This window comes from Lactuca sativa, chromosome 1 (genome assembly GCF_002870075.4).
Source record: "Lactuca sativa cultivar Salinas chromosome 1, Lsat_Salinas_v11, whole genome shotgun sequence".
NCBI classification, from domain to species: Eukaryota; Viridiplantae; Streptophyta; class Magnoliopsida; order Asterales; family Asteraceae; genus Lactuca; species Lactuca sativa.
The window spans coordinates 99,017,973-99,089,405 of NC_056623.2; the positions used below are offsets into that span (position 1 = coordinate 99,017,973).

Here is a 71,433-nt window from a genome sequence, read left to right on the forward strand (position 1 = left end):
AGTCGAAAACGGAATCCGTATGCAGAAGTTATGAATTTTACACGGTCATTAACAGTGTAATCTTCTCAGACTATTAAATTTAGGATGGGTGGAGAATTAGCCAATGGCGTTAAAGGGAAAGTTGTAGTACTCGGAAATACCTACGTGTGGATATAAATAACGTCAAAAACGGAGCTCGTATGCGAAAGTTATGAATTTTTGAAGATCTGCAGTTTTACCTGCGTCCGGTGCCACGTGTCAGCACCAGAGGCGAAGCCTTGGTGGCTACACATGCTCACGAAGTAAGAGGCATGTATCACGACGTGATAGGCTCATAGGCAACCTATAAATAGAGTCGAATTTCACTCATTTCATCACACCTTTCCATTCTATTCTCTCCCAAACCCCTCAAGGCCTTAATGCCTTTCTATAGCACTTCCTAGGTGTTAGTAGCGAAGCTCCGGAACGCTAGAAAGCCCCAAGAAATAGAGCTTTCGGTTTAGAAGTTATGCCCGCGCAGAGTCCAGTTTCTCGCTAAACCACATGTAAGTTAAGTTATGCTTACCGTACTTTAAGTATAACTTATGTTTAAGTTCATTATCGTTATTATGAACCTATAAAGAAGATTTATTAGTGATTCCAAGTCGTTATACTGATTGATTTACTTACGGGAGAGGTGTCAAGAATGGTCATGTTGGCTTGGTTGTTGGATTTCAGAAAGGCTATACGGCCGAAATGATCCTGCATCCCAACTGTCATGCCTGGTTGATCCTTACTTGATAGATCTTGAAGTAGATTTTAAATTAATGATAAATCTAGAGTAATAATTAGTCGCAAGAAATATTAGACTATGACTCAGTAATAATAACACTAGGTTAAGTCGAAGGAAAGTACAATTTCTAGAAGCGAAGCGCTATCCAAATTTTGAGTCGTCACTTTAACAAATGAGTGCATAGTTACTTTCATCTTACACACAGATATGAAGTATTTAATATTAATACATGATATATGTGCTTATTATCTGTGTTCTTGATATCTATGCTAGATGAACGATTTATACATGTTTTACTTGATTTAAAATGTATACGTATTTTTATACCTATAAATATATTAGGTAGGATGGGTAGAAAGAGATAAGAGAAATGAGATGATAGCAGAGACTATATGAAAAGAGATAATGATGAGAAATCATACTAAGAGATGGAATAATGGTTAGAAACCATACCAAAGATAAAATAATGGTGAGAAACAATCCTAGAGACATAATAGTTGTGAGAGACCATACCGAAGATATGGCAAGAGACAATGCCCAACATATATCAGTCATCTAGCAGAGTATAGATGACAACCATATACTATTCTTGTAACATCCCAAATTTCGAGTCCAAAAATTTCTTTTTTAATTAATCATTTTAGAAATCATTTATAAGAAAACATCATCAAGTCATATCATTTCGTAAAAACCATAATCTCATGTCTGAAATCGTATCATAAAATTAGTAACAATGTCAGAGTATAATCCCAAGAATCTCATAGTGCGGAAATCCAATGCGTGTGTATGATGTGCAGCTACCGCGCCGGCTCCTTCCCCTTCGCTGAAGAGGTACCTGAAACAAAACTGAAAACTATAAGCACGAAGCTTAGTAAGTTCCCCCATCGTACCACATACCATACAATCACATAGCCTACATTTTGTCGGGTAATTCTGGGGTGCCCGACCTACCCGGTACGGCCATTCTAGGGTGCCGACCTACCCATATCAAGCCATTTTGGGGTGTTGGCCTACCCATCGGTCCTAACAACCGAACCTCGAGGACTATTCCACCCCCTACTGCTACTATCGCATATAACATAAACATACTATCAGACATATCTGGGGTGTCCGAACTACCCTTCGGTCCTAACAACCGAACTTGGGGACTATTCCCCTCCTACTACCACTATCACATATAACATATCATGCCAACATATAACATATCAGGTAGTAGCAAACCTAGATGAATATCACAAAGACAATCATCTGACATAAAACTCCTACTGGTGGGCCGACATTGTGGCTATAGACCCACCGTTACTGGAAGGTAACTCACCTCGTATGAATGAATGCTGATAAACTTGGTGAAAAACCTCTGTCTACTGCTGCTTCGGCGACTCTACGGCTCAAATAAGTCAGAAATGGTGCTACTCTTCTGGATCTACAAGCTCTTGGTGGATCCTTGCTCCTTCTTCAAGTTCCTTTCTCTCATAAATCTCATGCACTATAATTCTAGACAGTCCGGTGGAACGCTAGCAGGCTCGCAACCTGTGACAACCCGAAATTTATTCCGTCATTTTTAACCCCTCGTTCCGTTAATAAGCCTCGCTTTATTAAACTGTCTGTTAACCTTTGGATTGGTTAATTAATTTGGGACTTTTATAATGACTTAGTAAGGGTTGAAACAAATTAGAAACACCCTCATTAATCCCTTGAAAAGTTTTAGTTTCAACCAAGTCAAAATACGACCATTTAATCGGGTGCGACCAAAAGCCCCGTTTAACGTCAGTATTGGGTAGATTTCCACTGAGCCCCAACTCAAACCCCTATATAAGGGTGAGTGGACTCCATAGAAACCTTTCCACCCTCTCTCTACACTCTCTCTCTACAACTTGTTTTCGAGCCAAAAACGCCCGTTTCGAGCCCCAAACTAGTAAGTAATCTATCCTAACTTGTTGTGTAGCTTAGTTAACATGCAAATTCATGTTTAAGACATCAAACAGGGGCAAATTTATGTGTTTACGGCCCAAGAACACTCTTGGACCGTGAACACCCTTAAGTGGGGTTTTTAAGCCCCAAAACCCCTCTAAATTACCCCTAGGGCTTAGATATGACTTGTGGACCTACACCTTCGAGCTTAGAACACCAAAACCTTACCATATGAAGATTAAACTTGAGTTTACAGCCCAAGCACACTCTTGGACCGTAAACCCCTCTTCATAGGCCGTGAACACCCTTTAAGGTGTTAGAAATGCCCTCAAACACCCCCTATGGCCTGGAAAAATGTCTAGAATTAACCACAATTGAAGTAGGGGCTTTAAACATTAAGGAATCATTGGAATTAGGATTTTACAGCCGTAAACCCCCTAGGATTGGTCCATGGGCCGTAAACTCCCAAAGAGTGCCCAAATGATGCCCTAACTTCTTCATTTGACTTGGAAAAATGCATAGAACTTTATTTCCTACCATTTAAGACCTCAAAACACAAAAGGAATGAGCATATAGGAGCTTAGGGACGTAAACTCCTTGTTTAGGGTCGTAAACTCCTTAAATGGTCCATTTGTTGCCTTAAATCCATCCATATGCCTTATATTTGGACCTAGCCTAATTCTATGAGTGAGATAAGACCATTTAGCATCCTAGAACACCCCCACCATGAGTTTACGGCCGTAAACTCATGGGGAGTTGGTCTCAGGGCCGTAAACTCTATAAAGAGTTTACTCTTGAAAGGTAAACTCTCTATTTAGGCCATACACTCCCTTAGATGTTACCCAGGACACTCCCAGCACTTGACCAAAGTGTTTTCCGCACATTAGGATGCGTATACGTGTTTAATTAGTATTATATTTACTAATTGTATGTAAACATATTTCATCATATGTTAATAGGTCACTAATTGTGCTCAAGTCTTTATTTGACACCGAGCACCCAACTGACACCTTCACCCGATCCACTTACAACAGGTGAGTTCATACCCCTGAATTAACCTTTTAAATGTTTTTACATGCTTTTATGGGGGGGGGGGGAATACAAGTTAAAACATGCTAGTTATCATATCAATCATATGTGATTGATAACCCGCATGCACAAGGATTTATTACACTATCAGTTGTTTTACCAAGTATGACACTATAAAGGGTTTTCCAAAACGTTTTTACTTATGTACACCATTTCTCAAATTGTCTCTTGCGCTGTATGTTTTACTTCAAAACCAGATACAACAGTATTTTAAACAAAGGTTTTCTTTACTTATATTGTTTTATCAAAATTTCATTCAAACTTGTTTATGAAAGGTTCTCAAAGGATTTCCAAAGATCTTCAAGCTTATTTTACAAAAGGATAACAAGTCAAATTTTCTTAAGTGTAAAGGTTTCCAAACTTTTCGTCAAAGTTTTCTTCTATGCTTCTATACTTCTACTTCGTTAAATGCTTCTACTTCGTTAATGCTACTACTTCGTTAATGCTACTACTTCGTTAAATGCTTCTACTTCGTTAAGCGCTTCTGCTTCGTTAGATACAACTATTTCGTTAAATGCTACTACTTCGTTAAATGCTTCTACATAGTTAAATGCATGCCTGTACTCGTATAGTTATATAAATAATGTTTAAAGGACTTAGGAAGGCTAGTTCTCCCTATTTCCTTTTCCTCGTTTAGATGTGGTCTGGTGGGATCGGATATCCATCCGAAGGTCGTTTAATCATTAATTATATATCATGTATACATGTATAGATATAAAGGTTACATCGATCAGTTCATTTCCCTTGGGTAGCAAGGGCATCCTCCCACTCGTCGCTCATAGATTAGAGACACTAGTAACTATTATAGGAATAGTTAGGAAGCTCTATTCATTCTTTCTAGTACAAGAATTCCACAGGAGTCAGTTCATACGCGAGTCCTTATCATTTCTCCAGCGCCTCTATTAGTACTCAGAATACGAGATGCATCTCCAAGACACAGATCTCCCCACGTCGAGTTGGTAACCAGAGTCTCCTGTAGGGAGAGCGGGCATTGTGTGTATAGATCTATACGGGACTGACACTCCCGCACCCTGACTGCTAGCTACAATCCACGGCCTACCAAGCCAAGGGGTGACAAATGTCATATTTATTCCGACGCTTGCAGGGCGTCAAGTACTCTAGTGTCAATCAATATGGTTACGAGTATCTCCATGTTTACCTTATAATTCATGGCCTTAAGGTAACTAGAATTTAACACTATATTCTTGAAACAACCCACTTAGGATTTCCCCTTTTGTTTTTAGACCTTGCTAGCTGTATCTTTCATTTGATACTATCTGGGGTCTGTGCTTCTTTGTTTTAGACCTTGCTAGATGTATCGTTCATTTGATATTGTCTGGGGTCTGTGTTTCACTGTTTTAGACCTTGCTAGTTGTATCTTTCATTTGATATTGTCTAGGGTCTGTGCTTCTTTGTTTTAGACCTTGCTAGCCGTATCGTACATTTGATACCGTCTGGGGTCTATGTTCCCTTTTGTTAGACTGAGCCAGGCGTATTATTCATTTGATACTCTCCTGGAGTCTATGATCTCTTTTGCCTTAGTCAGCAGTATTTCTCTGCTGAGGCATATGCTATTTTCCCTAATGTTTTTACTCGTGATATACTCCTACTTTCTTTAAAATCAAATACCGTATTTTGGTAATGATAGTATTTCAAGGAAATTTACTCTTTAAAAACATAACTCCGTCGAGTCTTGGTAGAAGACTGCTTTTATTTAGAAAATATAGGATTTTCTGGAAAGGACACTAATACATTGTAGATTCTAAACTACTACTTATCTTAAAGTTATTTTGAATTAAATGTTTATTTACATAAATGACACTAAATACTTATGAACTCACCAGCATTTATAAAAATGCTGATACTCGCTTTCAAAATAACTTGTATTCTTAGGTCAGCAATAGACAGGTACATCCCAGGAGCTTTTGTGAAGCCAACCTAGAACCAAGTTGCATTTATATTAGTTTCTGTATTACTTTGATGTTTCTATGCAATGTAAACTCATGTAAAATTATTACTATTAATGCAATGGTTGTTGTACTTTGATTACTATACTGCATATGTTGTGATACTTGACATGACGTCATCCACCCCAAAACGTTTCCGCCGTTCCGGTTTTGGGGTGTGACACAACCTGTAGGTGTTTTTGAACTAGGTTTTCACCAGATTTACTCTAAAAATCCATTGCCATGTATTGTGGGTGGACTCCCTAAAATAATACGGTCAATAAAGGAGATAAACTTTGACAGCTATGGACTTAGTGCCTAATAGATAAACATTAGCAGTTATGGACTTGGTGCCTATTAGATGATCTTTAGGTCAATAAAGGAGATAAACCTTGACTTCATGCCTATTCCTTAGGAAAAATCCTTAGGAATAATTATAGAATAATACCTACTGACATGTATCATGGAGGAATCCTTGAACTAGTACTGTCAGAATAGATGATCTTTAGGGCAAATCCTTAAGAATAAAGAAGATAATGGGGATGGGAAATTGGGTTAATTGTTTGATGATTAAACATAATAATTATATTATTATGGGTTGAGAACTCTATGTACTCACCAGGTTTCCCAACCCGACCACTCAGTTTATTGTATCACAGGTAGCGATATTAAAGATACATTCTACTGAGAGATTCAAGAAGTATTAGGCCACTAGTTTAATTACTGTAAGGCTTGTAATATTTCGTTATGCTTATGTTTCTATATTGACAATGACACCCTAATGTTTTAATATAAATAAAATACATTTCTTCGAAAATGCTTTGATAATATCATTATCATGTTTTTTGGGAACAAATTCTGCAATGTTATTTCTCAAAAAGGATACTCTGATTTTTAAATAAGCATAAACGAATCGGTCTTTTCTGACCGTGAAGTTGGAGATGTCACATTAAGGAAACTAAAACCCTATTAGAAACCCTAAGAAGGCAAAGATTGATTGAAGAAAAAGGATTGAGAGATCTAGACGCGAAGAACGCATTAAATCATTCGGTCTTCACACACGATCTACACCCAAGCATGCTATTTGGAAAACTAACAGTAAAAAAATTTACTACACAATGAGAACCCTTTGAAAGAGTAGACAAGTATATCTATAATGTCCCAAATTTTCAAACCAAAATTTCCTTTCAATAACATAAGTAAAACATCCAAATCCATTTCTTATAAAATCAAATATCAATTTGTTTCCAAACCATATATTAAAATCATCAGTTGTATCATAATAGTAAAAACAGCGGAAGTCTAAATCATATAATCCTCAGCGATGCTCGTGCAATCAAGATGCGATTTTCCCCTATCAACAGAACCACCTGAAAACATTGAATCAAAAACTAATAGCATACATCTTAGCGATTTCCCCAAAAAACCACACACCACAATACATATAAAATGTATACAAACCAATATCTCGGCTCTCATACCGCTTCGCATACAAACAAGTCTCTTGGCTCTTACACCGACACATCTAGTGACAAATAGATCTAGTTCCTATCTAGTCATCAATAGTGGGTATCTAGGCTTACAACTCTCATGTTGTCTATCATCAACCATGAATAATCTAGGCTCATAGCTCTTGTGTCATTCCATCATCAACCCCTCCACATAACATATCCACATACCATACAATCAAGCAACCAAACAATCATCAAGAAAAGGATTATACTAGCCTACCTACATAATCATATGCTACATTACATCTACATCATATCATATAAAGGTATATATTGTAATACATAGTATAGTTAGATAACTTGCTTGAACTACAAGCTAACGAAACACAACTACACGCACGAACTCATAAGAATCGATCTCACGAACCACCTAGATAACAAGATAACTTTAAACCTCATTCTATATTAATCCCTCAAAGTCTAATCCAAAGTCAAACTTCTCAAAAATTTAATGGTCCACAGTCGACACGCCAAACCCACATATTAGTTGCATCGCGATCACATCACGACAAGACAGTTGTGAACTCCATCCAATCTTCATGTCGTGTCCCCTCAATGGTCACATTGCAATTTTCGGTCCGATGCACTTATCCCATCAAATTCTTAATCCTTTCTAATAGAGGTTCCAACTCTTAGATCTAAATCATACAAGGTACATATTGGATAAAGTTTCCAACTTTATCCAGATCTATCATGCAAAAAAACCCAAAATTAAAACCTAACTCATATTTGGCATAAAATGGTCAAGATCTTGTGTATGGCTCAAAAGGAACCCATTCATACCCTTTTTCTTCTTCAAAATATCAGAAGATCACTCAAAACCATTCTAAGGTTATGGAGTTGCTCATTCTCCAAGAACTTTAAGTCCAAAGGAACAAAAAGGACCAAAATCCCACCTAACACCTAGATTTAAGCATGAAATCAAATAAAGCAGAGATTTTTATGACTTACCAAGCTTTTGAAGGGTCTAGAAGGTGGAATCTTTAGTTACAAATGATTTCTCTAAATATCACTAGCTTTCTTCTTCACCAAGAATCATTCAAAACACTAAAATCTCTCAAGAATGCACAAGGGTGGCTAAGGTTATGAACTGAAGGTGGATTCTAATGCAAAGGAGGAACCTTAAAAGTTAGCACCACTAAATAGGGCCCAATGCCTGAAACCTAGAGTTTTGGGTTGTGACGATTACACGTCCGACAATCTCTTAAGTCGTGTTGCTACTTATTGACGTGGTTCACGTCACGATCCCTTAGAATATGTGGTGCCCTAACTCCAAAAACCCCAAATTAACACTTAACCAATTCAACACGTAAACAACTCGTATCTGGAAACATGGGTGTTAAAATATTAAAAACAAATAACTGCACTGAAAGAGATGACCTCCTGAGTTGGTCAACGAACTATGGAGTCCAAAGTAGTGAAAACTTTACCCTTAATAAGGACGTGGAGGCTACTGGGGAGAACCAATGAACAAAGGATAAGGAGGTCTATGTTATCATACAGCACAAAATGATGCAATGTTGGGTTGTGATGATTCATTGAGCACAAAGCAACAATAGCAAATTGACAAACAAAATTGAATCATCATATCTCAGCAAGCATCTTGTTCTAGCGACCTTAGTAATAAAACTTTAACAAGAAAGACATAGAATACATGCACTTTTAGACTTTGATTAAAACTTCTTTTTAGTATCGTTTGGATAAACTAGAACCCAAACTAGAGTTCCTATTATGAATTCGCACACAAGAGTATGAGCAAGGAACTTGAACACAAAGCACCTCCTTTATTTGTTCCTTGCAAAAACCGAGAGCCCTTGAGACAGGGGCTCCTAAAGTTGTTCAAGACAGAGAGAGAGAGAGAGAGAGAGAGAGAGAGAGAGCTTTGGAGAACATAAGATTTAAGCCAAAGAGATAGGGGTTGGTTGTTGTATATCCCTTCCTTTTCGCTAAGTTACCATTATCCCTAAAATAAGAGATAATTACTAACAATGGATATTAACATTTAACCCCTTGAGCTTAATTAGTTTTAGATTAACTCAACATAATTTTGATGTGTTAATAAACTAATCCCTTCATCTTTCTCTTTGTCAAATTATCTTAAATCATATATTTTGTGTAACCCAAAAGGACCATGCTAATGATTGAAGTCACCAACCTGTTGTGACCATGGACATATTTATAGCAGTTTTTTACTTGCACATCTCATAACAACTGTACAGTCCTACCTTTCTTAGCCTAGCAAGGTGTACATCATCCAAGACTATAAATATGCTCATAACTTATAGGTATGAAGAGTCCTAAGTAAGTGATCAAATATTCATTTGATTTATGATATCCATATAAACATAAGACAAGGAAGTATGTCATTTAAACATTCAAGATTATGTTTCTCGGTAGAGATTTATGATGACCAACAACATACTATATTATTGATCCATTATCAACTTAGTTTGAGTACGGTAGTATATTTGATGTCAACACCAAATCATCGAGGATCCCTTGGATATCGCTTCTCCTATTAGGTTAGGAAGAACAAACCGACTTTAGGATCTCGCCCACTCATCATCTCATACCCTACATTCCTTGTATGGCTGTGAGTTACAAACAACGTTTGATAACACCACAACACAATAGAACACATAACTAATAATCTCATGCATCTTCGATTGTAGAATGTAGGATATTATTATCTTAGAATTACTCGTAACAATATCCATAAAGTAATCTTTAAGTTTAGGTTACCTTAATACTTAATCACCATTAAGTAAACATGAGTATTAGTCGCATTTCCATGCTTTGTCCATCTCTATGCACAATCTACTAATATTTCATGACTGTAACGTTCGTAGATCAGGGCTAGTCAATTTAGAGACGATAAGCGTCAAGAATGAATTTTTGATAGAAGATTATTTAGAATGAATAATCTTAACTAATTTGTAGTTGTCGCGACAAGGATTCCAAAGATATAAAGAATGCCGAAATCCGAGTTATAACGAAGAAGTTATGACCTGTCGAAGTTTCGCGACAGAACCGGCACAACCCAGCGTGACATAAATAGTGAATTTACGCTAGAGCGGTATTTGGCCTTAGCGATCTAAAAGAAAGTTGTAGAATATGTTAAACCGAGAGCGTGCATAAAAAGAACGTCCAAATCTGACTCTGTATGAGGAAGTTATGATTTTTTTAAGTTTCAGCTTAGTAGTATGCAGCCCGAAGTTCAAATATGAGATCGAGTGATTTCCAGCCAAAACAATCTAAAGGAGAATCGAATATCTCGTTAATAGTAGTGCAACGGTAAAAATACAGACGAAAACGGACGTCGTATGAGGAAGTTGCGAATTTATAACGCAGTTTTCCTGTTCCGGCCTACTAAAAATAATATAATAAAAATAAAGTCAAAATTAGACGACAGAGTCTAAACAAAAGTTGTAGAACATAGTCTCACCTACGCGTTGATATAAAGAACGTCGAAAACGGAGCTCGAATGAGGGAGATATGAATTTCTAAAGTTTTTAAATAATTAAAATACATAAATTTGATTATATATTCGGATAATATCTGAAGTGGTGACTCGTCCTATCTTATCCGAACTACGCCCAACGTAGGGCTTGGTACACCCAACGTACGCATGAAATAGGCATTAAGCCTCGTGTACTTGCGAGTTACGCCCAGCGTAATCAAGGGTTCAGCACCCTATAAATAGAACTCGAACCCAACCATTATTGGTTGCTAATTTTCATTTCTCCCCCCTTCCACTTTCTTCTATTTGGCAAGTTTTACCCCCCGAAGCCCCGGTATCAATCCCGACACCCGAAGCAAGTCCCGAAGCCTCGAAGATCCCGAGAAATATAGTTTTCGAGCCGAAACTCTACCCGTGTGAAGCGCGGTTTTGGAGAAAACATCTCAGTTTCAGCGAAGAATATTATTTTAAGAGACGAGGTGTTGTCTAATCATCGTCTTATCATGTGAGTGTATAGTCCCTTTCATAAACACAATTTTAATACAAGTATTGGTTGAATGTATTACATCTATGTTATGAATGAGTGTATAGTCTCTTTCATAAACACGATTTTAATACAAGTATTGTTTGAATGTATTAAGTATATGTTTTGGATGAGTGTGTAGTCACTCTCTTCTAACACATAAATATAAAGTATTTGCTATGAAATACGTGCTATGTGTTTATATATTGTTGTTTATTCGAGATGAGTGTAGAATGGATGTTTTATATAGTTTTAAAATGAGTTAAACTGTATATGTATTTTATATCTACAAATATGTTGGGTAGAACATGGGTAGATGAGATAGTTGGTGGGTGATAAAAGATGAGTTGGATAATGAGATCAAGAGGTTAGTTTTATATCCGGAAGTATGGATCAGGTGAAAAGATTAGTTTTAGATCCGGGAGTATGGATCAGGTGAAGAGATTAGTTGTAGATCCAGGAGTATGGATCAGGTGAAGAGATTACTTTTAGATCCGTGAGTATGGATCAAGTAAAGAGGAAGGTTTTAGAACGAGAGTTTAGATCGTGTCATTGTGAGGATCGATGGGTTGGGATAAGAGTTGCTTTTATATTGTGAAATTATATAAGTTTGTGAGTTCTAATATATATATATATATATATATATATATATATATATATATATATATATATATATATATATATATATATATATATGATATAACATTGTGGGATGAAAACCCTATATGCTCACCAGGCTCCCAAGTCTGGCCCACTCAGTTTTCTTTGTATTACAGGTTATGGCACGAGAGCATAAGTTGGCTGACATAACGAGAGATTTTGGATTATAGGCCGGTAGTTATAAATAACTGTTGTAAGGTCTATTTTGTTCTGTTTATGCTTTTGGTCTGTATTGAACATGACATCCCGAGATTTTGTTATATTATGAAAATACATTTCTTTAAAGAAATGCTTTGATAAATTCTTATCATAATTTGTTTTGGGAACAAATTCCGCAACTGTTTTCTGTAAAAGATTACTCTCATTTTAAAAACAAATCATAAACAAATCGGTCTTTTCTGACCGTGAAATTAAGGATGTCACAATGACCGTCTTAAATCACTATTTACTTCCACTACGACTGAATCTAAAGGAATTGAATAAATTAATATTCAGGAGGTTGAGTAAACATGAAAATTAAACATAATAATAAACTAAAGAAAGTGATTGCAATCCAACATATTATTAAGTCTCCACATAATAATCAATCAAATCAGATAAAATTTACCATGTATAAGTTCCGAAATAAAATCAAACTAAACTTAATACACTCAAACCAATTCATATGAAGGCCCTTTCCTAACAATTTATCGTGTTGGAAAGGTATTATACCAACTTCAACTTCTGCTTTTCCATGTGTGTATCCTTAAGCCATATCATCAATACTTGGAAGACTCGTAACATGGAATCCCCAAACAAGCACCAAACATAGTGTTGAGTTCATTTGATTGAAAATTTGAAGAAATATTATCATACAAAACTTTTAATGGGGAGTACCAAGCTTCAAGGAATACTTAACTCAACGGTGGAATTTCCCCGATAGTGAAGCGAGTTGGGAAACAAAGGAGGAACTGTAGCAATTTGTGGAAGAGATCAAGATGTACCATGAAGAAGGCGTGATGAGTAGGTTACTTTCTTAGACGGGGAGAGTATAACATTCAAACTTTCTTTAGGACCAATATTTCTTTGACCATATGGAACATTGCTTCTATACTTCAAAAAGGATATCAAATGGTCACTTTTTAAATGATTTCTCTTTATTTTCATGGCTATTGAGTTACTTATTCCATTGTTTTTTCTGGTGTCCGCATGTATTAACCATCACATTCGTTTGCAAGCCAACTTAAATACTTTTATGTTCTCATGTAAAGGATTCGACTACTTGTCTATTATATCATCATTTCCTTGGTTGAGTGTTTGTGATTAAGGTTGGCCACTTAAGCGCTGCACAACAAGCTTGAATGATAAGTCCATCACAATATCATAACATGCAACAATCCAATCATCAAATCTACATTAATTCAAAACCTTTATATTCGCATAATGTACCGATTTTCGCACTAAATGATATTAATCAGTTGGTTCAACGGAAACATTATGGTTTAAGCTGTCTATTGCACAAAATTTAACAATAAAATACATATGAACATTTTGTTAAATACAATCAAGGATCTTGGAATCTGGCACTCGTACGTATTTACATCAAGAAGCCAAGTAACATTCGATTCTTGCTCGTCTATTTTGCGTTGTTCTGTACTAGCTAGCTAGCTTAATTCAAGAATCATTCATGTCTACTACTCCGATGATGATCATCACCATGTTTAGCAAAAGACCGGTGATGAGAAGATGGATGCTTTTTAGAACCATAACCTTTTGGTTGTGGTTCCATGTGCCCACTACCACTGCTACCACTACTACTAGCCTTAGGAGAGTAGCGATAGCGTACATGACACTGGTGACTTTTTGTTTCAGTTGATCGGCTGCCTCTAATTACTACCGATAACATCGCTACCCTGTCACGTGTGTCTTCCGACCTCCAACTTTGACCTGCACCCTCCACGTCATCCGAGGTATGTGTGTCATCATGGTGGACCAATATTTCTGCCGTGCTTCCAGGTTTTATTATCCCAACCGCTGGTGCCACCTAAACCACAGTTCCGATTAATATTTTTTTTAGAAAATGACAATAGTTATCTGAGTGCGCTCGGATGACTGGAATATTTTAGGTCATCCGATATCAGATCCAACCAGTTATCTGATATCGGATGACACAGTAGTTGTTTCAATTTCAACTTATGGAAGTTGTTACCTCGAGCCAACGAGGAAATCCGAAGGAACCTCTTTGTCTATACTCAGGCTCTTCATTATCTTTAACGGCGGAGTGACCATCACATAAGATTTGAAATATGGCATCATCTTTGGTGCTTTTGTTGGTGATTGATAAAGGTCGGGTGTCTGAATTTTGGAGGACGATCTTGTTTGTACTAAGTGAAGTGTCGGGAACGCAACGTAGTTCTTCACGTATTGATTTTATTTTTTCGTTGGACTTGAATATTTTTCCAAATTCTTGTCTTCGCACCGATCTATCAACATGAGCAACTTGGACTTTAAATTTGCAACGAACTGGTTTGTGATCACTCTCTATCACGTCCATACAAGCTTCATACCTATCAACATCACCAAAAAGTAAAATGATTTTGAATATTAACACAATGTTAGAAAGAGGAAAGTTCCCCAATGAGACCTACAGAAAAATAGAAGCCACAACAGGACATGCTAAACTGCATTCTGATGTTGGAGAAGATCGATTGTCTCGATATAATATCCTGTCACACCAAGCTGGAATTCGCTTTTTCTCCCCGGAATCATATCCTGAAAAAGAAATATCAGTAATTAGTCAGTGTTATAGACAATCCCAATAAGGCAATAACCACTCGACTATATCAGAGTTATGATAATTAAACTTACCTCCTAAACCTGGTTTTCCTCTTTCAAACTTATAAGTTGGAGGAAATCTGATGAGTGCTTCTCTCATTCCATGAAAAACTTTCCCGGCTTTCATTTCGGCTCTAAGCTGATCCTTCTCTCTTAGCCAATCAAAACTCCTTTGAGAAACAAAGTCGCGTGCTTCATCATAAGTTATTCCAAAAAGACGATAATTGAAGTCGCCACAAAAGATAACCATATCAGCTTCTGCTAGATCAGGCTTCCCCTCATCCGGATTTATAACCACAGACTGTTACAATAATAAAATAAATAAATAAATAACTCCACATGAGAATCACACTTTCCTTTATGTACACCATATTAAATTTCTCTTTTTATAATGATTTTAGTGATGATAAACAGTGGAGGAAACTTACGTTAGTAGGGCGAAGCGATTGAGCAGTAGAAGACACACAAGCTGAAAGAATGAGGATCAGCCATGGGAAGGCAAAGGAAGAAGAAACCCAAAATAAATATGTGGACAAGGCAAGAGAGCAACACAAAAACAGGTATTTCGCCATACCAGAAGTGTTATTGCTTGTTCGTCCAAACGCGATATTTTTGTAAATGTGATCAAAATCTTGGTTGCGCCTAGTCACTGCTTCCAAATGAGCTGCCAGGTGGCAGTTTACAAAGCACATTATTCGATCGTATACTCTTAATCTCAACCCTACTCCACCCTGCTCAATAAAACCATAACATTATCACAAAAATATATGTATATATACACTTTTAGGGTTAATGTCATAAAATAACAACAACCTATAGTAAGAAATTTGCACTTTAGATTACTTATCTTTTAATTTGTATTTAATATGTCACTAAGGCTATGTTTGACGGACTAGCTGAAAAGTTAGGTGTTAGCTGAAAAGATAGTTGTTAAATAAAAAGCTAGTTGATAGCCGAAAAGCTAATTGATAAAAAATAACGTTCGGTAAAACTAGCTGAAAAGCTAGCTGAAATATATATAATTACCTAAAAGAACATGTAAGAGTATGTATTTCTATAATTAATTAATGGGTGTGTTTGGAAAATTTTAAAAAAGCTCCTAAAAAGCTAGTCTAAGTAGTTTTTCAAAAAGTTAGCTTATAAGCTACTTTTTGGCTTACCAAACACGACAACATAAAAAAAACTCGAAAAATAAGCTAGCTGTGGCGCGTCAAACACAGCCTAAAGTTTTTTTAGTTTATCATTAAACCAATAGGGTAGATTTTAAACTAATATTCGTACACTGTGACATTCAATATTACAAAATTTGTTCATTTAGGTATGTTCCGATATGGCAGAATTATCCGGGTGAAATACAATCTAATGATGTAATGAGAACCCCAAAGAAATTAGTGACATGTTCAATACAATTAAAAGATAAGTAACCTAAATAGCAAATTTTGTATTACTTCTTGTCTTTTTTTTTTTTTGACATTAACTCTCGTACCTTTATCATCTTGTAAGATTAAAGTACATCTATTCATGAATACCTTATTACCAAGTGCACGACCTAGGCCACAAGCGACTGCTCCAACATCAAGATCGCCTACATGTGTTCTAAGACTCTTTCTTACCCTAAAAAAGATGGATTTTAAGAATGTAAGTAGGAATTTTAAGGAAACCCTTTAGGGAAAAGTACAAAATGAAAATTGGGTCTCAAAGATTTACCATATAGCAATGAGCAAACCAGCCAGTTGCCTAGATCCTACACGTTCAAAAGTAGATCCTTCCCCCATAGCCTTCCCCATGGCATCTTGCCACCATTGTCCATTAGAACTTCCTTCAACACCTAACTGCATAGTGTAAAATGCAAATAATTTATCTCAAGATGATGTTACACTAGTCCCACATTCTTGTTTTTTATATAAAAGTAGTTTCTTTTGGTGATTTTGAAGATTAGGTGCCGTTTGTTTTTTCTAAAAAATCACTTCTGACCACTTATTGCTGCGCCACAGCATTTAGCCATTCACAGCTGTTTGTTTTTCAGAAGAGACTTAAAAACTGTTGCGCATATGTTGTGTGGCGCAGCATTTGACCCTCTACTTCAAACTTCTTCACACCTTACTTTAACTTATTGCAGCAGTCAGATGTTAAAAAACAAAAATATTTTTTATTACATGCTACAGCCGTTTTGTCCCCCTCTTCTGCTACAGAGGGTTGCAGATGTGATCCACAGACTTCAGACATTTTCGCTTTGAAAAAACAACCGTTCTATATGAATGTGACTGATTCAAGACTCTGAAAAGAATCATGAGACATGTTCCTTTTTTTTATTAAGTGTTGTAATTAAAGATAAAATGCTAAATGAGTAATGAGTAATGAGTAATGATGTTGATACATAGTAAAGTTGAGACTTTCTTGATATTGGATATATATTATTTGAAGAAAGCAACCATTTTTAACATGGTAAAAACCTTAAAAAACACAAAAGATCGATCTTACAGTTTCTTTTGCAGCAGACATTGCAAGAAACCCTGCACCCATATCCACTTCTTGCAAACCAACAACAAGAATGTCAACATCAGAAGCCTGAGATCCAACCCACGACACAAGTGCATCATGACATGGTTTCCCTTGACCAACATTCCATGTCCCCACCATAAGCCTAACAGTTTCAAGTGTCGTATACATATGTTCTCTTTTCGATAACTCCGGTCTCAAAATATTATCAAGAGGTCCAGGAGACGAAATATACCACCCTCGTATACCACCATGTGTAGCCAAACTAAAAACGGATCCATTCCCAACTACCATTTTTATAACAGGTCCATTATGCGCAATCCACCCAGCAATCAAGTTTCCTTCAAGATCGATTACTTGAACCATTCCACTCACGTACCCGACCCATATTCTTGGCCCATAAGTGCAGAAACAGAGAACAGCGCAATGATGGTGATGGAAATCGTGTAAACGGTTGCCATTTGCGTCCCATTGAACTATTAAACCATTTGAACACCCTGTCCAGATGGATCCATCGTAAGCAAGAAGAAGGGCTTCGGTTTTTTTAGCGTCTTCAGCTGTGAATGCACCTGTTCCCTTTGTTGCAACTCGCCGGACTGCATCTGCAGCTCCGATGATGGCGTTGCGTGATCTTTGTAGAAAACTACCTCCTTGTTGTTTTTCTTTTTTGGACTTTGAGTTACTGGGTCTTACACTAGGTTCTTCTTCCGGTGGTTGTTCTCTTTCCGATGAGTCAATTCGGTTGTCGATTTGACCATCTACGTTGTATACTTTCAAAAGCTCCCTCGTACGAGCGTCCCTGTAACAATGGTTTGAAAGTTTAAAGATTGAACTTTGAATGATGATGCTGTTTATAATCGAGTGAAAAAAGATATATACCAGAGTGAGAAACTGAGGGACCCAGCTGCCCATACTTTTGCTTTTACTTTATCTGATAATAGAAACTTGACATCGGAAGAAGATATGTGACAGACGCCATTAATGGTGGCTTGGCTTTTAAGGTCGATGCTTGAACGTTCCACAAGCAAAGCAGCCATGTGACGTTCTTCAGGTGATAAAGCTAGCGACTTTTCAACTGCTTCCCATGGCCAGACCTTTATCACTCCGTTTTCAGACCCCATCCATATATCACCTGCAAAAGAATGGCGGATTGAAAGAGGAAACCATAGGTTATGTTAGGTTACATTAATGGTGGTTGAGATTTGAGAAGTTGGATTACCATAAGAAGAAGTGACCATGGAAAGAACAGCGCCACGCTGGTTAGCCTGCCATGAGAGGCCTTCTTTGAACGGAGTATCATCGGCGGGCTGTTGATCCATTTTCCATGATCGAATCTTACCATCTTTGTGTCCACTCCAAACCAATTTACTAGCACAATCAATCATCAAACATGTGGTGGGAGGTGTATTTGCAGATTCGTAAAAAGGGGCTGCATCTTCATCACCACGTCGAGCTCTACCGCCGATTCCGAGCCCTGGTTCGAATGCGTCGGAGAAATTCCAAAACCTAACACCGGATTCCTGACCCGCCCACAACTGTGTCTCCGTACAAGCAATCGTCCGGATGAATCTTCCAACTTGAGTCTCCTTTAGCGGGTGAGGTCGGAGTTCAAGGGCGGTGGGACGACCTGGGTGAACAGCGGATCGAGAAGGAGCTTTGAAGATTCCGGCTCCACCTCCGCTTGCTGAAAATTCCGGCAAAGGGTGTTGGTCTTCGAAGGAGGATGACGAATTCGAATTGCTGTTGTGGCTGTTACTGTTGTTATTTCCATGGAAGAAGTGATTTTGGCTGTTGGGGTCGGAATGAGAAGATTCTGAGAAAGAAGATGAGGTGGCGTAAGGGTAAAAGTCATTGTCGTCATCTTCGTCGGAGTGGTTGCCAAATTCATCAATGGCTGCGCTAATACGGGCATCATCAAGGCTGTGCTGGCGGTGGTTCTGTTTTGGGTGGCGTTTGAAGTTGGTACCGGTGTTTGTGCGGAGCTGTTGGGAATGTGTTTTCCTGTTGCCGGCGGTGGAAGGAGGAGGAGCGTTGGCCAGAGCAGACAAGGCGTCGGCATCGCCGTCATCCAACCCCTGGCTCATTTTCCCTTGTGGTTGAAATCAATCAATCGATCAATCAAGAATTAGTTCATCAATTGCAACGGATGATAACAGTTTCGAGAGCAATCAATCAAGAATTGAAACAACATTTGTGAAGATAGAGGATGAGGGTGAAAGGGTCACAAGAAGGAAGACGAAGAATGAGGCTATGCGTACGGACATGAGGATCTCTCGATGCCATGCAAATATAAAATTAAAATTGATGGCCATAACCATCTCTCTAGTATCTAACCATCAGAAAACAATTTTAACATCAATACACATTTTAATTTATATCTCAAAAGTCAAAAGTTCACAATTTTCTTTCAAAAAACGGCATGACTTATTTGCTAGTAACTCTTCTTAGCCTCAAAGGTGGTCTTTGTTTTACAAATTAAATTCTAACATTGAGTAGAAGAAGTTGCTAAGCCTGACCGGAGATAGAAGAGGTACTATCGAAGAAGTTATAGGTTGAAGTCTAGAAGATCGGATTTATTTGAGGACCAAGACACGTAATAAACACGATAAAAAAAAAAAGGATTGGTAGGTGGACGTTGTCTACGCATCGTTCCCTAGTCACAAGCATTTTCAGAATCCAAGGAAGAAAGAAGACGATGTGAGGTTTATTGTTCGGATCTTAGAGTCTTATGTATGTTGTATCAACGTAGAGTGTTGTAGTTATGTATTGTACCTCTAGATAGTAGACGTGACCAATTTGGACATTCTCATGTGTGGAAGTCGACCGTCTTCCCAATTGTGGAACTATGTTAAATACTCGTGTCTCTTGTAATAACATGTTTGCCATTTTTGACCTAGTTCTTGGCCTCCTTTCTCTCTAAATTTCTTTCATCTTACCATCTTTATAACTTCTGTATATTATAAAGCTCGCCTTTATGGTTTTTGGTTGGTAGATCTAGCCTTATAAGCATATTTGGTCCCTTTTATCATGTTTTTTATTGACTTCGGAAAACTCCAAGTCCAAAGTTTGCTTGGGATTGTTTTCTAGACCTAATGAGGTGAAAGGAGTGTATGCTCAATCATCAAAGTCTTGTTATATTGGCCTTCTTTAGATCTAGGGTTTGGTGTAATGTTTGATTTGAGCTTGGTTATACATAAAGTTTGGATTTTTGTCCATTAGGCACCTCCCTAGATGGTGTCTGGAAAGTTATAGTCTTTGTCTAAGTGGATTAGGGACTTAATAAGAAGATATGGATATGCCCAGAAAGCAAGACGAGACTAAAGGAGGGTTGAGACGCAAAGTTTGAATGACATCGTGATTATTTTGTCGCCTAGTGGTTGCGATGTGACGAGGGGTCGTGACACGACTACTCGTTTACCTTTGACTTTTTGTGTGGTTTAACTTTTGGTCAAACTTTGATGGACATGGAGTTTTTTATTGAGATCTAACCTCTGATTATTATTGGTTACTAAGATGTGCCTAATGATGGATTTAGGTGGTTCGCATTAGTTGATATCCTTGAGGAGACTTGCGTGTGAGGATTCAGTTGGTAGTATCATTTGAGCTTTCTCACTATAATATGTGTGATATTATATGTCCTTTGTGTGGTTGGATGTATGTGTATTGTTAGTGTGTGGATATGTGATTAGACTGGATTGGTCTTCTGTTATCATGTTATGATAACTGGTTGGTCTTATAGGTGGTTAGTAGGAAGATGGTTGGGAGTACATGTCATTTGGGATGTTGACCCACTGAGGTGTTGATTGTGAGCCGACTGGGAGTCTACCAGTCACTTGGGATGTTTTGAGTGTCTACTGCCCACTGAGGTGTTGACTGTGAGCAAACTATTGTATGTATTGTATGTGTAATGGTATATATGATATATTAAGGAACTTACTAAGCTTTGTGCTTACTCTTTAAAGTTAAATGTTTTTTGTGGTTGTCCCGGTGAAATAGGAAAGGGTGTGGCGTGAATGTACTCGCATCCATGATTTGTTTTTAGGCTTCCGGTAAACTTTTAGTTATGCAGTCTTGAAGCAATTGGACACCTATGATCTTTTTGTGAAAACCGTTTTTGCATTGTTTTAGTTATATTTTAAGAAAATTTTGGTTTGGGGTGACCATTTTGGTTTGGCTACCATTATGGAGAGACCTCTATTTGGCTTTGTTTTGGGTCCTCTTATATTTGGAGGATGCATGATACACGACTAGTTATCAAATTCTATCTGTTTTTTCTTTGGTTCTTCATGGATTTTGTGCAATATGTTGGTGGATCATTCGAAGCAGTTTTGGTATGCAGGTTAATCTTTGGGCTCGAAAATTTTAAGCCATCGTGCGATTTGGCAATGATCACGACAATGTATTAGAGGTTTGAATGCTATCATGGATTTATTTGTTGTACGAAATATTCATGACTTATTTGTTAAAGTGTTTATTAAAAATAATTGAATATCATTTCTTTTTCATTACTAGAGTATTTGATGAAGTTTTGGACATGATACAGAAATGTCGATTGTCATAGACATAGATATAGATTTTCCACAAAATCCTCCTTATCATCTTCCACTACTCCTAACAAAACAAAAGTTAGTTTCAAAGTTCTAAATTTAGTCTAAAATAATAACAAATAAATAACAATGACACAATCATAATACAAATAACATAAACAAGCTTGTGAAATTGCAAAGGGGAGTGACTTCTCTATATTGTTCCAAAGAAGAATGAGCACAAAAAAGTAGAGTGCTAAATTTGATTTGTACACAAAAAACATAAACAAAAACAAAAACAAAAACACCCCATCAAATCAAATATCAATAATCAATCTAAGTAAAATAAGGTTACAATCTTCCTCATATTCTTAGCTTCTTGACATGTCTCCATCAGCAATCTGCTGTCATGGAAGGCAAAACAAATCACTTGCTGCACTTGAGATATTATATCCATGTTACACAGCCTACAACAAATCAAAATCAAAATCAAAATCAAAAATTACAATAATATAAAAAACCTAAATATGTGAACAAATGATAATAATAAAAAAAAAAAAGGGTTCTTTTTTAAGATTCTACAAACCTGCTGGCTTCGATCAATGGAAGATGATCATTGTGTGGTTTTTCAATCACATTCTTCACCTGCATATCCAAGAAAAAACATATCTACTTTAGAAAGGATAAAAAGGTAAATTTGGATGTGTAAAAGGTAAAAGGTAAAATCTTACTTTTGAAAGTAATTCTTGGCTTTCAGGAGGTTGTTTTTTCAAACTTTGAGGTAAGATTACAGTAAGCAACTCTGGTCTTTCAGCTCTTAATGCACCTCTAATTACAGCTGCATTTGTTCCAGAAGCTCCTGATGTAAAGATGTGATTTTTCTGCATAAAATAAGTTTTAATGTAATGATACATCACAAATATATATAAAAATATATAAATTGATTTCACATTTATGTAAATATGTATATATATACCGTTATGACCATAGCATAACTAAGAATCTCAATGAGTTCTTGATGCATGAATCCCATGTTTCTTGTCCCAAAAAATCCAATGTTTCTTGGACCTTGTTGTTGGATTGCTAGTAATTCCTGAAAAAAAAAAAAAAGTAAAAAAAGTAATAAAATTTTAATCAGAAACTCAAATAAAAGATGGGTTCTAGTTATTTTTACAAATGTTCATTCCATTCCATGAAAAGGGAAACTCCGGAATCCGGCCTAAGGAATGGAAATTAACAAAATGGAATGGAAGGAATCAGATTCCTTTGTGAATGGTCTATTGACTATTCCATTCCATTCGGGAATCAGATTCTTTCATGAATGGTTTAATTTCATTCCATCATGCAAAACAAACAACTTTTTTTTTTCATTCCAATGGAATTAACCATTCCATTCTTTCCAATTATATCCACATCAAGAAAGTGAAACTAGTTTTCATTTATGTATGTATAACTTGAGATGTGCAATAAGTGATTCTTGATTATAGGTGGCAAAATCAAGATTTGAGCTAATTTTAGTGATGATAAATGAGGCACAAACCTGTAGGTAATCAACATCAGGGGCAGGTTTATATTCTGAGACAAGAACAGCACCTGAGCCTTCTACAATGGTTTGAGCTTGTGTAGGAAGTTGAGATCCAAATTCATCATCAGAACCAAACATTTGCACTTCATTTCCATCTTCAATCTTTAAACAACCAATTGCTTGATGTCTTTTACCACAAAGCCACTATATCAGCACATAAAAAACAGAGGGCCCTGGTAGTAAATTATCAGTGAAATCAACTGAGCATTCAAAGAAACGTTTAACAAGCATGTAGAGGTCAGTTTTGGTTAAAGATGAATGGAATCAGTCATTACATTCTATGATATAATCATTGATGTTTATAGACAAAATAAACAGTTTTGTTATTTCATTTGAATGGAATGAACCATTCCATTCCTTCCCCGATTCCATCATACCAAACACTAATATAGGTCTCAATAAAGAATCCCTTGGATGCAAAAGAAGTCAGTAACCATATGGTGAACTTGTAGAGACCATATACTGATTTAGAATTTTGAAAAGAATCTTGTGATTAAGAGAAAATCAAATAAAATTAGTCAATAGTCAATACAAGGTTAACAGCAGGACAACAAACAGATAGACAAAGTAACAACAGAATCCAATCATAAAAGGTCAAGAAATTGTTGAAAGAGACTCCTAAATCACATAATTAATCCTAGGAAACTCCACAACTGATCAACCAATTGGGATTTGTTTTTATGGATGGAGCATAATGGATACTGGATAGAAAAACATGGCAAACTCTGTAGCAGAAATCAAGGAATTAGGTTGAGATCTAATGAGGAGCGCTATTCAATAGGAAATGAAGAATCCCATGTTTTTATTCAACCAAAACGCAGAAAAATGAGAAAAAAACAATTCTGTGAAGAACTATATGAAATCAAACAAACTAAAACGTACTACGCATACTAAACATCCAGAATTCAATTCAACAGCATATCAAACACCTTGTATGGTTGAGATAGCGAAAAAAGGGAGCAGGGTTTTACCGGCTTCCTGGTGAAGAGAGTTTGTGGACCAGACACCTTGAGAGAGAAAGAAGATGATGATGAAGAAGAAGAAGAAGAAGGTGAAGGTGAAGAAGAGAGACGTGAAGCAGCAGTAATAGTAGCAGCACCAGTAGGTGTGAGAAGAGGCAACAACAATAGCCTCGTCGATGTCATTTTCTTATTGATTTCTCCTCCGCCGGCTATAAACTTGTTCCGGCGACCAGTCTGAGTATGAATCTGTACCCGTTTTCACCCAATTTTCCGGCGACCGTCGGTTTGTGCTTCAGTTATTATCTCTTCTTCCCTTCTGCTGTGGGAGAGTCTCGAGAGAGATAGGAGGGGTCGGGAATTTGAGGAGAAAAAGGACTTCCCTTTTTGTACCCTTTCTAATTTGCTCTTTCTCTTCATTTATATATATTTTTACCTAAAGTTGATGTATTTTAAGATTATTATAAATCAAGATGTGTAATATTTTAATAATATGATGACATGATTTACATCTGCTATTAGAAATTAGATAAAACAAATAACATTATTTTTTTTTGTTTTTATTTCTTTGATAACCTCTAAATTCATAATAACATATTAAACAGTTATAGCAATAACAATAGACTCCGTATATTTCATTGAAAATAGGGCAGGGGAGGTATGTAGATGTCAGGATAGCCTGGGTTATCTCTCAAATTTTCAGATGTAGTGGAAATTTTTTTGAGATTCTTTTGGTATAATTCATTTTTTTGTGTGCTACCAATGACAACCACCTCCCTAGAGGGTAAAACTGCATGTCTCAAGATGATTTCCGGCATGACGAACCAATACCTTTCAAGAGAGGCAAAAACATAAAACTCTCAAGATCTTATATGAATAAATCAAATTAAAAGTCTCAAGATGTGATACTTGCAAAAGAAGCTAACAATAACAAATCATATGTGAGAAGTAGAAAAAAATGTTACAAAAATACATATTAAATATATCTAATACATATATTAAGATTTACATTGTTACAAAAATACATATAATCATCACCATGTTATTCTTACATTGTTATAATTTGCATTTTAGAAAAGCTATGATATGTTGCCATTTGGATATATGTTAAAATAATTACAAAAAAAAAAGTTCTTTATGGAAGTACTTTTTTAGTATGATGGTTTTTGAAAGATCTTAAATATTTTGTTTTATTTTTTATTTTTTTAACAACCTATGTTAAAGTTGAAGCTTTATGAGTAGGCAATATAAGTGGTTTTATCTTCTAGTCGATCTCTATACACAAAAAGACATGAGCAATAACCCGCATCATATGATGTAGACCAGTGGGCACCCCTTAGCCCTCGGATTTGACAAATGCAGTCAAAGCCGCCTTAGCCTTACTAGCACCTCCGAGAAGTCTACCGAATGTTCATGATGTTCTTACGCAAGCGTTTGAGATTCGAATACGGGTCAACTTTCGTTTTTTAAGTGTTTCATACCACTTTTTAAAACAACAGTTCCATACCAAATGATCACCATTAGACTATCCAAAATGCTACCGACACAAAGATGCTAAAAGGTAGTCCCCTCATCACAACCCCTCTCCATCACCACCACTACCACTAGGGTGGTCTCAACGCATAGAAAAAAAGAGAGAGATAGAGAAGCATACATCTTCAAGAAAAGACGTATTTCTATAAAAATCATTCCACTTTGAAGTTTTTTCGCTTTAACCACCCAAAGAGTATTTTTCTAATTTATTTACTCATCGAGACTTCAATTTAAAAAAATATAAAAAAAACACACACACCTGACAAAAGCCAACGTGTGCATCTATCTAACAAAACCAGTTCATGTCTTTTAGTCATCTCTACGTTAGAGTGTTCAATTTGGTTTACTCATGACTAAAGTTGATGCTTATCACCCGACGTTTATCGTGTGCATCTACCTAACCACTTCATGTCTATTACATCTGTCGGCTGCAAAACTCATAATTCACAAAAAGACAGCAAGTCGACGAAATGTTATTCAACATTTTTATATAAAAACCTCCATCAATCCTTCTCTTCACTTCAAATTACATCTTTGCCCCCACCCCCATCTCACCTTTCTTCCATATCCTAACGTTTACCAAACAAAGGGTAGAAACAACAATAACATCTAAAAAAAACAGTATCTCCAAAACCCAAAAAAAAAAAAAAAAAAAACAAATTCTGTTTTTTACTTTATAGAATATAGCACAACACTCAGAAAAAAATAAAAAAAAATAAAAACTAGTCAGAAACCGAAACAACCAAAGGCTTCCCCCGCCCCATAGCAAATCCCCTCGTGCCATCTGGCATACGAGGCCCCGGAGGTTGCTTCCCCCCGCCACCACCATGCTCAGGGGTATTTATGGAATTTCCCAACACCGGTGCCACCACATGAGCCATTCTATTGTTGTGATGATTATTATATTGTGACCTTCCACGCCCCTGCCCCTGCCCCTGCCCCTGCCCTTTCCCCCGCCCACGGTTCCGCCCTTTTTTATGCCCGCCCTCTTTCTCATTTGCCTGATCTTCAACCTGATACACAAAAGTAAAGAAACAAAATGACAAATATACCCTTTTGATATAAAAAAAAAAAAAAAAGAATTATTCATACTATTATTTGCTCGTGTGACTGGACATCAGATTGTTGGTTGGTGTCTTCCACGTGTTGTTGATCTGATGTGGATGTGTCATCTTCTTTTTGGGCAGCCTCGTCTTCCTGCCCGGATTTCTTTCCACGTGCTTGGGCAGCTTTCGCTTGAACCTTTTAAAAATAAAAAAAAATAAAAAAAAAATCAGTTTTATAGTTTATACATAATCAAAATATATATAAATAAATATAAAGCACAAACCGGGCGTCTTAGTAAACGAACTCTCAAACCATTTCTCCAGCTTCCCTCTTTGTTTAGCTCCATAACCTAAAAAAAACAATAAAATTAATCAAATCTTGAAAAAAAAATCATAATTTATTAAAAATTAAAGATTATTGGTATTGGTATTGGTATTCACACTTACTGCTTTTTCTGCAAGCTCAATGGACTCGTATTCCACAAAAGCATGCAACTTTGTCAAAAAAAAAAATAGATTTCAAATAATATGAAAGTTAGATATTTATAAAGAAAAAAGAAAAATAAAATACATTGCCTATATCATGTATACCTTGTTACTGAAGAGCATACCATCTGCTTTTGCTGTTCTTGAATTTGAAGATGGCCCACCGTTTGAAGCTTGAGGTTGACAAGTACGGATTGTTTTTACACTGACGAAAAAAATCAAATACTAGATTACTTACATAATGTCTTCCAGAATGTTCTAGAAAAATGTTTTGACTTATAGTCAAATGTATACTACCTTCCAACAACTGAGAAAACCTTCATTAGGTTCTGATGACAATGATCCTCAGGTAAATTTTCAGCAACGATTATGCGAGACTATGAGAGAATAAAAAAATGTGAAAAAAGATTCTTAAAAGTTTGAATCTTGAATTTTGTCAATGCCTCAATGGATGTATAATTGTGTATACCTGAAGTTCTTCCATGTCTGACTCGGTCAATGGATGTTGACGTTTGACTTTCTTCCCATCTTCACTAACCATCTATAAATGAGAATGTAGAAGTTAAGAAAAAGAGAGAAATTGTTTAATGTTTATAAATTGGAGTGGGAAAATGTGTTTAAAGAGCTTCACCAGTTTTGTAGAGTTTCTCAGTATGTTAGCAAGCTGGGAGTTGCTGTTGACAAGGGCTTTGATTTTCTTGAAAGATACAACAACAGATATTGGCACTGAAAAAATGTTGAATTTGAGGTTAATGATATTAAGATGTGGAATTTAAGAATTTTGATTGTTTCTCACATAATGGAAGGAGTGGATCTTACCATATCCTTCAGGATCTTTGTTGATGAACCTCATTAAATGATCAGTAGTTGCCAAATTTATATCACTGAAGTAATATTCCACCTACAGAAGTTATATCATAAAGATGTCAATTGTGAAGATCAAAAGCACCATAGATTTATTTCATAACAACGTCTTCACCTAAGCAAACATTGGTGTAAACAAGATAACCAAGTTCCTACTTATCTGTATCAATATGTTTTCAAGTTAGCTTTAGAGATTGAAAGAGAAAGCAAGACGAGTAACGAGTTAGCATACAGATTACAGAAACACATTTCTATGAAACATAAGTACCCTAGTTCATAGTAGCAATTGAGAAAAAAAAAAACAAAATTAGATAATTAAAGCATCAATTCACTCAGAATCATGTAAAAGCAAGTAGAGATAGGGGCATAACCCTGCCTGATTGAGAATCTTCTGAGTAGCTTCATCAGTGAGACCATCTTTTGAATCTGGATCTCCAAGAACTGTTCGCTGAGCTTGAACCGATACATCCTTATGATCGAGGAACCCCGTGGCGCCATTAAAGGGGCGTGGATGATTATGATTATGAGTGTGATTATGATGTTGGTGATGGTGATACTGAAGCGGAACATGATGATGGTGATGATGAGGGTGATGGTTTTGCACAGGGACAGAAACGGGAACGTGAGTCGGGATCGGGGGGTGAAAAGGAGAATTAGGTGAAGGATATACATGAATTATTCCCGGAGAAGTCGGAGGAGGGGAGATAACTAGCCTCGGCTGAGATAGATCGGCGCGAGTAGTGACAGTAGTTGAAGTCGTAGTAGAGGATGACGACGGGGAAGATGCGGCGGTGGTAGTTCGAGGAACAAATTCCGGAGCCTTAGCGTTGAGACGACTAGAGGATACGTTACGTGTGAGAGTTGGATTGTTGGTATCACTGGAACTTGAAGTAACAGTAGAAGCTGGTTGCTGAAGATCGTCATGGTGGATTACAGATTCTAGGGTTTGGGAAGAAGATGGGGGTTCTTGAGCCATATTATTGGGTAATTGTATGTATATGTTGAAGGGGATCTGCTATGCTTGAAGTGTAGAAACCTAGGGTTTGTCTGATGCAGACGAAGCAAGATCCCCCCTTCCTTCTTCCTCTCTACCTGTGTCGATGGAGACACTACAGAAGGTTTCCCTGCCTTTCCACAACCTTTCCCCCTTCACTTATTTATTTTACCACCAAAGGAAAAAAGAAATACAATGATTTTGATATTGTTTTCTTTTGATAAATCTTTTACCTAAAATAACAATAATACATTACTTTTTATTTATTCTACAACTAAATATCTGATTATGTTTGTTGTAGTAATTGTCATAAAAAAAAAAAAAAAAAATCTTTGTCAGAAAGAAATTTCATGTGTATCTTCAATATTGCATAAGATGAGTATTGTGACTTGTAGGGTACAAGTGTCCAATACATTTGATTTTATAAGATATTGTCAACCAATCCAACTTAACTAGTAATGACCCATCAAATCAATTCAATTATGATAGCATAAGTAAAGAAAACCAACTCAAGATTGAATCGGTTTTATCCGTTGGATGTTAAATATATCTAATTGGATCCATCTAAATTTCATCTAAACCGAATCCAATATATTAATCCAATACATATTGGATATCTAATATATCTAATTGGACCATCTAAATTTCATTTAAACTCAAGTCTAATTTTCAATCAAAATATGATAGCATAAGTAAAGAAAACTAAAAACAAATCAAAATGTAGAAGTTGATGAACGACCAACCTGGAAAGAGAGGACACAAACTTGTGAAAGTTTTGATTAGGGATTTGGGGCTTTCAAGTTTCGGTTGCGCCTTTTATATGTTTCAGACTTATTTTCATTATAATTTTAATAATGATTCTTAAAAATAATTAAAATTTATATAAATAGTTTTTAATTAATTGGAATTTTATATTTTTAATTGCATATCCAATTGGAGAGAAATTAAATTGGATTAGTTCGGTATTGGGATTGTCATCCAAAAACCAACCGATTCAATTTGGATATTGAAATTTCATATGTAACATCTGTTCCAGGTATATACTTCTTTTGTGTTCATAGCAATTAGGACTTCAAATATGAAATTTTTGGTGACCATGACGTGGTGGTGAAGACACCACAACGTGGTCTCACCTTGTAAGAAACGTGCTTTTTCTTTTAGACACCACGATGTGGCAAGGTCTTGGCTATAATGTGGTAGCGGCCAGTATGAAAAAAACTTAATTTTTCGAGTTTAAAGCCCTATTTAAGGGATGTGATGGTTAGGTTTGCTCACCCTCAACCTCCATCACTCCCTCTTGACCTAAAACGAACCCTAGCCTCCCTTGTTGATACCTTAAAGCTTTTTGTGGTGTTTTATGGTGTTGAAGGGGAAGAAGGTGTTTTTTGTGCATAGATTCAGCAAACAAGTCTCCCCAACACCTTCTTGCGCACATTCTGGACCCTTGTAAGCCTAAGTTCATACATTTTGTGTATAATCCTTCTAGAGCTAGACTTTTAAGCATTTTTCTCCATGTTTAAGGTGGTTTGAGGGGATGGATTCTATAAAGTTTGCAACTTTGTGGATCCTTAAGGTCCCTTTGTGGTCTCATGTTCAAGATCTAAAGTTATATAGTGTTTTGTTCCGTGTATGGGGTTTTGACCTCATTTTTACCATTTTGACATGACTAGTTTTCTCGTCTGTGAGCTGAGTTTTCTCACTATACTTTGTACTGCAGTATGTATCCTTATGTGTAGGATGTTGCTATGAAGTAGTGATCTTTTATACAGGTAGATTTGTTTATGATCACATATATTTCCTTGATATTGTTTGTTTGCATATGTCGACATATTTGTGGTTGGATTGAGGCGGTTATGCTCTGTGTTGTAGGCCAAGATACACAGGCGGTCTAGTAGGTACTATAGGCCTAAGGAGAACGGTCAAACTACATGTTGTAGGCTAAAGAGAACGGTCCAGTTGATATTGTAGGTTTATGAAAGAAGTCCAGCCATAGGTTGTAGGCTCGGGAGGCGGTTCAGCCCTATGTTGTAGGTCTGGTGTGCATGCATTGTATGTGTATTATTGTTTGGGGTATTTTGAGGAACTCACTTAGCGTTGACTTACAGTTGTGGATTTAAATGTTTCAGATACTTCAGAGGATCGGGGCAAGACGAAAGTGTGGTTGTACACATCATCCGGTGGTCGTTATGTTTTGAGTGATACTATGATTTTATGATATGATCATGAAACAATATTTTTTGTGACTTATGTTTTATAGAATTCTAAAAACGAAAAAAAAATATTATGGTTTTTTGGGACGTTACATCAGAACCAATTCAATTCAATTCCAATTGGATATTCGATGTATGTTAGTCGGTTTAAATTGGATTGATTGGTTTGGATTGCATCTGATTGTTGTGATATGCCAGAGATGGTTTAATTGAGATCGAGGGTGAGAGTCGTGTTGGTTCCTTCTTCTAATATCATGGTACAAAAGAGAAAGATGATCGTTAGTTGGCGTCTAGGAGGGATTCTTAGGACGATGCCCCGACGATCAAGTTAGAATGGATTCTAAGAGAAGAAAATGTAAATATGATGAAAAAGAGTTTTGTCCCCTTCTTCATGAGGAAGAAGGGTCCTTTCATACCTAATTGAGAGGCGCGTGCCTCCTAATTGATTTTGTTGATCCTTCCCTCGTGAGACGTGACATGGCGGATCTATATTGAAGGATCTCTCGTTACGCCTTTTTGTCTCGTTGCCTCATTGGCTAGAGGGGAATCTTCGATATTATGATGATTGTGATTGTCGTCAGATGGGCAAGTGGAACTCTCTGATTGGTCCCACGTTTTTCGGGGTGTTATTTCTAAGAGAAAAAGGGCAAGGCGCAGTTTTGCCCCTTAACCGTCATACCAGTGACTCCGCATTGGCGAGGGCCCAGCCTTGGCCTCAGACTAGATACGACCAGATCCTAACCAGGCCAAGCTTGGTGTTAGTTTGACTTCTCCTTTTTTGATGTTTTCCCTAAGGGATACGTTAACAAGTCCCTTAGCATAGGAGTACGTGTTGGCTTGGTAGCGTCGTCGTTCAAGCCTATATTTCAACACGTATATGTCTGAGATTATCTCTAGCATTTGACAGACATTAGAAAGCGTCGTAAATGTGTGTCAGATCCATCGCGAGACAGTTCGTGACGCCAGTTTTTCCTTTAAAATCCTCCCTTACCCAAGACCTTTCATCTTCACCTCCTTTCCTTACTTTCGTTGTATTGACTCAGGCATTTTATGAATTTCCTTTTTCTATCATTCATTCGTTCTTGACGATGGACCGTTATGACAGAGTCCCTACCGCAGAGGAATTCCAACTTCTGCAAGATCAATTTGGTTTCTTACCGGAGCACAGTGTGATGATTCCAACGAAGGGGTCATCAATCTATGACTGTCCTCGAAGGAAAGTGGGGGGTTCCTATTCCTCTATTCGAAGCAGGGTTATGCCTGCGAACATATGACTTTTTTGATATGATCGTGCATCACTACGACTTTTCCGTTGACGAATTAACCCCAAGTGTTGTCAATAAGATCGTAGGTTTTGAACTGATCTGTCGATATATAGGTTGTATACCTACTTTTTGGGTTTTCAGTTACTTATTCTATTCATTTACGAACTCCGGTGTCCGCACGCTAGCGAAAAGGCAAGCCATTCGTCAGTTGATCTCCGAACAAGATACTCCGAAGAAAAATTGGCAGAGGCAATGGCTCTAGGTTAACCGAAACCTTGTGGAGCATGGGTTTCGTAAAACACGAGACTTTCCCAACCGTCTTCCCAAGCTGTTCGGGGATAACCTAATTCTTGGCAAACGGCTGGGAAACATTACTGTCATTAGGGATAAGTGGGAAGATTTCATTCTTGCCGCGACCGGTATGAGTGCCGCCTAGAGGGCACATAGGAAGATGGCGCAGTTATTCGTCGTAAGATGCGGCATTCACTCATCTCCTTCTCTCCCCTTTTTTTTGTAAAAAATAAGAACAGTGTATCTTATTGGCTTGTGAGTTCTCATACTTGGTGTTTGTGTTTGCAGGTGTTGAAGCCGAGATTTCCTTGGAGATGGCCTTGCGCGGTCACTATCAGGGTAAGCTTTGCCACCGAGAGGTTGATCTTGTGGAGGCTCTTCCCCCTCCCGTATCTGAAAAACGTATGCGGGAGCCGTTGGATTGCTCTTAGCAGAAGGGGGAAATATTGGTTCTTGCAGACCTACCTCGCCTTCCCATCCGATTGTTGGGGTCGTTTCCCCAGTTTGTTTTCCGGCTTCTGCTTCTTCCGATTTGTCTGTGGGGGTGCAAGCAAAAAAAAAAGTAATACCCCTGTTCGGTAAAAACGAAGTTTGCATGTGGTGTTATCATCGAACGAAGAGACTGAATCTGATGATGCAGGCCTCCGTCCTCGTAAGATGTGCAAGACGGTGTTTCTGCCCAATCTTCTTGGTGGTATTAGGGATGTTCTTGGAGATAAATTTGTTGTGCCTGGGCAGAAAGATATAACGGTGGTGCCTAGTTCTTCAAAGGCATCACCTTCGTCGTTTACTGGCTTGCTCTCAGTTGATCCTGGTTCTAGCTCGGTGCTTGGGGGTGCACTGGGTGTGTCAGAAGATTCTTCCCCAGTGGACAACCTTCCATGGTTGATGAACTGAGAGATGTGTCTCACCCCCTTGGATTTCGAGGCTTACGCTCCAGGCTTGGCGGTTACTAAGGATTCCTTGTTGTCGGAAGACATTGCCGCCCAGGAGTGGAGTATCTGTGCTCATCTACCGGCCACAATGGAGTTGCTTGCGGGCCAATCAGACGCTCGTATGGCTCGTGACCTTCGATATGTCGCTGCTCAGGCTTCTGCCCTTCTGGTTGCTGCCGCTGACCGGGTTTTCCGCTCTGGCATAAATGAGGCACAATTAAAAACTTTGCAAGATGCCATTGCAAGCTTGAGGGAGGAACTCCGTGATTCAGAGGCAGAGCTTCGAGTGCTGTCCGAGCAAAATTGCATCGTGGCCTGCAAGAAGGCCGTTTTGGAGGATCATGTGGCTACTTTGGAAGGCCAAACGGAGCGACTCAAAAGTCAAGTGAGTTCGCTTACTCAGGGAAGGGTGTTTTAGCGAGTGAGTTGGCCAGGTGCCAACGTCAACTGGCCCATGTCGGGGTTGATGGTGTTGTTGCCCGAGGCAATTTTCAATGGATGTTGGAAAAGGTCGTGGTTCGAGTAATTGATAAGGTTATCGAGAGCGCGGAATTTGCCAGCAGGATCCAAGGTGTTTAAAAGGCATGTGAGGACCTTGGGCTTGAAAAAGGGAAACAGTTAGTTGGTCATTCCACAATTTCTAGTGAACCTGAAGCCCTGAACCCTGGCCGTGTCGCGATAAGAACCGAAGAGGTGGATATTGCTCTTTCATCCCTTGCTGAGACGGATTTTGCGGACCACTTTCGTCTGGGGGAGCTGGATTATGACAGCTTACGCCAGTTTTGTCGTAGGTCGGGTCCGGGAAGCTCTTCCTCAGACTATGAGGACTGATTTTTGCTTGTCCCATCTGTTCATTTTGTAATGTATTTGCATTCCCCTGTATTATATGTGTAGTGAAAGATACTGGTTGTTAATGACCAAGAACTGTGTATTTTGCTTTGTACTTGGTATGGAAATGCTCTTTTTTCTTTTTATATATCTTGAATTGACCTGTGATATCTTTAGACTATGGTTATTTGACATTTCTACTGTAATTCTTTTATGCACACTCCCTTGTTCTAGGGTTCGCGTTGATCGGTTAATGTGCACTTCAGACGTCGTATAACCACTACCATTGACTGATATTTCACTGACTTGTATGTTTAACTGGGCTTTTTATGTTAAGTCGTGAAATATTGGTCAATGTTCTTGACTATACTTTGAGGTTTAGCTACATGTATGTTGGTCGAGCTCGTCACCTCAAGGCCTTTTACTGTCTAATTTTTAGAGGAAAGGTTATGAATCTTTTTAGAACCCCTTTCTTTATGCCATTAATTTAAGATTTATACATTCTCAGCTCTGAGATGTTATTGGCAAATTTTAGGTAAAGATTATGATTCTTTAAGACCTATGGTTGCATCCTTGCATAGATTTTGCTCAAGTAGCGTAGGTGATCAACTGTTGTTGCTACATGGAAAATATGCACAACCCCTTTACTTTGTGTTTTTGCAACTGATTAAACAAAATTCTGGAAAGCTCTTTCAAGATGAAAATTATATTAACACTTAAAAAAAGGAAAGACATGAATCTGACTGTCCAAGTATCAAGGCGCAGGCCCGATCTTCACGTCGGTACCTGGAGTATGGTTAATTATCATGTGCGGAGTTTGACCATACTCCTTTTTCTCAGCCTCCGCTTTATTTTTGGTCAAGTGCTCCGCTGTGACTACCTCGTCATGGTTGTGCATCTTTTTCTCATCTCCTCCAAGTGTTTCTTGATAGGTTGGGGTTCCTTCTTATTTCCACCATTGGGTCTCGGTGTGGAAGAGCTGAATTTCGCCCTTCACGTTCTGCAGGCGCTCACACTTTCCCTTCTTCTTGACCCAACGCGTGCTGGGGCCGTGGGAAGTGGCTCCCTTTCGCCGAGCGAGAAAACCACCTATGTTTTTCTACGTGCCTATCAATCTTGCATTTCACACGGTTATTTAGGGTTTTGTTTTGTTCATCAGAGGCACTGGTTGGTTCTCTTCTGTAGGAAAGGTTGCGTGTTAGATTAAATGACACTCTGCCACTATCTTTGTTGTTCCTGGCGCTTAGCTCCTTCACCCCAAGGGGGTTTGGTTCATCTTTGACACTGGAGAAGATCCGGTTCGAGTCCCGAATCATTCTTTGTCCGGGCATGGCTTGGCCATCGATTGTGGGCGAGACTGGTGCCTTTGCCCATGGGTAGGCATTCCCTTGCTTTGCAAATTTCACTCTGTGCTCTGGCTGGACATATTTGGGTCATCGTTTGCTTCTTTCCATGGAAGAGATGTTGTGAGCCGTCTGAACACGTCTCTTTGCCTTTTCCTAGACTCGTGGACCAGCATTTGTTTCGTTGCTGATCTTCGATGTGGATTCTCCACCTTCTGGAAACTTTCACTCCGACATGATTTGGTTTCTTGCTTTGTCTCTTGTTGGGTACTGCATTCATTATCTGGTCTGGTTGCTACAACTGTCGCTGACCCATCACTTGTGCTAAATTTGATAATACCATGGAGAGTGGATGGAATCACTTGTAGCTGAAAGAGTGTAGGCCGACCCAGTAGAATATTGTGTTCAGCTACGTAGTCAAAAACCAAGAACTCGAGTACCCTTGTTACTTGCTTTGTCCCATCATGACTGACTAATGTAAACGGGAGCATGATTGTTCCTGTTGGCCAGATGCCATGACCAGTGAACCCGACTAGCGGGCCCTGCTGTTGTAGATGGAGCATGATTGTTCCATTATCAATGTCTACGTGCTTAACATGGTTTTGACTGATGAATCCTATGATGTGAAATGGGTCATTCGGGTGCCAATGTCCTGGTCTGGGATCGCTCATTGGAAAGGCTATGTTAAGCATGTTTTGATTATATGTCGTCGCGCTAGCGTGTTAGCTCTGGCGGTTGCTGCATGGGCGGGGCCTGGTGATGGTAAGTATCTTTGGCCTCCTTTCATGGCCCTTTCCCCCATCCTTTTGATTTTTAGGTTGGTGTTCGTCCTCATCAAATTTTGCTCTAAGCTCTTTTGCTATGTCAACTATGTTTCCAACTAGTTGTTTCTCATCTATCTCCCTTTTCAATACCGTGCACTCGATGGTATCATGAGTTTTACTCTTGTGATATTCGTAGAACTTGGTCTTGTCCTTGCTCTCCTTTGATGGAGTTTTTTTATTGCATGGACATCTGCATGAGCGTTCTTGTTGTCATCTTTGTTGAACGACATGTACCTCTTCGACATGTGTCTAGAGTAGCGATTGTGTTTATCCTAGTTGTCATCTTGCCTCTCCTGTTGTGATGAGCTTGGCCGGGATGCCACCTCCTCCTATTTGATGTATGCGTTGGCTACAACTTTGAGATTGGCCTCCTTTCACTCTTCCCCTTCAATTTGTCTCACATATTTTTCCACATGGAACTTAAGCTCATCCATGGATTTGGGGACTTTCCATTGCATCTTCTTAGATAGGGATCCAGGAAGCAGACCTCGGGCGAAGACGCCCGTCACCAGGAACTCTTCATGTCCTGGGAAATTCAAAGTAGCTAGTGTGAATCGATCGTAATAGTCACAAATCGATTCTCCTTATTTGTGTTTACACGCCATCACAGAGTTGGAGTCCCTTTTTCCTTTCCTCAACTACATGAAGTTGTTGAGGAAAAGGTATTTCAGCTGCTCAAAATTTGAGATACTGCCTGGCCTCAGAGACTTGAACCACTTGCTTGCATTTCCTGTTAGGGTACAGGGGAAATAGGTACAGGTGAAGCGACGATCCATCTTAAGAGATGTCATTGTCCACTCGTAGTTGTTGATGTGGTCATTCGGGTCAGTAGTACCGTTGTACTTTGGCATGTTCGGTATCATTGCAGTGTGCGGAATCTCGTACTGGAGCAGTTCATGGCTGAAATTGGAGCTTGAACTTCACATAGGGTTGTCCATGTATGAGTACGACATACCGCCATAGGCCATATGTTGTTGTGTCCGATAAGGGATCGCGTATATCTGGTTGTGCATGACCGACGACGAGATGTACGATTGATATTATTGTAAGTTTGGATGCAATCCAAATTGCTGGAATGTGTATTGCCCTGCCAGGTGAACTATGTACGGGTTTATTCATGTATATTGTTGTGTGGATGGATTGAATGGTTGAGTGGCCGCCATGAAGGGGTTGAATTCAGGTGTTATTGAGAAATGAACACCAGGTCCATAGGAGTTGGATCCCTGGTTGATCGAGGTCTGCACACTTGTGAATTGCGGCTAAAACACTTCTGGGACTGAACCTGGGGCTTGTTGAGCGAACGGGTTGAAGATCGATGGTTGTTGTACGAACAACAGCACGTGGGGAAAGTCTGCCATGGTGGCGTGTGGGTAGACCATCGATGAATATTGCTGCGGTTGAATATTGTGGGGGATCCAGGTTTCGGTGCTCGAATTGTGTGGAAACGATTGTTGTTGCGAAACATGTATCTCTGTTTGTTGTGTTGCGATAATCTATGGAGTTGTGGTTACGATTGTTGCTTGTGGAGGTGGGTTAGTTGTTGGGCACCATAGACTGGCTATGTAGGTTGCCATCATTTCAGCTGCAGAGTTAGATGGTGTCTGTGAGACTGACGTGCGATTTGAAGCATGTTCTTCCTGGGTGGGAACTTTCCTCCGTCTACCGGTTGCATTGGACGTACCGGGCTCATTTCTGGTGCTCTTGACGTCGTCGGAATTTCGCCTGCCATATTTTTGCTATTTGGTTGTGCTTCGTGGATGTATCATCCTGGAGATATGTACGGGTGGCGCAAAATGTTGTCATATGCCAGAGATGGTTGAATTAAGATCGAAGGTGAGAATCATGTTGGTTCCTTCTCCTGATATCACAGTACAAAAGAGAAAGATGATCATTAGTCGGCGTCCAGGAGGGATTCCCAGGACGACGCTCCGACGATCAAGTTAGAATGGATTCTGAGAGAAGAAAAGGTAAATCTGAGGAAAAAGAGATTTGTCCCCTTCTTCATGAGGAAGAAGGGGACTTTTATACCTGATTGAGAGGCGTGTGCCTCCTAACTGATTCTGTTGAACCTTCCCTCATAAGACGTGAAGTGGCGGATCCATATTGAAGGATCTTCCGTTACGCCTTTTTGCCTCATTGCCTCATTGGCTAGAGGGGAATCTTCGATATTATGATGACTGTGGTTGTCATCGGATAGGCAAGTGGAACTCTCTGATTGGTCTCACGTTTGTCGGGGTGTTATTTCTAGGAGAAAAGGGCAAGGCGCAGTTCTGCCCCTTAACCGCCATACCAGTGACTCAGCGTTGGCAAAGGCCCGACCTTGGCCTCAGACTGGATACGACCAAATCCTAACCAGGCCAAGCTTGACGTTAGTTTGACTTTTCTTTTTTTGACGTTTTCCCTTAAGGATACATTAATACCGATATTTTGTACACACTCATATTATACTGTAGAGACATAAACATATATGAATGAGGGTTTGTTGATGTATATTCGTTTTACTTTAACTAAACACACACAAATTAAAAAATTTAAAAAAAAAAAAAAAAAAAAAAAAAAAAAAAAAAAAAAAAAAAAAAACATATTGTATGGTTCATGCTTGTCGTTTTAAAAAATAATGTGTAATGTGTTCTTTCGCTATATTGTTAAATGCACACAGACAATAATTGTACGCAATAAAAGCATTATGCACAAAATACTACTAGTACAATATAGAACATCCAGACTTCTACGTAGGTAAATCGTGCACATGTTTAAAATTGTATGCTATGTTTTTTATTTTATTTTGCAACTTTGTATTTAGTATAATTATACAAAATTAATTATAAACTAATCATCACGATATATATTATTAATTATAAACTTTTAATAGAAAAAGTCACATATTCACTTTTTCAAGCAAATTGTATATGTGTGTCAAAATCTTTCTAATGTTGTTGACACAGTGAATTCACCAAACCAACCACGCATCCGATAATACATATAGATCGTAAATAGATTCCAATATAAAATCAAAACATGAGAAAACACGTTTATATTATTCACCTCAAAATCTAATACAAAAGAAATAAAATATACTAATAGTATCAATATTACATATCAAAATTGTATTATTTTGGGTTCTATCTTGGTGAGTCTCGTCAGGTGTAAAAAACAATAAAATTTTCAGATTTTATGAAATACCCTTGTAGGCTTACGTACTAGAATTATCATATTAAAATATATTTGATATATGTTCAACATTGCCTTATTTCATACACTACTACAAAAGGGCTTATTATAAATATATACAAAATGTAAGTTAAGTTTTGTGTGTAGAGTTACTGTAGCTAAAAGTATTGTTTTCTATGCATATTATACAAGAGAAGAGAAGATACTTACCGATTCATGGGTTTTACTAAGTTGAACCTCTATCTTGTGCCTCATCCCCTTCATAAGCTGTTGTAAAGGTTTTGCTAACGTAAGCTTCTATCATGCACCTTATTTTCTAGCATTATTTGTTTTGTTGGAGAATAAATTAATCCAAATTATAATTATGACCGCAGTATTCTTATTAATTATTCAAAAACTATTTAACTTACAAAAGTAATCCTTAAACTCTTATTAAGTTGATAAATCATCTAATAACTATTTTTTTTTAGCTTTTAGTGTTTTTGGACCCATTATCATGCACCATTTTTCCGACGCAACGCACACGTTTACACACTATTTAAAAAATCATTTGAGAAAAGTAACTATATACCGACACAATTTTATTAACCATTTATGAAGTACCTTTTCTATTTATCCTCTACGTATGACAATGTGAAAAGTTGTGATATGTTATACTGTTTTAATCGATTCATACTTATAATACGCAAAAAAAACGTAAGAACCCACAGCAAAGTGCGGACTCAAATACTAGTTATATACATGATATAACTAAAAAACAACTTATTAACCTAAGGTTAATGTTATTATTATCCTACTAACTTTCAGGTATTGTTTTAAAAGGTTCGTTAAATTATTTTTGTGCATTTTAGACTACTAAAGTGATAAAACCTATCTCACAAAAATTATTATAACAAATAAGAAGGCATAAACTTATTACCTTGCTCATGTGTTCATCCAAATGGACAAATTCAGTTTCTAAAAATCCATGTATTTAAATCAACATGACAATATTTACATATAAACAACGAAATTATTATTATTGCTAACATCATGTCACAATAACCGCTCTTTTATTTTTAGCCTTTAGATTTCTTCAACTTTTAATCACAGCCACATAAACTCTCTATTTACAGTTTTTTTAATAGTTATTTGGGGTTTTCTTCTCCACGTCTGCCGATTACGTCTTTAACCTCCCCAATATATCTTCAAACTCCACTTCTCCCTACCACGTTCGTCCCCTTTCACATATAACCTTCAGCACGCCTCCGAGTTCAACTGTCCACCTCAATAAGCCCTAAACATCAGGTAGGTGTAGTAACTATTGTGCATATATAAGAGGTTGCTTTTTTGAATATATGCGTTATTCCATCGCTTGAAATTTGTCTAACGGTTGATACATCATGGACCAGAAATTGGCTGATAAGGATTTTCTGTTTGAAGAAATGGCACCCAAGGTAAAATTTATTGAAAAGATGTTTGGATTTTGATTCCTGTCTTTGAAAATTTATAATTTTTTACTGCTTAATTGTAGCTATCTCAACTCAAAATTGGTTAAATCGTTGGTTTTATTATATTGTTCAATATAACTATCGTTTGCTTTTGGAAATTTGCTATGTTTTTTTATATATGATTATAATTTATAATCACTTACACAATGAAGAACACTGTATCCGTTCATGAAAATGCCAACCTTCAAACAATATCAGCTAAATCCATTGATTTTGAAAGTAACTCTACTGAGATAATTGAGTATTCTCCTCACTTCGGTCCTTTTAAATCGATTTTGGAAAGGGTTATTTCGGAAGGGGTAGAAATTCATCGTCTTTTCATCAATTGTTAATAGTTTATGATGTTTTAGTTTTGTTTTAGGTTTCTACAATTGCTAAAGAAGATCAACAACTCGAAAGGAAAAGAAAAAGAGTTTTAGCTCTAACATAGTGGAAGTAGGATGAAGTTGTGGACCTCTGCTCAGATGATGATGAGAAAGAGGATGTCCCCACCATACAAGCAAAAAAGAAAGTCAGGGTTTGCATTTACAATCGAAATCGACCCATGAAACTCCTTGACAAGTCGGATGTGGAGGATTGATGTTTCTATAAGTTGGTTTTAATATGTTTTTCTTATTTTCAATATTATGTTTAGTTGTTGTTATCAATCTATGTTTCAAACCTCTTGCTTTATAATATAAGTTTGGTTCTTATAAATGTTTTGTGTTTGTTTTTTATAAATGTTCAATATTCAGTTTCCTAATCAATGTACTATTTCCTTCTTAAATCTCAGTTCATTGCTTCTAAAGTCATAACTAATTAAGTCACTTTGATTGATAGTGGATGCTCTTTTCGAGGTCTTCTTTGAAAGTACATTTCAATCCTTTTTGATGATCTTTAGTTGTTTTTCATAGGATGAACTTGAGGAGCATATGTTATGGGTATTATAGGTATGGACACTTTTTACATATCCTATATGGTATTCACTTGATTCCGTTTACTGTATTAACTCTTATATTATATTTGTACAAGTTATTGACTTATTATGATGTTTAGATGGATTTGATTACGAATGGATTCTTCACATACTCATTTGACCACAATTAGTCATCCAAATGTAGATCATGACCTACCATGCAATATGCTTGAGGTATATTACCCAACTTTTCCAATCAAACTTTGCTTTTATGTATAATTGAATTCTTGGCAAAGCATTGACCAACCCTGAGAAAGTCTTAAAAAGACATCCATCATGATATTTGATATCCATGGTTAAAAAAATGATGGTATTGCCCTTAGTTTCAATTCTCTAAGGTAAAATAGCATGCTACTTTCATTTTCAAGGCAAAATAGCATGTTGCTTTCAATTTCAAGACAAACAAGTTTTCGAAGCTTTGCTTTCTCTAGTCATTGCTACTATTACTTCAGTCAATATCAAGCTTCGTTAAATTCATTTGCATGAAGTTGATAAAATTATAGAAATGGTTCCTTTGTAATTGGATTTATGACTAAAATTATTGTTGTTATTTTAAGTCTCACACTTAATCATTATCACTAGATTTTATGTACAATGACCCAATTACAATTGTCTTTGATTTTTTCATGTTATTCCTTCTTGGTAGGATTTTACTATTATGTCCTTTATGTTTTATGGCAAGATGTCAATGATATTGTGTTAAATACCTAAGTGTTAGTATATGAAGATTTAGATTAAGTACTTAATGAGTTAAGTACTTAACTGGTAGTAGAAAGTCTCTTGATGAGATGATGAGATATAGTATTAAAATACATGTGATGTGTAATACTATGGGCAAATTATAACATTCGCATGTAAGATTTTGAGAAGAGTGGAAAGATGATTCCTTCGGGAATGAGATGATGATTCCATCGTGAAAGTAGATATATGATTCTTGTGGGAATGGGATTATATATATGGTTAGAGAAGGTTGAAAATGGGTCCATGAGTGGAACAAGGTAAGAGGTTTCTTTAGAGAACCTTGATATAATCCGTGAGGGGTTAAGTGTAACGAATCTGTAAGGGATCATTGTAATCCACTAAGGATTTAAGAAAAGAGAAGTTGCCAAAGGATCTACGAGGGATCAAAGTGAAAGGACTAAGTCTACATAGTGGTAATCCGATAAGTTAGATTTATGTTGTGCCTCTATATGATAAGTGAAGTTATCATATATGATTAGACTGTTTAGGTCTAAAAGGAAGTAGAAAGGCTAAGTGACAATAAGAAACAAGAGGAAAGATGAGATGGAACAAAGAAAGAGAAGAAAGCATGCCCATGAAAGAGAAGAAAGTATGAGGGGGAGAGAGAGAGAGAGAGAGAGAGAGAGAGAGAGAGAGAGAGAGAGAGAAAGAGAGAGGGAGAGAGAGTGTGTGTGAGAGAGAGAAGGGGTGTGCAGAGAGGTATAGATAGAGTAAAAAGAAGAATATGAGATGAGATGAAGACATAACAATAACATGAGAAAAGGTAAAGTTAGAGTTAGAGAAGGCATTAGATGAGAAGAAAGAAATAGATGAGTCGGGAAGAGGCTAAGATAGAGCATAAGATGAGCTCGAGAAGAGATGAAGATAAAGCATAAGATAAGCCAAGAATAGATGGTAAGACATGAGATGAGATAGAATAAAAGTATGAGAAGTGATGAGAAGAATGGTAGAGTATGAAAAGAAAGAATGATAGATGTAGAATATTATTGCATGAAAACATAATATGATATAACTCATCAGACTTGTGGTCTAATGTTGTAGATTTTTCATGTATTACAGGTTTAGGTAGTAGCCGTTATATGATATGAGATAGGAGCACAATGAGTTGGACTAGAAGTAGTTTTACTTTTAGTATATCCGTGTTGCTTTAAAGTATGATTATGATTTTATTGTAAATCCGAAATAGTCTGGGATGTAAAGTGTTTTTGAGATCAAAATGATACATGAGGCTCGTAATAATTATATGTATACTCAAAATAATCAAAGGATAAACATTGGTTAGCAAAGAATATCATGTTCCAAAAAAAATAATTTATCAAAACTAAACAATAAGAATGCATATATTTCTATTTCTAATCCCATTTCAATTTCATAAGTCAAAATCTCCCAAATGATGGTAACTAAATTTGGGCTCATGAATAGTGAGCATATAGCACAACCTTGAACTTTTTACCGGTCTACAAACTACGTAGTAGGACCCATTTGATAGTTGCTGACTAAGAAATGTCTGTATAGGTAAAGAAATCATAACTGAGTAAGAAACCATGATTTTTTATTGTACATCAATTTTATCAATTTTATGGATTATTTGATTCAAACAATCCATAAAATTGATGAATTAGAAGATCTTTGATTCAAACAACCAATAAAATTGATGAATTATGGGCAAAATCAGCATTCAAAAGAAAAAAATATGTATCTTAACATCATTCAGATATCGTTTGTTTATGGACATAGAAGATCTTAACATCAATCAGAAAACATTCCACAAAAATTGAACTTCAAAAATAGCAAAATCAGCAAAAATATGAATTTATCAGCAAAATCAGCAAAGGTATGAACTGATACGTATTTATGTGTTCATGTATGAATAAATTCAACAACAAAATCAACATTCAACAGCAAAAATCGAAACTTGAAGCAAAAATCAAAACTTAGTCATTTTGTTAGTGAAAAAATGTTGTCCTAAATACTCAAATACCCTTCAAAAAAATTATCTAAATAAAAGAAAAAGGATAAATCAAATATTTTTACAGGTATCTAAAGATATTAGTGAACAAGAACTAAACAAAGGGCAGTTTAGTCATTTGTTGTTATTATTATTTACATTCCAAATCTTTGGAGACAGTTTGTGGGGGGGAATCCAACATCATGGGGTCATGAGAAGATAATAATGGTAAAAGCCAATTGAAGAATCCAATTCCTGTTTCCCTCTTTGATCTCTGGAATGAGTATTCCATTACCATATTCCATAGATCTCCAACATTCCATTTATGTAACATGATCCACTTTGTTACCTGTCCAGAGTCAATAAAATATAATCTACTTTTTGTACACACATCATATCATATAGACAAACGGAATGGAATTACCTTTTCCAGTGTTTCTAATGCCTCCATGCTAAATGTGTAATATACCATGAAAGGCCTTAATGCCTGAATATAAATAAAAAATAAATAAATAAAAATAAGTACTCAAACACATGAATTGCAAACAGACAATAAATAGCAATGTACTTTCATTTATTTGTGCATTATACATATAACTTTTTTTCTTATTAAGACATTATATTTTGAAAATATTACCCCATTTATATTTAGGGTTAATAATTTAATATCATGAAAGATCTTATATATTAGGTTTTTTTATGGATTTAGATTTAAGCCTCAACTTTAATTTTTTTTTTTCCTGAAAAAGACCTTGCATTTTTTTCATTTTTTCCAAAAAACCCCTCAACTTTTTATTTTTTCTGATAAAACCCTCAATCTTTTAATTTTTTTTCCCAAAAAAACCTCAGCTATTTATTGTGTTTTTTTCCAGATTACACTTCAACTTTATTTTTTGCCTGAAAAAGACCTTGTATTTTTTTCATTTTTCCGAAAAAAAACCCTCAACTTTGTAAATTTTTCCCCAAAAAACCCTCAACCTTCTAAATGCTTCCAAATAAACCTTCAACTTTTTAGTTTTTCTCAAAAAACCCCTCACATTTTACAATTTTTGTTTGGAAAAAAAATAACTAAAAGAGCCAGATCGGAAAAAACGAAAAAATACAAGGTCTTTTTCAGGCAAAAAATAAATTTGAGGTTTAATCCAGAAAAAACACAAAATATCAAGTCTTTTATGAAAAAAACACAATATATAAGATCTTTTACTCTTTTATTATATCAACCCTTATATCTATAGCAATGAAAATTGCTTTGTATTTGAACAAAAAAAGTAGATTGCTATTAAGTAGATTTTAAAGAAATAAAAGTAGGATGCTATAATAATAAAAAACTAAAAAAAAAAAGTACATTGCTATTTCTTGCATCATATTATTATCATCACCTGTGAAGCTGCAAGCCATTGTAAAATAGCTTTAATTTCAGGGTCTCCTCCAAATGCTCCACATCCCCAATTTCCAGTAACAATTCCTATTTCATCTTCTTCAAATTTTACTTCTGAATTTTCATCATCTTTAAAAAGCTTCTCATACTTTTCAGACTTACTAGAGTCACAAAACCCACAAAACGCCTTGTTAATCTCCCTGTAATTAACACAAATCACATTAATCTTTTACCACAATAATAAAGTATGCAAATATAAAATACCTCAAAAGAAATTCATGTCTATATTGTCTTTCTCCAGGGTTGACTAAAGCATCAATTGCAATTATTCTGGTTTTATGTCTTTTCATCATATCAATATCTTTCTTATCCATGAAATCACCAGAAAATCGAAAAGAAGAAGCATATCTATATCAAAAAAAAAGTTAATAAACATAATATGATAATATTATTGCATTTTTTCACTAATGAAATATACTTAGTTACTTACCCTGTATATTTAGAGAATCTTTCAACACCAATAACTTCTATAGCCTCATTATCTGCCATTGAAGGCAAGAAAAGCATGCCAGCTATTAATTCTGGACTTATCATGAAACGAATTTCTTCCTATAATCACAAGAATATAATAAGGTGATTAAATTATATAAAGAAAATGTTAATCGTATGAAGAAAAAACAAAGCAAACCTGAACACACCCTCTAGTTAGAGCACCTCCACCAAGGTACTTATTTGCAAAATCCACTTCTAGAGCTTCTTTTGAAGTATCTTCTATTAAGCCTGAATTACAAACCTATAATGACAAAATTACTGTTATGTCCTTGTAATAGAGATACTTTCATTTGAAATCATTTTATTGGAGTTTACCTCAAACAGGCATAGAGAGACCACAGATTTACTCCAAGATTCAACCTTTGGGCAAGGGATGGAGTTAAGATTGTGGTTGTTTGCAAGCACTTTTCTCTCAAATGAGACATTGCCACGTGGCATACTGGAATGGATTCTTTCAAAGTAATGAATGATGCATTTGATTTTGTTTTCTTGTTTTTCGTTGTAGTTGTCGTATAGGCTCCTGAGGAAAGATGGGATTCGAATCAGGTGTGTGAAAGAAATTATTGAGAGCATCAACATTCAACAAGAAGTGAAATGAGTATCGAAATACACATACGCAAATAAATGATCAAAGTTGATCAATTGAAGATGATTGGCACCTCTGCTAGTGTTTGGAAACAGACAAAAGAAAGAGCATGCAAGAAGAGCGCCGATGAGTTCCTGGCTGATTAAAACTATGCCAGGCTCTTGCGACTTCAAGAGGCGAAGACTGGTTTTGAGTCCAGCCCTAGCACCAACACAGGTAATGGAATCTGCACCTGTATAGTGAGCTTCTAGCATCGATGGAAGCCGCAATAGAGAATCTGCCAAAGCTGGGAGTGTCCCTTCAAACCATTTGTTTGCTTCGGAACGCGATATCAGCTGTTCATGAAATGTGCAATCTTAAATTTCATGTGATTAGTTGATAAAACTGAGAGAAATGAGAAGGGAGTGAATGATACAAACGGATTGATACCCAATTTGTATGTGGGAACAATATTAGGTTTGATTTTGATGCTTATTGCTACTTACATCATCGAAGAAGAGGGAGAAACCATCAGCGGTTGAAAAGGCGAGGGGATCAGCGGAGAGGTTGAGGGAGTTACGGAGGTCAGAAATGGCAAGGAAGAGGACCTCGCCGGAGTCAACCTTGCTGTGCTGGGGGCCTTTAGAGAGTGCTTTGAGTGCTTCAACGACTTGAGAAGGCCAAAAGAGTGCTGATGACCGGAGAACCACCGGTAAAAACTCTAGAATGGAATTCAGATCCTCCCGATTCTCCATCCCGTTTCTTCACAGCACTGTATCTTCAACAAGGCTCCAAATCGCGAAGACTCTTGAGGTTTCTTGGAGAGAAGGGAAGTAAAAAGTGAAAATCGGTGTAGTTTGTGAAATTGGGTTGGGTAAAGAAAGAGAGTGAATCGATTTTTAATGGTTGTGTATACAATACAATTTCACCTCATTATTTGAATCGGCAACGAACAAAAGGGAGCAGCTTGGGACACCCATTTCTGATTTCAACGAACAACGGGAAGCCGCCTAGCGCGTAGCGATGTCGGTTTGTTCTTCTTCAAGATCCGTCCCCATCACTGATAACCATGAATATTTTAAAAGAAACTGCCATGCCACTATGTAAGGTTGGATTTGGAAAAAAAAAAAAAAAAGTCCTAGGGTTTCTTGTTAAACCCATGCTAACTCCATCAACGATTTAAGAAGGATCATAGACATTGATATATGGCAAATCCATGTTGGTGATTTAAGTGATATTGACGTATTTTAGCATAATTATGATTAATATCGTAATAGGATGAGCTCTATTTATTTACCGAGACAGAAGGTGAGAAGGTGTGTGATGCATATTTGGAGTGATAAATATGAACTCAGGAATATGGGGTCTGAAGGCAGCACCCCTGGGTACAAGGTTCCGAGGGCAGTTGTAATCCGTTTTGCAGACTGACTACGACGTTGTGGTGGAGGGTCACAACGTCGCGGCCATATCATTTAATGCAATGCGTCTTGTAAATGGTCACAACGTGGCAGAGTAATTGGTCACAACGCAGTGTCGGTTGAGTTCAAAATCCTAGTTATCGGGCCTTGGGCCCTATTTAAGCAACCTTATGATTAGGGCTGCCATCTCTATCAGCCTCTATTCCCCCAAATTGTAAAACCCTTTGTGTGTGTGTGTGTGTTCTTGATGTATTTATGTGCGTTCTTGACAAGTTCAAGATCTTAAAGGTTCTTGGAAGAAAGGGCAGGTGCTCCAAGCTTGTTGTTGAAGTTGAAGGCTAATCTTTCTTCATTTTTAAACTCCAAAAGGTATAAAACTCATACCTTTCTTCTTATTAAGTTATATTTCATGCTTAAGAGTTCATTTATGGCCTTATATGAGGACCCTTTGGAGTTGAAGTAACTCTAGGGCCTTAGATGGTGTTTGAGGTAGCCTTTAGACCTTAATGTCTCATTAAGTTGGTTACTTGTTAAAAAAACAGCCATGCATGAACCTTTTAGCTAATGTTGGTTCTTTTAAGTGTTAGGGTTTGAGATGTTAGGGAATGGATAAAATTGGAAACTTCCAACTTTATCCATGCATGACCTAAATCGATCAGAACTGAGCTTTGAAGCTCTGCGGAATAAAGGTTAAAAGCTTAATGGGTTAAGCTGGTCAGACATTACCACGACGCGACGTTATGTAGGCCACGATGTGGTGGCAAGTTGAAACATGAGTATTCTGTCTTTTAGCCACCACGGCGCGACCATGGTGTTGGCCACAACGTGGTGACTCGTCTGTTGACTTTGACCGTCGACCGCTAATTTTTTGACTAAGTTGAGATTTGACCTTTGAATATATGTTTAAGTGGTCATTGTGCCTACCGAGCAAGAAAATGAAACCAATAGACCAAACATATAAAGGTTTCCAACGTTTTATTCCGTGTGTTAAATTTAATTGCCACAAAGACCAATCACCGTTATTTTGTCTTTCTTAAAACCTTCTTTAAAAAAATTGCACACTTTATTTACATTTTTTTTACTTTTTTTTTTATGAATTCATCCAAATATTTTTTTTATTCTTTTTACAATTCTATTTTTTAGTTTAAAACTTTATTTTTTCATAATTTTTTTTACAAAATTAGTTTTTATTAAGTAATATATATATATATATATATATATATATATATATATATATATATATATATATATATATATATATATATATATATGTTTGTGTTTACAAATTGTATTGTTAATTATACACACGCAAGTTTCTATGCAGCAACAAACGGTGTGTGTCACCCCTAGTTTTGTTTAATTTTTTATATACACAACTTGTCTCCGTTAATTTTCAATGCTTATGTTAACATCCCAAAATTTGGATGTTTATTAAGTTTAAAAAAAAAATAGATGGAATGAGTTGAAAATGTGTAAATATTGTCCAAAAACGATTAAGTGTCAACTTTGAGACCATGAATTCTATCCTTATGTAACACCCGTTTTCCTGGACGAATCGAATTAGGGTTTCAAGGGTCAAAAGGTCGGGTTTTCGGAGAAAAAGAAGCCTCACAACGTGAGGAATAAGAGGCTCACGACGTGAGAGGGGTTAAGTTGAATTGTTATGTGGGACTGCTCTCACGACGTGAGACATAGAGTGCTCACGACGTGAGAGCTGTTGCAGCCCAAGCTCACGAACTTTTAGGGTTTCCTACATATTTAAGCCCCCTTAACTCGGTTTTAGGGTTTATTTCTCATCCTCTACCTCCCCCCAACTCAAAAAACCTTAACCCTAATCCCTTTTGGTGGTTTTGGATCCATTTTGGTGTTTTGGTGGCTAGAAGAAGGAGAAAAAGATGTTTGAGAGTGTTGATCCAGCAAAGAAGCTTCGTTATCATCATCTTGTGCACACTCTGGATTTTTGTAAGTGTCAAATATTCAACCTTTATGAGTTTAACTTCCTAGATCTAGGTTCTTGAAGTTAGATGGGTGGATCTTTTGTTTATCATTGGTATTTAATGTTGTAAATATGCATTGTAAACAAGGATGTGTGTGGGAACATATTTTGTAGGACATTATGACAAGAAATATGTTAAAAATCATATTTGGGAATCTGCCGAACAGTTCAGGCCAAATCCTGAAGAAAGCTAAAAAGCGTTGTTTGATGAGCCTACGTAGTATTAGGTAGTTGGTCAGGTAAAGACTGACCAGGCCAATGATGCTTAGATGATCTTTTCGAACGAAGATCTTTGAGAACTCATATTGGACCGGGAATCAAAAAGGGACAAAAGTAAAGTATAAGCGCTCTCCTCAGCTCGACGGTTGTAGCACTTGTTCGAGTAAAAGATCAAACAACAACGAACTAAGTCTAATCTCGTATATGACGACTAATCTCATTCTGGGGCAATGTCGTATGTGACAATCAATCTCTTTAGTGGAGGTTACACTACGCAACCTTATTTAGTCGATGTTAAAACTATATTTAACGCATCACATCTAGCTTATAAAATAATTTACTTTTTGAACTTATTTAGATCTTCATATTCCACCAATAAAAATGTAGCTTATAGGTTAGGGTTTTTTTTTTTTTTTTTTTTTTAAACTACTCATACTAGTATTTCAAAAGCTTATTGATTTTTTTTATATTATTCTAAATATACACTTTGTTAATTATAAAAAATTAATGTTTTTTTATGTAATTTTATATATTTTAGTTAGCTTATAAGCTAGTTTTATCAAATGTCAATTTTTATCAACTAGCAATTAATTTTTCAGTTAATCCATCAAACAAAATACTAAATGTATAAAATAAGGACCTATTTGGCCCATTTTCATTATTTATAAAAATTAATAAAATCTCTTTTTGTTCAATTTCATTATTATCTAAAAGGGTTAATGGCGTATTTAAGCAAAGAACTTACACGTCTTTTCCAAATTATGTACAAAAATAGTTTCCTATTTTGTTACCAAATAGTTTACAAATTGATAAGAAATCCATCTTTCTATATAAATTAATAAAAACGTATATATAAATAATTGAGATAAACAAAAGAAATTATACTAATACTAGCTATATATAATAAGAAATGGTTTCCAACACGAATCATATCAGAAACAACCCATTATTACTCAAAAACTCAAAAGTCCCCCAAGGGTTTTATACACATTTTTTGCACACAAAAGAAAGATACACACACACACACACCAAAATTACAAGAAAAATAATAATGTACAAAATCCTTTGAAATTGGGTTTTTTTTTCTCTTCAAAGTCTTGTGAACATTAAGAATGCAATAGAAAAAAAACAGAAAAAGAGCAATGTTAAAAGTTAAAACTCACTCATTCTTTCTTTGTTTCAAGCTCATTTTTCATCTTCTACAAGTTGCACATCGTATCAAACTATCATCGTTTCATTTCTGCAATAAATCAATATTTCAAACAAATTAAATTATTATATTATATGTAAATAAAATGTAATATACATTATTTGAATTATGATTAATAAAGTTTAATTTAGAATAAAGAACAAAAAGATAAACATAATAAAAGCTCTTTCTTGCATTTAGCCACTTAATTAAAATAATAAACTTTTAAAAAAGAAAACTTTTTTGTTGTTAAACTTTACATAAATGGAAGGAATCACATTCCTATCGGAATAGTCCATTCCATTCCATTGTTTCAAAACAAACACGTTTTTCTAATTCAAACAGAACGAACCATTCCATTCCTTCGCCAATTCCATCATACCAAACATCACTTCGTTGGATGGAATGGAATCGTCATAAACAATGGAACGGAATCAGCCATTCCATTCCATCGAAATCCAAACACATTCCTACCGGAATAGCCCATTCCATTCCATTCCATTGTTTCAAAACAAACACTTTTTTCCAATTCAAACAAAACAAACCATCCAATTCCTTCGCCAATTCCCTCATACCAAACACTATTTCATTGGATGGAATGGAATCGCCACAAACACTGGAATGGAATCAGCCATTCCATTCCATCAAAATCCAAAAAAGACATACCTCATCATTATTCATTACTCCCGATCTCTTTCCTCCCACCATCTCCAACATCACTTTCACTAGCAGTCTCCCACTCCGAATCATCACTCCCATACCCATCCCCCCCACCACCACCGCCACCCCCACCCTCCTCACAATCAATCCCGCCATGTTTCACCGCCGCCTCCCTAAACAACCACGCGGCCTTCATCTGCTTCTTCACCAACCGCTCCGCATAATCCGGGACCTTATTCTGCCTACAATTCAAATCCGGATCCATTGAATTCGAACACTCATTTATAAACAAAATCGCATCCAACAAACTCTCCTTCGCCAACCCAATCATATCATACGCCTGGGCCCGCCTCCACAAACTTTTCGCGTGCCTATTGACGGGATTATGCAAACAAAGGGCCCGCGTGGCATCACTAATGGCGGTTAAAGGTTGTTGCAACAAAAGGTAGCATTGGGCGCGATTACTGTATAAAACAACTCTTTCTTTTTTGGATCTTACGGGGCATAAGGAGAGGGCTTCTGAGTATTTTAAGGCGGCGGCTTGGATGTTTCCGGAAGAAAAGAGGGAGTTGCCTTCGAGTTTGACGACTAAGGCGGCGGCTTGTTTGATGTGGAGGTCTTCTTTTGGCATGGATTTTTCCCATTTGAAACGTTCGCGGGAATCGAGGAGGGATTCGATGTCTTCTTGGGTTCGGTTGCTGATGGAATTGCGGTTTCCGGTGGAATTGATGGATTCTTGGAGGACGTTGAGGATGGAATCCCCGAGTTTTTTGTGGTCCCCGAGGGTTTGGATTTCTGCGAGGTCCAGAACTGCTGGTGCTGCTTTTTCGATCACCTGTAAGGAATGGAATGTTGTGAGGTTTTGGATTGAGGATGGAATTGGAATTCGAGATTCCATTCCGGCGTGTTTGGTTGTTGAATGGATGGAATTCAACTCTGTCATCATCATGTTTTTTTTTTAATGAAAAAGACCTTGTATTTTTTCAATTTTTCCAAAAAAACCCATCAACTTTGTCTTCTTTTTTTTTTCGGAAAAAAACCCTCAACCTTCGAATGTTTCCAAAGAAATCCTCAACTTTTTTAGTTTTTTCTGAAAAAACCCCTCACATTTTATAGTCTTTTTTTTAGGGAAAAAAGACTAAAAGGGCTAGATCGGAAAAAAGAAAAAAATGCAAGGTCTTTTTTTCATGAAAAAAATAAAGTTGAGGTTTGATCCGGGAAAAAAAAAAAAACACAAAATATAAGGTCTTTTATGAGATTAACACTAAATATATTGAAATAAACAAAAATAAAAATCAGTTATATATATTTAGAGTACTAAAAAATGGTTAGAATATAAACAAAAGGGAAAATTACAGGTAATAAAAAAAAACTTTAAATTTTGGGCGATTTTGCGGTTTTATTGCTTATACATTATCTTTTTCCAATCAAACCATAAAAGTTTCAGAATTTTTTTCTTCTGAATTTACCATTTTGACCTGATATAACATTTCAAAATGGTTAATTTGGAAAATGAATGAAACTTGTATGGTTTGATTAGAAAATGATAAAAGTATTAGTGGATAAACCGTAATACTGCCCAAATTATAATGTTTTTTTCTTTTTTTGTAATTTGCCCTGGATAAAATAATAAATTATAAATGAGTTAAATTTTATCTTGTTAAGTTTATTAGATATTACCTTATGGAAGGTATTAGGATCTTGAAGCAACCATAGAAGACAATCAATAGCCATATATTGCCAGTCATCTGAAGATCGTGCAATATTACATAATGACTCAATTACCCCTGGGCAACTGCTAACAGGTCCTCTTCCAAATTTATGATGACAAATTGTTCTCAATAACCCAATACCTGCTGGTGAATTTTCATTCACAAGTCCACCCCACATTCCAGGAAGTTTCACAAGAAACTCAGGTTTGCATATTGTAGAAAGAAACTCAGGCTTAAAAGCAAAACAATTTATAAGTTGAAGAGACCAACACTGTAATTGACTAGCCCATTCCTCAGCTTTCCTTGATTCCATCTCTACACCACCCATGCCACGTGTCAAAAGATCACAATGGTAACTAAGTCTTCTGTCAGCATACTGATAAAAGTGAGAGTAAACAATCTCAAGTGAACTCATTGCTAATTGTATACAAAGTTCAAGAATCTCTCCATGACTTGAAACAGCAGGGAATGTGCTTGCATATGTAGCTAAATGTCCTAAAGCTCTTACAGCAACTCTTTGTTCAACCCAAGTTAATCTGCCTCTCAAAAGTTCAACCAAAGGTGGGATTACCCCTGCATTCACTGCAGTTTCTGCAAAATCTTCCATGTTCATGGTGTATGATCCGATTATATGTGCAGCATAATAAGGGATGTAGATGTTTTGATCATGAGATAGCCATCTGCGATTCTTTAAGCCTTTCCAAATGAGAGCTGACATGCATTCAAAGATACCTAATTCTATGAACTCTGGATCATTAGGATGTGCCATGGCTGTGTTCCAAAGGCCACTTATTGGGAGAACTTGACCATCATCATCTTGTGAAGGAAGCTCTCTGAAAAACTTCATGATGCTTGCTCTTCGTTTGTTTGGGTTTCCTTCTTTCATGACACAGAAAAAGCATCCGGGGTATGGGCAATCTGGGATGTGTTTTTCCATGCTTATTGACTTGAATTGATTACTCAGAAAGTCAGAATTCTGTTACCATGAAGTTACTTTCTAGTTTCTCATAAACCACCAAATGTACACTGCATTGCAAAGAGGTATAATCATATGAGCTTATGAGCTTATGATCTTATCATGAACTATAAGTGTCTTTTACTTCCATATGAACAGATAGCTAATAAACTGAAACCATACAGTGATACAGAACATGATAGATGGAGATATTCTAAGCATTATGTCAAAGTAAAAGCAAACCATCTAAGATTTGCAAATGCCATCAAAACACATCTGCATAGTTTCAGATCCATATGATGAGCTTTAGGGTTAAAAAGTTCAAAAAGAAGATAATTTTAACAAATGGTGAACTTTCATGTTGATTTCCCCCAAAAACCATGTCTAAATCACAGTTTACAAATAGAAAAATGTCACAAATCTAGAATAACAAAAGAAAAGGAAAAATCCTAAATCAACTAAGGAAAATCCATAATGACAATCGAACAATGAATTCTAACAGGCTTCAACACCTATTAAAAGCTAACCTAAACGCGAAGAAAAAAGTATTAACTTTTAAATTATGCTTCAGCTAAACAACACAATTCAGTAAATTCACATTGCAAAAGCAATTACTGAGTACGTGATGTTACCAAGAAATGTAAAAAGAGATCGAAGAGCATAGGAGCCGACATCAGGATAGTAACATCAGTACCATCAGTAGACGTTCACCGCCTTGCCTGAGTTCTCACACGGCTGCAGAATTGACGGCGGTTAGTAGTCGCCGATCTCGGTGGAGCAAGAGCGCCTGATTCACTGAAAATGAGTAGTGGGAGAGAGAAGGTGCGATTTGGGGAATTGCAGACAACCCTGGGGTTTTTACCGATTGCGAGGGGGTTCATTCAAAAAGGCAACGAGCAAAAGAAAATTTAGGACCAAATAAATTAATAGTACGTTTTTTTTTTTTTTTTTTTTTTTTTTTTTTGTATAAATATTTGAGAAGTGATTAGGTGGTGGTTGGAATAATGAATAATTTTTTAAATTTGGAAAGAAATAAAGTATTAGTTAATGTTATTAAATGACAATTTTGATATTTATATTTAAAGATGTGACTAATCATAAAAATACCCATTTAATAAATTTGAATTGACTACCTTTGATCTTGTAATAAAAAGATAGGATGGTTCTCAATTTGGTTTTTGTGAATTGCAAAATCACTAAAATGGTCTCTTCTATAATATAACCTTTTTTTTGGTTTTGTAGAGTATTTCACAATTTTGCTTGTTAAAATGTATAAAGAATGATTGATATGAACTTTGGAAGGTAAGTAGGTTGCTACAAAATGTTTATTAACTTAATGTAGTTAATGCAAATTAAATTTTAGATAAGTATGGAAGGAAAAAAAGCAACCAAGTAAAGATAAAATAGTAAAAGACCAATGTTGCAATTATAGGATAGCTAAGGGCAAGCAAGTAAAGAAAAGGAACTAAAGGGTCAAACCGACCTTTTTTAAAAAAACAACACCTTAAATTTAATGGTTCGATATTTTATGTACAAGTAAAGTGCATGTAGACAAGTAAGGAAACAGACAAATAATATAGAGAATTATATGTCGATTAGTTGCGAATAATAGATTCAATTATTATTAATATGATTACCAACTTTCGTCTAGAAACTAGATTGATCATTCTCGATTAGATCTGACTATAATAAAGGTAGAAGGAGAGTATCCTGTTGGACGAAATTAAAAAACAAAACAATAATGTAAAACCGACCTATTAATGGTTGATCTTGAACATGGAATAACTGCACGGATCGAACTCTTGTCCTTAAAGGTTTTTTCTTCGCTTATATTGGATGTAAGCAACAAAGTAAAACCCCAGGATTTAATGCAGATCTATCGATTATCCAACAGCATTGGAAATCGATAAACACAAAGTGAATACTCGGAAACTTGAAGAAAATCGCAGAGAGAGGGAGAGAGCTTCGAATTTTCGTGAGTGTCAAATACGGCTCCTAAGGATCAGTATTTATAGATGCTGAAACCGTAGAAGGCATGAAACGACCCTTATAGGTCGGCCCCTAGAAACCCTAGGGCAACGACTTGCTCTCCAAGCAAGTTGTTTCCTGATCCTTCCAGATAATTCGGACTTGTGCTCCATGAAGTCAACGACAGTCAACCATTAATCGGATCGGTCAAATCAGCTTGACCCGAACTCGTCAAAAATAAAAGCTCCTCGGCTCCCAGCCTATTGACGGTTGATCTTGGACGTGGAATAACTACACGGATCGGACTCCTGTCCTTAAAGGTTTTTACTTCGCTTCTATTGGCTATAAGCAACAAAGTAAAACCCCAGGATTTAATGCAGATCTATCGATTATCCAACAACATTGGAAATCGATAAACACAAAGTGAATACTCGGAAACTTGAAGAAAATCACACAGAGAGGGAGAGAGCTTCGAATTTTTGTGTGTGTCAAATACGGCTCCTAAGGATCAATATTTATAGGTGTCGAAACCCTAGAAGGCATGAAACGGGCCCTCATAGGTCGGCCCCTAGAAACCCTAGGGCAACGACTTGCTCTCCAAGCAAGTTGTTTCCTGATCCTTCTAGATAATTCGCACTTGTCCTCCATGAAGTCAACGGCGGTCAACCATTGACCGGAACGGTCAAATCGGCTTGACCCGAACTCGTCAAAAATAAAAGCTCCTTGGCTCCTAGCGACCAATGCGTCGTGCACCTAAATCGCGCCATTTCGCGCACTCGCGGCGTTGGCTAGTGCTAGGCTAGGCTAGGCGCACGTGTGGGCTTGGCCCATTCCTTTGATCCACTAAAGCCTTTGATGGCCTATGGAGGGAATAAGCTTATAAACCCACAAATATTTCTTCCTCCCACCAATGTGGGATACAAAGGAAAATACCAACTTGCAATTCATTTATATATATATATATATATATATATATATATATATATATATATATATATATATAAAGTTCCAACAATCCCCCACCAAGTTGGAAAGTTTCCTTTCACTCAGACATATGATGTCGCTTAGGTGTCACGAAGATTAAACCTTAGTTTAATGAGAACAAACAAGAAGAGACCGATTTGATGGTATCCTTATAGGTTTAAACCACGAACCTTAATGACCTCTCTGGTTTACCCCCACACATCACAAGTCGTCTTTGTGTTCTCCCTGAGCGCTAATATGGTCATGCGCTATAAACCCTTTTTATGACCCTTTAGAAGATAAACCACTGATCTTCACTTAAGGCGGCGCCACCTCTAGATCATATAGGCAAAGTTTTATAGCATCTTCGTTGGTTAGATGTCTCCAAAACTTTGTTAAGAGTCATAACTCAACCTCATTCTCGGCAACGACATACTATCCTACCTCACATGGATCTATCATTAATGATAGTACCTTCTATCGTTAGTGACTTCACTGTTACCCTTTAAAATTGAGAATTAGGAGCACTAATGTCAAGTTGGGTTTCCATCACCAAGAGATTTTATTGTAGTTTTAGACCCATGACTCTCGTGGTAGATCTAACCAAATCTCTCATCAGAGGTTTGGTAAACGGATCTTCCAATTTCCTACTTGTCTTGACATAGACAACCTTGATGGTACCACTTTCAATTAGTTGTCTTACAAAATTGTGTCTCCAACTTACATGTCTCGACTTCCCATTATATACCACATTATATACTTTAGACATTGTGGCCTCACTGTCACAGTACATAAGTATAGAAGGCATTGGAATATCCCACAGATGGATATCCATAAGTAGATCTCGAATCCACTCTACCTCTTTGCATGCTTCTAAGGCAATTAGATTTGCTTCCATCGTTGAATGAGCTATGCATGTCTGTTTCTTGCTCGCCCAAGAAATAGCACCACTAGCTATAGTATAACTCCAACCCCTTGTGGATTTTGAATCACTAGTGTGATCAATCCAGCTAGCATCGAAATAACCTTCAAGTATTTTGTTAGATGATGAATACGTCAACTCAAAAGTACTTGTCCTTTTCAGGTATCCCAGTACTCTACCCACTGCCTTCCGGTGCTCGGTCCCTGGATTGACAGTATACTAACTAAGTTTGCTTACAATGAATGTGATGCCAGGTCGAGTGCAATGTGTAGCATACATCATGCTTCCAACTGCGCTTGCGTATTCCAGTTGAGCCACTGCTCGACCAGAATTCACATTTAGTTTCACACTTGAATCAAAGGGAGTGTTAAACTCCTTAATGTTCAAGTTTTGAAACTTTGTCAGAATTTTCTCTATATAATTAGATTAACTTAGAGAAATCTGACCGCCTGTCCTTTTCACATTGATACCAAGAATTCTATCAACTTCTCTAAGATCTTTCATCTTAAAATTCGAGGATATGTATTTCTTCGTCTCAATAATACCTTATAGGTGAGTGTCAATGATCAACATATCATCAACATAAAGACATATAACAAATGTGTATTCGGAAGAGCATTTAGAATAAATACACCTGTCAGCACTATTATGCTGGAATCCGAAAGCAGTTATAGTGGAGTCAAATCTCTCATGCCACTGTTTGGGAGCTTGATTTAACCCGTACAAGGATTTAACAAGTCTACATACTTTGTTTTGTTGTCCAGGTATCACGAAACCTTTAGGTTGCTCCAAGTAAATCTCCTCCTTGAGATAACCATTTAGAAAGGTTGTCTTCACATCCATTTGATGAATGTACAATCCTTTAAAAGATGATATTGCTATGAGAGTTATAATAGAACTAATCCTAGCAACTGGGGCATACGTATCAAAATAATTGATCCCTTCTCACTGCCTATAACCCTTAGCAACTAATCTTGCTTTATAGGCGGATATGGATCCATCTGGGTGATATTTTCTCTTGAATATCCATTTGGATCCTATGGGTCTCCTCCCCTTGGGTAGATCAGCTAACTCCCAAGTTCCATTACCCATAATTGAGTCCATTCATCATTGATGTCTTCCTTCCATAAAGGAGCATCTCTAAACGTTATGGCTTCAATAAAGGTCTTAGGATCATCATCCAAGTTAATGACGAAGATGGCCTCTCTTGTCACTTTCTTTTGTGTTCCTTCGACCAAATAAGAATAGAAATCATCTCCAAAACTTTTCTCTGTTGTAGCCCTAGTACTTCTCCTTGGTTCCTCCACAATAGGAGGAGGTGGGAGTATTTCTCGAGAAGTACCTGTAAGTGTTGTATGAGTAGAGTTTTCTTCATCCCTAGAAAACTTGTCATCAAATAATTCCACATCTCTGGATTCCACAACAACACCTGATTCAATATCTAATAATCGATAAGCCTTGCTATTATGAGCATATCCAATAAATATAATCTTATTAGCTCATGCTCCCAATTTGGTTCGCTTAGGATCAGGAGTCTGATAATAAGCAACACACCCCCACACTTTCAAATAGTCTAGATTAGGCTTTCTACCTATCCACAACTCATAAGGGCTTGTAGGAATCACACGACTATTGATCCTATTAGAAACATAACAAGAAGTCAATAGTGCTTTCCCCTACAGATTGTTTGTTTGACCCGATTGGTTCAACATATAGTTGACCATCTCACAAACGGTTCGATTCTTTCTTTTAACCAAACCATTCTATTGGGGAGTATATGGTGAAGTTATCTCATGTTTGATTCCATTCTCTTCACAGAATGTGTCAAATATTCTTCACCTATGTCCGAGCGAAGAATTTTGATGTGTCTTTCAAGTTGATTTTTAACTTCAGCCTTATACCGTTTAAATGCATCAAAAGCTTCATATTTTGATCTCAGCAAATAAACGTGTAGATACCGACTGGAGTCATCACAAAATATGATGAAATACCTTTTTCTTCCTCGAGTAAGTATTCCATTTAATTCACATATATCAGAATGAATCAACTCAAGTAATGATGTATTTCTCTTAACTAGTGGAAATGGTTTCTTTGTAAACTCTGATTTCACATATGTTTCAAAATTTTCAAAATCTTTTGAGTCATATTTTAACATTCCTTTAATTTGCATTTTTTCAATATTTTTAACATTAGTGTGTGCTAAACTGTAACGCCCCGATTCTTAGGTATTGTTTAAATAAGATTTATTGGGTTAAGCTCTACTCGACGAGTTGGTTGCCTTACTCGTCGAGTAGAAGCGAGGTGGGATCGCGTGTTAAGTGACCTACTCGACGAGTCCATATTAGGACTCGACGAGTAGGAGATTGCTGCAGCGTTCTGAGCGCAGCTGCCAGAGATGTTTGGGTCGATTAAGACCACGATCGTTGAGTACTTTGATGAGCGATATGCAACTCTAGCAGAGACAGCTGCCACTGCAGCCACTTCGGCTGTAACTGCAGCATGGGTTGGAGGGGGAGCCAGCAGGGCTTTCCAGTACCGGGACTTCGATAACACGAAGCCCCCGACGTTTGATGGTACACAGGATGCGATTAGGGCTTGAGGTGGTTGTCTGATGTGGAGGGTTGTTTCTTCACATGCTCATGTCCTACTGACCAGAAGGTCAGGTGTGCCTTGAACTTGTTGAGGCTTGGGGCAAAGGATTGGTGGAGATTGACGACAGGGTCATATTCTGATGATCAGTGAGCTGTTGTTACTTGGGAGAAGTTCCGAGATATGTTTCACACCGGCTACGTTCCACGCGTGGAACGGGAGCGGCTTGCCTAGGAGTTTTTGTCATTGAGGCAGGATGGGGAGTCTGTGATGGAGATTACCTGTATGTTCACGGAGAGGGCTATGTTTTGCCCGGAGTTTGCTTTGGAGCAGTCTCAGATGACTCCTTATCTGAGTATGCTCAAGACTGATATTCGACAGTTGGTGTCTACACAACAATGTGATACCCTCCTGGACCTTCAGGAAGCCGTGAGGCGGCATGAGTTGGAGATAGAGTTGCAGCTGAAGGAGCAGCGTCAGGCACCGGCACAGTCTCAGCCGGCGCCTAAGCGGTCTAAGACCGCTGATACACGGTCTGGGGGTCATCAGAGCCGCACTTGTGGAAAGTGTGGTAGGGTTCATTTGGGGGTTTGTCGAGCAGGAGGTGGGTGCCACAAATGTGGTAAGGAGGGGCACTATGCCAGGGACTGCCGTCAGTCGGCCCCTCTAGCAGATATGAGGATTTGTTACCATTGTCATCAGGTTGGTCATGTGAAGACCAACTGCCCGCAGCTCGCCGCCAAGCCGGCGCAGGGTTCCGCGCCAACTACTGTGAGGATTGGAGATGGGAGGCCAGTCAAGGTGGAGCCTCCAAAGGCTCAGGGTCGCGCCTTCGAGCTCATGGCCAAGGAGGCCAAGGCAGCACCAGATGTGGTTGCTGGTATGTTTCTATTCTCTCTCTCTCTCTCTCTCAGTTATTGTATTTGTGTTATGTTTATTGATTGTACCTATGATTAGGTATGTTTTTAGTGAATTCCTTGCCCGCTTTGGTATTATTTGACTCGGGGGTGAGTCGTTCGTTTGTATCTCAGACCTTCTCTAGAGGGTTCAATATGTCGATAGATGATCTTGAGTGTCCGTTGCGAGTTTCGATACCCAACGAGCATGGGGTTTCTGCTTCTTTGGTCTACCGGGGATGCGAGTTGGAGATTTCCGGGGTGTCCTTCCCGATAGATTTGATTCCTATCCCCATGGGGGAAGTGTGCGTGATTGTAGGGATGGATTGGCTTAGCCGTTTTGGCACCATGATCGACTGTGAGGGATAACGGGTGGTGGTTTGAACCCCAAGTGGGGGGAGAACTTGTAGTATATGGTGAGGGCACCAGGTTGGGATCAGGGTTTTGTTCGGCAGCCAGGGCTCGACAGTATATTCAGCATAGGTGTGTCAGTTATTTAGCGTATGTGGTAGATACGCGGGTTAGGGAGCAACCCTCGGTTTCAGAGGTTCTCGTGGTCAGGGAGTTTGCTGTTGTGTTTCCGGAGGAGTTACCTGGAGTGCCTCCGGAGAGGCAGGTTGACTTCAGGATTGATCTGGTGTCGGGTGCGGCCCCTATCGCCAAGGCGTCGTACCGTCTGGCACCGCCTGAGATGCAGGAGCTATCATCTCAATTGCAGGAGCTACTGGGTAAGCAGTTTATTCGTCCGAGTATTTCACCCTGGGGAGCACCGATCCTTTTCGTCAGGAAGAAGGACGATTTGCACAATATGTGCATTGACTATAGGGAGCTGAACAAATTAACGGTGAAGAACCGTTATCCACTCCCGAGGATAGATGATCTTTTTGATCAGCTGTAGGGTGCATCTTGGTTTTCCAAGATTGATTTGAGATCAGGATATCACTAGGTCAGGGTGAGGGAGGAGGACGTGGAGAAGACCGTGTTTCGGACTCGTTATGGTCATTATGAGTTTGTGGTGATGCCATTTGGGCTCACCAACGCGCCAACGTTGTTCATCGATCTTATGAACTGAGTCTGCAGACCGATGCTTGATCGCTTGGTCATTGTATTCATAGATGATATCTTGGTGTATTCCAAGACCCGAGAGCAGCATGAGGAGCATCTCAGGGAACTGTTGGAGGATCTGAGGTGAGAACGGCTGTATGCCAAGTTATCGAAATGCGAGTTTTGGTTACGAGAGGTCCAGTTCCTCGGACATCTCGTTAACCAAGAGGGGATTTTGGTTGATCCGGCTAAGGTGGAGGCGGTTATGCAGTGGGAGACTCTGAAATTTCCCTCAGACATCAAGAGTTTCTTGGGTTTAGAAGGGTATTATCGGAGATTCATTCGTTATTTCTCCAAGATTGTCGTACCCCTCACTCGTCTAACGAGGAAGGGGGTGGGTTTCCGGTGGGGCCCTGAGCAGCAGAGGTCATTTGAGACCCTTCAGCGATGTTTATGCGAGGCGCCGGTGTTGACACTCCCCGAGGGAGTTGAGGATTTTGTGGTATTTTGTGATGCGTCCATAACAGGCTTAGGGGCAGTCCTCATGTAGAGGGGACGAGTGATAGCCTATGCGTCGAGGCAGTTGAAGCCGCATGAGAAGAGATACCTCACGCACAATCTTGAGTTGGGAGCGGTGGTCTTCGCTCTCAATTATTGGAGGCACTATCTGTACGGGGTCTGTTGCACTATATTCACGGATCATAAGAGTTTGAGACACATCATGGATCAGCCGAACCTGAACATAAGGCAGCACAGGTGGCTGGATGTGGTCAAGGACTATGATTGTGAGATCCTTTACCATCCTGGTAAAGCGAATGTGGTTGTGGATGCTCTGAGCCACAAGTCAACTGGGTCCTCTACCCCATCCAGGTGTATGAGGATAGTGGTAGATTCCCCGCTGGTGGGTTTGGTCAGGGATGCTCAGATTGAAGGTACGAGACCAGAGAACTAGAAGTTGGAAAGAATTAAGGTCGAAAGCTCCCGGTTTGTTCAGGATAGCTGCGGATTGTTGACCCGTTACGGTCAGGTTTGGGTTCCAATGTCCGGAGGGGTCCGACAGACAGTGATGGAGGAGGCTCATAAGTCTCGTTTTTCTAATCACCCGGGAGCCACCAAGATGTACCGTGATTTGAGTTCGAGTTATTAGTGGCCTGGTATGAAGCGACATATCACTTGGTTTGTTGAGAGGTGCTTGACCTGTAGGATGGTCAAGGCCGAGCATCAGAGGCCGCATGGTAAGCTGAAGCCTCTAGAGATTCCCATGTGGAAATGGGAACGGATCGCGATGGATTTCATCACGAATTTGCCAAAGACGGAAAAGGGGTTCGATGCTATATGGGTCATCGTGGATCAATTGACCAAGAGTGCCCATTTCCTAGCCATGCGGGAGAGTTCGTCGGCAGATAAGTTGGCCGACCTGTACGTCCGCGAGATTGTCTCTCGCCATGGGGTCTCAATTTCCGTTGTTTCCGATCAGGATGTCAGATTTACTTACCGTTTTTGGCAAAAGTTCCACGAGGAACTGTTGGGTTTTGAGCATTCTAACACTCCTATGGTGTACATGCAACCCTATAAACCTTGGATCTATGTTTTCTCTATAATACATGCAAATAAGAACTTTCCAAGGCTTTAATCCTAACTAGCATATTATGAAGTTCTTATACTACAAAGTACTAGTTAGATGACATACCTTTTGATATAGCTTGATGTCTTCAATCTTTAAGAGCTTATCCCCAATAGTGTGGAAGCCTCAAATGGAATCACAAATCACCAAAACACCTTGGAAGACTTTAGAGAATATGGATACTTGGTTCTCTCTAGTGAAATTGGCTAGCCCTTCTTAGTGTACCACACTAGTGCCCATTTCACCAACCAAGGACATCTTTATATAGTGTGGAGGATTAGGGTTAAACCCTAATACCCATGACCTTTCATTTCCTAGGATCCATGGGTTAAACACTCCATGGACTATCCATGAAAGCTTAGCCCAACCTAAATGAACTTGGCCCATTCCATATATAAGAGTCCATATTTAATTAGTTCCTTTTAATCACTTAATTAATTATAAATTAATTCTTGATCAATACTAATTAAATAATATGATTCCATATTAATATATTAGAACTTATAATATATTAATATTAATCATAAACATACTATTCTCAAAAGATTATCCATATAAATTGTGTCGGTGAAGTGCAACCCAAATGGACCATGCCGGGTCGGGTCAAGTACATACCAAATATAGTTATGGACTTAGACATTAATCCAACAGTCTCCCACTTGGATAAGTCTAAAACTATTATTGCGTATGACTTCAAACCTAACTGGCAATCGTAGCTCTTAAAGCCGCTGTCGAACTCTGATCTTGTCAACAAACTTGTCCATTAGATAAGGGATCATATATTCCTCCATTCTATATATCATATGGACTAAGACATGGATTATAATCATTCTCTCTGTCCATTTGTTGTTTCCCGATTTCCGATTTATGACGACTGACTAATTGAACAAATCAAATCAGTCCTGGCCCGGCCGAGCACTTCCATTTGTCATCATCAAATCATCGAGGGGCCCACAGATATCGCTTTTATCCCGAAGGTAAAAGGAATGGATAAACTTCAACTCATACGGCTTGTTCTACTATTTGTTGAATCATACACAAAGGCACGTTTTATAGCACCGAGTTACCAAATGCATTTTCGTGCAATCAATGTACTATCAACTCATAGTAACAACTCATATCTCTAGGTTTGAAGAATATAAGATATTATCGTCTCATGATCACTCGTGATAAAATCCATGAAGTGATTCCAATGAGCGCGGGTTGAATCCAATACTCAGAACTTATGAGCACTCATGAGTGTTGTAGCCCTTTGTCCAACACCTTAGACCTCTACAAGCCAACCCATGACAGTCTTAATTCATATCTACTTCCAACATATGACCGACTGTGGATAGTTTGAATAAGTTAGTCATTCCGGAAGAATAACCTAGTTTATTCGGGAAGTCAAAACATGCAAAGTGAAACACAATAATAATTGAATCCAATATGGTATCAAAACCTATGAACATAAATAAAACACCTTTTATTTATCACCATATGATTACACATTATTCATTGGATACTGTTTCAGCTATCAACTTTATTCTTGAATTTAAAATAATAGTTGTCCCATGCTCCAAGCATGTACACTATGTTTTCTAAACACTAGTCATGCCACACACCAAGTATGCATACTATGTTTGTCTATGATCTTTACTTTGTGAACTAGATCAATTGAACATAACTTCAATGATTCTTTTTTCACACTCCCAAATCCTTACTGCAAATGCAAGAATTCCAAATTCATGCCATTTACTGGAATCTGTCAGATTCTAAACTTATATGCATTGAACCTCTTGTAATGATTATGCACAAAGTCAGAAAGACTTGACAACAATCATTACAGAGTATTCCAAAGGAGATTAACTCCTTTGAAAAATCCTTCTTGAATTAAGTTTCCTTAATCTTACACAGATTGAAAAATCTAACTTTGAAACATTTCCAGATTCCATTTTGACTATCACTTCTGAACAAGAGTTGCCTCCTTACAGAATATGTCAATATGGTCCTTCCAGAATTATCACTATACTTCCAACTATACTTGAGCAACCAATCTTTGGTAAAGCTTAGATTTTCCTCGACAATTGTTTAATCCTTTTAGTCATATCCAGTTCTAAACCTTTTCCCTTCTTAATGCCCCATGCATCTGGAAAATTTTAGAATGGATGAATATAGCACATGTAATCGATCCTATATCCGAAGCATATGGGAAACGATTCATGATGTCTCACATAAAGACTAAACCATTCTTTTGCTATACTATTACCATTTCAATTTGCCAAGTTCTCATAATTCAGATTATGAAAAGGGATGCCGTAATCATAATCGAATTTTAGAACGCAAATAATGGACCCATATACAGAATTTCCTTATGTTGAGCCATTCCAACATGAAATTCATATATATATCCTTGAGTAAATGATTAAAACCTCACGATCTAAGCTTATAGATTTGAGATGAAGTATAATTTCCTCTCCCTTAATTATAGCAAAACAACCTTTTTCCCAATTGAAACCTTTTGTTTTCTATAATTAACATTGCTAACTTGCAACCTTTATCATAATTATCATGCTCCCACTAACATGATGATTGTTCACATAACACTTATGCTCCCACTAGCTTTGACATGTACTCAGAAATCAGCTGACTTTCTTACCAAAGTTCAGATTTCTGATACTAGATTGTTTTAATAAAACTTTATCAAAATCATACACCTTCCCTTAGATAGCACACTTGTGTGTCTAAACAATTATGAAGAGGGATGCTGTAATCATAATGGTTAGACCTTTTTGCCACTTCTCACAAGTCCAGATTAGTGTGTCGGTAAACCACACACGCTCCACTAACGAATTTGAGAATGCAAATATCACAATTGCTATCTAAGCTAAAATCTACTTAGTGAAAGTGTTTCCTCACCATCATTTTCATGAATCGGAGAGAAACCTTATGACACTTAGATTTAATGGTGTATGTGTTCTTATCCATGTGAATTGTCAAAACCATAGTCACAAGACAAGGATAATGACAAATCCAAACTCATATGGATTGAACGCAATCTTAACTTCTTGCCACCTGGCAGCTCAAGGGCCTGCCATTGCTTCCAAGTTGTTGTGCAACACATTGAGAACTCTAAGAACTCATATGCAAAGCCAACTTTAACTGGAATGGGCACAGAATATGTCAACACGATAGGTTATAAACCTCAAGTCGTGTGCTAGTGAAGAATTTCAGGTTTTATTCTTGATTAGTTCTTGAGACTTTCAAGACCTTTAAGACTCCCACTGTCCTCTTGACATATAAGACTTTCTTGTAAGTTATTCAAGAGATAGTGTGGATTCAAACCAAGACAACACACTTCACACAATTGGCCTAAGTTGGTCTTTGTTTTATCCAAAACATCACAACTTACCAATTTCAAATGTACAAGGGTAGAAATCTTTTACTCTTACATTTGACAAGTGTTTTAAACCTTCTTTAAGACATGTCACTTAAATTACAATCTTGGAGTATGACTCTAAGACTTGTATTGGAACGAAGTATGACTCATCTTCTTGATTTAGCCACTTCACCAATTCATAGTTCCTCTTCTTAGCTATAAGAAAGCACTTAAAGGATGAATTGTGATAAGGTCTCTAAATCGTTAAGATGATCATAAAAACTGATACTAAAGTACTCTCCCATCTTTTCAGATTTGAGAAACTTTTATCTTTCTGCCTAATTTGATTCTTCTTATTCGCTCTGCCATACATTGGAACCTTTTCCAATGTCTTAGAGTTACACTTAAGCTTGTAAGTATAATCATATTTAGTGAGCTTTAGTAAACTATGACGAATAGTCTTATCAATCTTTTGTGGTGGACTTGACCAGTGCACAAGAATGTGTACTCGATCCCTTATTCCTTCACTTGACTCACACATCCATGTGAACAAGTAATTAGTCTTAATTTTCCAATACTTGAAAGTTCTCATTCATCATGCTATACAACTTGCATGATTCCAAGTTCCGGTCCAATTGAGACTTGGGTGATGGGAATCTTTCCTTATTTGGTAAATTTAGACATTACCACAAATGAAAGAATCAATTTCATACTTCCACTCTTGCTATTAATGGAATCTTATAAGCAACAAAAATTTCCACAAATGCCATTGTAAGGATATTTTTAAAATAAATAAAATCAAAATTTTCCTTTTATTTTAAAACTTTGTGGAAAAACTATCCTTACAGTGCAACAACACATGAAAACTTGTTGTTATCTATTCCTAAGCAATATCTCATAACTCCTAAGAAGTAGCTCAAGAATCCGATCTTCAAGCTACGCGATAGAAATCCATCTACGCGATCAGATTTAGCATATTCTTTCTTTAAGTTTCTTTACTTTTCTTTGATTCTTAAAACATGTGACCCAGTCACATCATGTATCAAGAATCTCATATTAGAAACTTAGCAGAGTTAGATAGTGGACTTTACCTGAAGTAGAGTCAAACTTATTGACTTTAACATCCTTAGGTAAATTTGGCAGCTTCGCAACCAATGCCCCTTTCTTTGGCAATATAAACATATGGACCCTTTGATAATGGTACACGGGACTATCACAGACTTAGCTTTTCTCTTTACCATTTGGTCAACCCAGTTGACTATGGCCGATCCCTTTCCACTGGGAAGAGAGAGCTTTACTAGATATCCAATGTCCATCAAGTTTTAAGGAAGTTGATCTTAACAAATAGATAAGATCATTAAGGGTCTTGTCATAGTCTGTTTCATAGGTGTCCCAAAGGAACTCACTATGTGACTTAGAAAGTGATTGAACCACCAACTTTCTCAAGACTTTGACACCCAACTCTCCCGGCTTGTCAATATGTGACTACATCTCCAAGATGTGACCACACCTAGACCTTGCCTTGCCAATAGGGCCTGAGTGACCTTAAACGTTTCAAGAACTTGTGGGTTAGGGAGAATAATTTGAAGAGGTGAAGAAGTATGATATCCATGGGACATCATCTTCATTAGGAAAGCTTGTTTCAAGAGATTTGGGAAGATCATAAATGTCTAAACCAAACATCTTTTGGGAGATATTCAAGATAGTTGATCTTAAGTCCTTAATATGACACCCAATATGAAATATTAAGGCTAGGACCCAACAAACTATTTTATAACTTAGAAGAGGTATGCCGTAATCCAAGCTATAAAATATTTGAAGGTAGGTGAATGACGATTCACCAATTTCCACCAAGATAAACGAAATGTATAATTAGGTTTTAATTGGTTTTGAAATTCCTAGATCTTTGAGATTCATTGAACTGTTCAATGGCATGTTTCAATCTTGAGTGTGCCCTTCAGGTTTTGTGACTGGGATGCCGAGGATCACAAAACAAGGTGTGAAGTAACCATGCAAATTACTTGGTACCCTTAAGTGTTTACCCCTCAATCGATGTGCCGGTTAACCACACACGCTCCATCGATACTATGATAAACATTAAGTTACCCTTTACCTACCTTGTTAAATACGAGTTAGTGTGCCGGTTAACCACACACGCTCCACTGACTTAAACAAAGTGCAAAGTGTAATTTCATGGATTAGCACCTTATTCACATTTTCCTAAGTAACTAAGATTGGGTATTATTAAGAGTTTAGTTACTTAGTAT

General features: G+C 37.4%; 5 protein-coding genes and 1 long non-coding RNA gene across 9 annotated transcripts; 1 reads left to right on the plus strand and 5 right to left on the minus strand.

Annotated features, from left to right (window-relative positions):
• Positions 1–13,298: 13,298 nt before the first annotated feature.
• On the minus strand, positions 13,299–19,468 carry LOC111899370 (type I inositol polyphosphate 5-phosphatase 12). 2 transcript variants are annotated; one of them, XM_023895212.3, is made up of 11 exons: positions 18,384–19,468; positions 18,044–18,296; positions 17,147–17,963; positions 16,373–16,497; positions 16,195–16,279; positions 15,240–15,396; positions 15,094–15,134; positions 14,699–14,966; positions 14,479–14,602; positions 14,040–14,397; positions 13,299–13,874 (listed from the first exon to the last, which is right to left on the minus strand). In XM_023895212.3, exons 1-11 carry the CDS (start codon positions 19,246–19,248, stop codon positions 13,512–13,514), a joined length of 3,456 nt encoding a protein of 1,151 aa, XP_023750980.1. In that variant the 5' UTR covers positions 19,249–19,468; the 3' UTR covers positions 13,299–13,511. The 2 variants fall into 2 exon arrangements, with proteins under 2 accessions (XP_023750980.1, XP_023750979.1); XM_023895211.3 differs by having other exon boundaries at positions 15,094–15,396.
• Positions 19,469–21,861: 2,393 nt separating this feature from the next.
• On the minus strand, positions 21,862–24,637 carry LOC111899371 (uncharacterized). The gene is made up of 6 exons (XM_023895213.3): positions 24,247–24,637; positions 23,231–23,419; positions 22,667–22,783; positions 22,422–22,571; positions 22,277–22,335; positions 21,862–22,157 (listed from the first exon to the last, which is right to left on the minus strand). The coding sequence occupies exons 1-6, from the start codon at positions 24,418–24,420 to the stop codon at positions 22,022–22,024; spliced, it is 825 nt and encodes a 274-aa protein (XP_023750981.1). The 5' UTR covers positions 24,421–24,637; the 3' UTR covers positions 21,862–22,021.
• A 1,592-nt stretch (positions 24,638–26,229) lies between these two features.
• Positions 26,230–29,336, minus strand: LOC111899372 (la-related protein 6B). Its single transcript, XM_023895214.2, has 10 exons — positions 28,540–29,336; positions 28,119–28,200; positions 27,931–28,025; positions 27,769–27,840; positions 27,597–27,676; positions 27,405–27,504; positions 27,261–27,308; positions 27,098–27,163; positions 26,860–27,009; positions 26,230–26,780 (listed from the first exon to the last, which is right to left on the minus strand). The coding sequence occupies exons 1-10, from the start codon at positions 29,137–29,139 to the stop codon at positions 26,490–26,492; spliced, it is 1,584 nt and encodes a 527-aa protein (XP_023750982.1). The 5' UTR covers positions 29,140–29,336; the 3' UTR covers positions 26,230–26,489.
• An 11,859-nt stretch (positions 29,337–41,195) lies between these two features.
• Positions 41,196–42,238, plus strand: LOC111899475 (uncharacterized). The gene is made up of 3 exons (XR_002852924.3): positions 41,196–41,311; positions 41,416–41,460; positions 41,876–42,238. It is a non-coding gene; the product is annotated as an uncharacterized LOC111899475 (long non-coding RNA).
• A 2,955-nt stretch (positions 42,239–45,193) lies between these two features.
• Positions 45,194–48,787, minus strand: LOC111899373 (poly(ADP-ribose) glycohydrolase 1). 2 transcript variants are annotated; one of them, XM_023895216.2, is made up of 9 exons: positions 48,160–48,787; positions 47,705–48,009; positions 47,404–47,608; positions 47,225–47,329; positions 47,027–47,145; positions 46,801–46,944; positions 46,538–46,697; positions 45,583–45,645; positions 45,194–45,507 (listed from the first exon to the last, which is right to left on the minus strand). In XM_023895216.2, the coding sequence occupies exons 1-9, from the start codon at positions 48,406–48,408 to the stop codon at positions 45,310–45,312; spliced, it is 1,548 nt and encodes a 515-aa protein (XP_023750984.1). In that variant the 5' UTR covers positions 48,409–48,787; the 3' UTR covers positions 45,194–45,309. The 2 variants fall into 2 exon arrangements, with proteins under 2 accessions (XP_023750984.1, XP_023750983.1); XM_023895215.2 differs by having other exon boundaries at positions 46,538–46,736; positions 48,160–48,786.
• A 3,429-nt stretch (positions 48,788–52,216) lies between these two features.
• Positions 52,217–56,700, minus strand: LOC111899376 (uncharacterized). 2 transcript variants are annotated; one of them, XM_023895217.3, is made up of 4 exons: positions 56,497–56,700; positions 54,816–55,873; positions 53,142–53,970; positions 52,217–52,526 (listed from the first exon to the last, which is right to left on the minus strand). In XM_023895217.3, exons 2-3 carry the CDS (start codon positions 55,782–55,784, stop codon positions 53,149–53,151), a joined length of 1,791 nt encoding a protein of 596 aa, XP_023750985.2. In that variant the 5' UTR covers positions 55,785–55,873; positions 56,497–56,700; the 3' UTR covers positions 52,217–52,526; positions 53,142–53,148. The 2 variants fall into 2 exon arrangements, with proteins under 2 accessions (XP_023750985.2, XP_052627702.1); XM_052771742.1 differs by having other exon boundaries at positions 56,435–56,700.
• Positions 56,701–71,433: the final 14,733 nt, after the last annotated feature.

Bases quoted from the DNA above. Each gene is read 5' to 3' on its own strand.
- LOC111899370 (XM_023895211.3), bottom strand. From the start codon at position 19,248: ATGAGCCAGGGGTTGGATGACGGCGATGCCGACGCCTTGTCTGCTCTG. The intron at 14,967-15,093 runs GTAAGTTTCCTC...TTATTGTAACAG, and splicing joins AATCGCTTCGCCCTACTAAC to TCTGTGGTTATAAATCCGGA. The intron at 14,603-14,698 runs GTAAGTTTAATT...TTTCTTTTTCAG, and splicing joins AGGAAAACCAGGTTTAGGAG to GATATGATTCCGGGGAGAAA.
- LOC111899373 (XM_023895215.2), bottom strand. From the start codon at position 48,408: ATGGAGAATCGGGAGGATCTGAATTCCATTCTAGAGTTTTTACCGGTG. The intron at 47,609-47,704 runs GTATGTGTATTT...ATCTTTCCTCAG, and splicing joins AACTTTGATCATTTATTTGC to GAGCCTATACGACAACTACA. The intron at 46,945-47,026 runs GTAAGTAACTAA...TTTTTGATATAG, and splicing joins AGATTCTCTAAATATACAGG to ATATGCTTCTTCTTTTCGAT.
- LOC111899372 (XM_023895214.2), bottom strand. From the start codon at position 29,139: ATGGCTCAAGAACCCCCATCTTCTTCCCAAACCCTAGAATCTGTAATC. The intron at 27,841-27,930 runs GTGAAGCTCTTT...TCTCATTTATAG, and splicing joins TGAGAAACTCTACAAAACTG to ATGGTTAGTGAAGATGGGAA. The intron at 27,164-27,260 runs GTAAGTGTGAAT...TGTTTTTTTTAG, and splicing joins TTGAGCTTGCAGAAAAAGCA to GTTATGGAGCTAAACAAAGA.
- LOC111899376 (XM_023895217.3), bottom strand. From the start codon at position 55,784: ATGGAAAAACACATCCCAGATTGCCCATACCCCGGATGCTTTTTCTGT. The intron at 53,971-54,815 runs GTAATATCTAAT...CATTCCTTACAG, and splicing joins ATCCTAATACCTTCCATAAG to GTGATCGAAAAAGCAGCACC.
- LOC111899371 (XM_023895213.3), bottom strand. From the start codon at position 24,420: ATGACATCGACGAGGCTATTGTTGTTGCCTCTTCTCACACCTACTGGT. The intron at 22,784-23,230 runs GTTTGTGCCTCA...TTTTTTTTTCAG, and splicing joins CTGATGTTGATTACCTACAG to GAATTACTAGCAATCCAACA. The intron at 22,158-22,276 runs GTTTGTAGAATC...GATTTGTTGTAG, and splicing joins CCATTGATCGAAGCCAGCAG to GCTGTGTAACATGGATATAA.